We start from the raw sequence: 72,089 nt of genomic DNA, 5'->3' as shown, positions 1-72,089 counted from the left end.
GCTGCTTCTGAAACAGTGTGATCTCCTCTGAGTCCGTCTCAACCCCACCCTCCTCAGCAGAACCCTGCCTCTCTCCTTCCCCCACGGGTCTACTTGCTTTAGCTCTGTCTCATCCAGTCAGCTCTAAGCACCATGAGAACAAGTCTTCCCTTTATCCTTAGCACTAAGCACAGTTCCTGGCACGAAGGAGACGGTCCATAATTACTTGAGGAAGGAAAGAATTAATGCAGATGCACATTCCTCACAGTGGCTGAGATCTTTTCAATAAAGAAGCCCCTTTCCCTCACAGTGATGTTGCTCATTTTCCTATCTGTGGCTTCAAGCTGTCTGTCTTATATTCCAATAAATTCATATTCAAATTAAACTAACTGGAGTGGATTCTGTTGTTTGCAACTAAGAACCTTAACCAATAGTGTCCATGGAAATGGTGGTCCTTCTCACTATTCTGCAGAGCAGTTGTCACCTCCCTTTTTCCTGTCCTCAGACTGGGCCCTACCAGGTATGGGAAGTAAACCCATTACAGCACCATCTACCTCTTAATGGCCACCCCAAGCTACACAAAAAACCGTGGGACAGACACCTCAACATGAAAGCTTTCGTTCCTTACTTCTTGGGCCAGGTCAAATTTGGGTGCACGTTGCTCTCCTGGACTCTCAGAAGGAGAAAAGAAGAAGCATGGGGCTTAATTGTCCATTTTTCCGAGGCAGCCCCTTGCCTGAGGTCACATGTGGGGAGGGGGCTTCTTACTACAGTTAAGGAAGGGCAACTACCCTTTTTGTGCACCAGGTTCTGTGCTAGCATTTTGCCTGCATTCTTCGATTAATCATCCTAAGAATCCTTCAAGGGAGGAAATGGCGACATAGTGATGTCATTTAACTGCTGTATGAGTTTCCTAACACAGGAGGTCCCAGCTCTCCCAAGTAGAGTGACTTTGACAATGTTTTCCTATTCCTGACTCTGGGAAGATGTGGGATGAACGCACCTTAGGAGAACAGAGAGTATCTGCTTCACTACAGACGAGGAAAGTGAGTCACGGGGACCACAGCAAGTGTAGTATTTAAATAAAAAAGGATACAGATTGGTGCTGGTTCTGTTACTTCTTTGTAGTCTTGGGCAAATTTCTCAACATCTCTGAGCTTTACATTCTTTAATTATAAAATAAGGATAATGCTTGTACTTGCTAATGTCTCTAGCCAGAGACCACTAAAATCACTCCCATTCCTAGTTGAACTAGTTGGGTTTATTACTCACTGCAGCAAGGAATAGGAATCACCTTGGAAAACAATATGGTATCTTATTGAGAGAATGTTAGAAAGAACTTATAGGACGTGGGCTTGTGTTGGGTGATTTTGGGGAGGATTTCAGGAAGCTGGCTTTCCTCTGGATGAATGCTGTCAGGAAGTGGGGCAGTTCTCCGAATGGGTATCTTTATCTTAACTCTAAGAAGGGAAGACTAGATAGCAGTTAGAGCTGTATTTGGTAAAGCAGCATCAGTCACTTATATGAGGCAGAATAGGGGGATGCTTGGTCATTTGGGTGGCTTGTATAATTTAGCTGGTTTTGTCTGTGTTTAAACATGATTACAGAGTGTCCTATTTTTGTCATGATATATCATGGTCCCAGGATGGCCTTGTTTGATGTTGATGTCTTGTGAAGTGTTTACATTCATCAGGAGAACTTAAGGCCAGTGATGGTGCCAGGTCAGCCCCCGAATCAGAGGTTGCTTTTCTCCTTCTCTATCAATCTCAGAGAATTATGGTGAGAATTAAGAGGATGTGATATTTGTAAAATGCTTTGCACAAGTGTTGAGACTAAGCCCTCAATGAATGACTGTTCTGATTACAATAATGGTAGTAAATAAGTTGCAAATTGTAACAAATAATTTAATATATTAATAATTATTATTTATAACAGTGTAATGGAAGAGGACTTATTACTAATTAGAAGAATTTGACTTCAGTAGGTATGGATATTGCTGTGTGATCTTGGGCAAATCCCTTCACCTCTCTGAGCCACAGTTTCTTTCTTTGCAAAATAGGATTCTGGTATCTGCCTTAAGAAAAACACAGGTACTTTGGGAACTATATGGATTATAGGGCTGAAGTTCTTTGAATACTTCTGACCAACCCACTTTTTAAAAAAATTTATGTATAATTGATTTACAATGTTGTGCCAGCCTCTGCTGTGCAGCAAAGTGACTCAGTTATACACACACAGACATTCTTTTTTTTATATTCTTTTCCATTATGGTGTATCACAGGATATAATATAGTTCCCTGTGCTATACAGTAGGACCTTGTTGTTTATCCATTCTAAATGTAATAGTTTGCATCTACCAACCCCAAACTCCCAGCCTATCCCTCCCCTTCCCTGCCAACCCCTTGGCAACTACAAGTCTGTTCTATGAGTCTGTTTCTGTTTTGTAGATAAGTTCATTTGTGTCATATTTTAGATTCCACATAGAAGTGATATCATATGGCATTTGTCTTTCTCTTTCTGACTCACTTCACTTAGTATGATAATCTCTAGGTCCATCCATGTTGTTGCAAATGCCATTATTTCATTCTTTTTATGGCTGAGTAGTATTCCATTGTATATATGTATCACATTTTTTTATCCATTCATTTGTCAATGGACATTTAGGTTGTTTCCATGCTTTTTGTTTTTTTTTTAAAGAAGATGTTGGGGGTAGGAGTTTATTTATTTATTCATTTTTGCTGTGTTGGATCTTTGTTTCTGTGCGAGGGCTTTCTCTATTTGTGGCAAGCGGGGGCCACTCTTCATCACAGTGCACGAGCCTCTAACTATCACGGCCTCTCCTGTTGCAGAGCACAGGCTCCAGATGCGCAGGCTCAGTAGTTGTGGCTCACGGGCCTAGTTGCTCTGCGGCATGTGGGATCCTCCCAGACCAGGGCTTGAACCCGTGTTCCCTGCATTAGCAGGCAGATTCTCAACCACTGCGCCACCAGGGAAGCCCCTGTTTCCATGTTTTGGCTATTGTGAACAGTGCTGCTATGAACATAGCTGTGCATTTTTTTTTAAGTCTTTTTGGCTATAGTCTTTTCTTTTTTTTGATAAATTTATTTATTTTTGGCTGTGTTGGATCTTCATTGCTGCACGTGGGCTTTCTGTGGTTGCAGGGAGCAGAGGCTACTCTTCGTTGTGACGTGCAGGCTTCTCATTGCAGTGGCTTCTCTTGTTGTGGAGCACGGGCTCTAGGCGCGTGGGCTTCAGTAGTTGTGGCTCACGGGCTCTAGAGCTCAGGCTCAGTAGTTGTCACTCACGGGCTTAGTTGCTCCATGGTATGTGGGATCTTCCCAGACCAGGGATCGAACCCATGTCCCCTGCATTGGCAGACGGATTCTTAACCGCTGTGCGAATTCCCTGCATGTATCTCTTTGAATTATAGTTTTATCTGGGTATATTCCCAGGAGTGGGATCACTGGGTTGTGTGGTACTTCTATTTTTAGTTTTTTAAGGAATCTCCATACTTTTTTCCGTATTGGCTGCATGGACTTACATTCCCACCAACAACATAGGAGGGTTCCCTTTTCTCCACACCCTCTCCAGCATTTGTTATTTGTAGACTTTTTTTTTTTTTTTTTTTTTGGTATGCGGGCCTCTCACTGTTGTGGCCTCTCCCGTTGCGGAGCACAGGCTCCGGACGCTCAGGCTCAGCGGCCATGGCTCACAGGCCCAGCCGCTCCGCGGCATGTGGGATCTTCCGAGACCGGGGCACGAACCCGTGTCCCCTGCATCGGCAGGCGAACTCTCAACCACTGTGCCACCAGGGAAGCCCGTAGACTTTTTAATGAAGGCCATTCTGACCGGTGTGAGGTGGTACCTCATCGTAGTTTTGATTTGCATTTACAAAGATGCAATCCTTTGTTTGTTGCATCATTAGCAAATATTTTCTCCCACTCCGTAGGTTGTCTTTTCATTTTTTTTTTTTATGGTTCCTTTTGCTGTGCAAAAACGTGTAAGTTTGATCAGGTCCCATTTGTTTATTTTTGTTTTTATTTCTATTGCCTTGGGAGACTGACCTAAGAAAACGTTTGTGCGATTTATGTCAGAATGTTTTGCCTATGCTCTCTTCTAGGAGTTTTATGGTATCTTGTCTTATGTTTAAGTCTTTAAGCCATTTTGAGTTTATTTTTGTGTGTGCAGACCAATCCACTTTTTTTTTTTAACATCTTTATTGGAGTATAATTGCTTTACAATGCTGTGTTAGTTTCTGCTGTATAACAAAGTGAATCAGCTATATGTATACATATATCCCCATATCCCTTCCCTCTTGCGTCTCCCTCCCACCCTCCCTATCCCACCCCTCTGGGACGAAGTGAGAGAGTGGCATGGACATATATACACTACCAAATGTAAAATAGGTAGCTAGTGGGAAGCAGCTGCATAGCGCAGGGAGATCAGCTCAGTGCTTTGTGACCACCTCATTTTTAAAAGCACATGGAGTATTAGTTTCCTTCGTTTCCGGCTGCTTTTAGATTCTTTTTTCTTTTTTTTTAATGCAGACTTTTTAAAGTCTTTATTGAATTTGTTACAGTATTGCTTCTGTTTTATGTTTTGGTTTTTTGGCCCCGAGGCATGTGGGATGTTAGCTTCCCATCCAGGGGTCAAACCCACACCCCCTGCATTGGAAGGCAAAGTCTTAACCACTGGACCACCAGGGAAGCCCCCCGGCTGCTTTTAAAGTGTGCTGTCCACTGCATTTAAAAAAAAAGAACAAATAGAATTTGGGGGGATGTCACCTTTCATAAGCCCCCTCAGGAAATTCCTCAGTGCCCAAGGAGTGTCACTGTTTCCTGAAATGGTCCCTTTCTTCCTCAGAGGTCACCTAAAGCCCTTTTGCTTCAATGATAGGTCTCACCCAGTTCCAGTTCCTTGCCCACCCCATCCCACCCTTTATTTGACGCTCTGGTGTCTCAGAAATGTAGGTGGGATTGGGGGCTTCTGCTGATTCTCTTTGGGATCAGGTCACTTGTTCCTCAGCCATTAGGAACCACACTTTAAGGAAGGCCCTGCCTGCCCCCTGGAGGCAGCATGGGGAAGTGCGCCCTCCACCTGAAGCTGCGCACACCCACTTCCCTGTGAGGCAGGAATATTGAAGTCTTTTGGTAGCTGCCTTTAAAAGCTGTTGTTGTTGTACACAATGTAGGTTTATAAATCATAGGTTAATATGAATAATTAATTTAAAATATTTATTCAGCTACTGAAGTACACAAAGCTGACTCAGTCTCTTCTCTCCTGTAGTCCATTTTCCAGCAAGAGATTCTGAGATAATGTACAAATAAGAAATGTGGTCACGGGACTTCCCTGGTGGCGCAATGGTTAAGAATCCGCCTGCCACTAGAAAAATGGTACAGATGAAGCGGTCTGCAGGGCAGAAATAGAGACACAGATGTAGAGAACAAACGTACGGACACCAAGGGGGGAAAGCGGCGGGGTGGGGGTGGGGGTGGGATGAATTGGGATTGACATATATACACTAATATGTATAAAATAGATAACTAATAAGAACCTGCTGTATAAAAAATAAATTTAATTTAATTTAAAAATTAAAAAAAAAAAAGAATCTGCCTGCCAATTCAGGGGACTTGGGTTCGAGCCCTGATCTGGGAACTAAGATCCCATATGCTGCGGAGCAACTAAGCTCGTGCACCACAACTACTGAGCCTGCACTCTAGAGCCCGCGAGCCACAACTACTGAAGCCCGCGTGCCTAGAGCCCGTGCTCCACAACAAGAGAAGCCACCGCAATGAGAAACCCGTGCACCGCAATGAAGAGTAGCCCCCGCTTGCCACAACTAGAGAAAGCCTGCATGCAGCAACGAAGACCCAACACAGCCAAAAGTAAATAAATTAATTAATTTTTAGAAAAGAAAGAAATGTGATCACTTTATTGAGAAGGAAGCACAGGGTGTGAAGGGAGGGTTAGCAGGGGGCTGGACAAGTGTGGAGGTGGTGGGAGTTGCATGGAGGGACGCCCCGAGGAAGTGAACTTTCAGCTGAGGCCTGAGGGATGAGCAAGAGGCCTGAGAGGAAGGTGGGGAAAGTTCTCAGCACATGGAAAAGCAAGAGAGGAACGAGGAGGAGAAGGTGTGTGAGAATGTGTGGGAGGACGGGACGACATGGCACTGGGTGTAGACTTGAAGGACCAGGCCTGAGGAGCCCTGTGAGATGAGCTAAGAGTTTGGGGCTTTACCCGAGGCCACAGGAAGGACCTGGACATCTTAGGAGGCCCTGGTGGAGGATGGAGAGGAGGGGCGGGGCCGAGGCAGTGGGGTCGTGATGAAACCATGTGACCCAGATTGGGACTTGAACCCACGGTCTTTTAATTGAAATCACACACCTGGTCTCAGGTCTTAATGAAGCTCAGTTTCTTTAAGTCTCATCACAGAAAGAATTCAGTGAGAGACAAAGTGATAGATAAGAAGTGGATTTATTTAGAGAGACACACATTCCATAGACAGAATTCGGTCTATCCCAAAATGCGAGAACGGCCTTGGGAGAAGCACACTCGTACAGACAGAGTGTGGGTCATCTCAGGAGGCAAAAGGCCCCGAAATATGGTGTGGTTAGTTTTTATGGGCTGGGTAATTTCGAAGTGGGAGGATTATTCCAACTATTTGGGGGGAGGGGCAGAGATTTCCAAGAATTGGGCCACCGCCCACTTTTTTTTTTTTTTTTTTTTTTTTTGCGGTACGCGGGCCTCTCACTGTTGTGGCCTCTCCCGTTGCGGAGCACAGGCTCTGGACACGCAGGCTCAGCGGCCATGGCTCACGGGCCCAGCCGCTCCGCGGCATGTGGGATCTTCCCGGACCAGGGCACGAACCCGTCTCCCCTGCATCGGCAGGTGGACTCTCAACCACTGCGCCACCAGGGAAACCCCCTCACCGCCCACTTTTTGACCTTTGATGGTCGGCCTTGGAACTGTCGTGGAGCTGGTGGGTGTGTCATTTGCCGTATGCTAATGTATTACAATGAGCGTATAATGAGGCTCAAGGTCTACTCGGAGTCGAATCTTCTGCCATCTTGGACCTAACCAGTTTTTGTCATGTCCTATGACTATGTCATTCTTTTAAAGGTTGTACACTGCCCCCTTTCCTCCTGTTTCAGTGACAAGTGTCCAGAGGGGAGACAGGAGTGGCCTGGACTCAGCAGAGAGCAGAGGGTGCAGAGGAGGCAGTGAGGAGGAACGACCAACAGGCTTTGCTACGAGATTGCTCCCGGGGGCGAGGAAAGGGAAGAAGCACTGACAGCAGGCAGCTTCCTGGGAGAAGGGAGGCGAAGCAAGTCCTTGCGGGAAGGGCGAAGAGTTCAGTTTGGTCAACGTTGAGTCCACAGCGCCGGTAAAACATTTAGGCAAAAACTTTCTCCTCCATCTGTGTGCCCCGCCCCATCCCCTTGGCTTCACAAAATCCACATTCTTGTAAAAGAGATCAAGTCAGCAGGGGGGCCCAAGAGTGCTGGGGAGGGGCGAGGCCAAGCAGTTTCCTGGCCTGGGGAGCTGGCTAGGTGCCAGGAGAAGGCTGTGGAGAGCAGTGCCTGAGGCTGAAGGCCCAGTAGGCAGCTGGGTCCACAGGCTAAGACCATTTGCTCATCAAAGTGTCCTCTGCTGCCCTAGACTGAGTTCCAGGAGCCGCCCTGGGCTGTGCCCCTACCTGGCTCCTGCGTCATGGCTGTGGACTGTTCCCTGTGCTCAGAGTAAACAGCCCTGGCCCCTCCCAGCCAGCACCTGTCTCCAGTCCCCAGGCTGAACATGGGAATTGGGGGGGCATTCTCGCCTCTTTCCCCCGGGACCCATCTGTGGGGACAGTGGCTGGATGTGCTTCTGTCACCAGCTCAGACTCACCTGTCATCCCAATGGTCACTGCCCCCGCCCCCTTGTGCCCTCCAGCAGCAAAGACCTCCTGGGGCTTAAGGGCCTCAGAATTTGGGTCAGGAAGGATGTTTGAAGGCACCTCTTGCTGGGTAACTGTGTTTTGGCCTTTAGCAGCCTGCACGTTAAAGCTTGGTGTGTACCCAGCAGTCTCCTTACTAACAGGAGACACCATTTCTGGACCACTCACATATCTTTTTTTTAAAAAATATTTTATTTATTTATTTGGTTGAGCTGGGTCTTAGTTGCAGCAGGCGGGCTCCTTAGTTGTGGCTCGCCAGCTCCTTAGTTATGGCATATGAATTCTTAGTTGTGGCATGAGTGTGGGATCCAGTTCCCTGACCAAGGATTGAACCCGGGCCCCCTGCATTGGGAGCTCAGAGTCTTAACCGCTGTGCCACCCAGGGAAATCCACCACTCACCAATCTTTGGAGATGACAACGTGGCAGCTCAGAACAAGGAAGTGATTCATTCAAGGTCCCTCAGCTGGGAGGTGGTGGAGGTGGGAGACAAACCCAGACCCTTCACCCCAAGGCTAGTGTCGAGGGCTCCTTTTGTTACTTTCTCTACACCAACTGTGCACCCTAGATGTGTCACGAAGGAGACACCTGGGCAATACATATGATGGAAGGGAAAAACAAGGGCTTGGTGGGATAGAGACCTGGGTTCAAACCTTTTCTCTACAGCTTCAAATGGGACCTTCCCATGGGACCTCTCGGTCTCAGAATGGGAACACCTGAGTCTAGCTCTTGGCCTCCTGCTGCCCTGCCCACGGGCCCCAGGAAGGAGGTGGGGAAGCAGGAGTGGACAAGGGTCCAGCTGCAGCTGGTCGAGCTGCACCGGCCTGGAAGCAGCTGAGGTTTCTGGTTCCCACTGGGGCCAGGGTGACACCTGATCCCCGGGGACTGGGAAATGGCAAAGGTGGCAGCCGGCCTGCCTGCCTTGTCTGCTGAGCCCTCTACTCCAGCTGACTCAGACCTGCCCCCCCAAGGCTACTCCCCCCCCCACCTACCCCCGAGGCACACCGTTAAAACCTCCACCTGGGCAGCCCCTCGCTCCTGCGCCCGCCGCAAGCAAGCACCGTGCCTACGTGCAGCCCTGGTCCCCTCGCTGCCGCCCTCCTCCTTGGCCTGCTGCTGAGCCTGCCCCCAGCTCCCAGGTGAGTGGGGCGGGCAGAGGCCCGGCACAGTCTGGCAAAGGCTTAGTTCTGGGAACAGAGAACTGAGCCTCCCCAGGGCCAGAGTGGGGAGACCCATGGTGAATAGAATTTGGGGGTCTCTGGTGCCTAAAACTGGTGACCCTTGGAGCTTCGGGTGTAGGGTCCAATGTGCTGGAGGTGGGGAGACACTGAAGGCTGACATTTGAGAGCAGGCTCTGTGCTAAGGGTTGAGACTCAGTGGCCAGAGAGGGGACCTCCGGCTTAAAGATCAGAAGCTCCTAGACACTCAGCGGTGCGGGGTCACCTAAGGATTGAGGGCTCTGAGGCCAAGGGCTAGGTCAGTCCTGTGTGGGGTGCAGGGACCCCATGCCTGGAGGTGGGGCTCTCTGAAGGCCCATAGGGGGCGCCAGGGCCAGAGATGGAGAATCCCTCAGAGCGAGTGGGGTACTTGCAAAACAAGCCACTGTGTGTGGAGGGTCTTCTCTCTCCTGAGCCATTTCACATGTATGATTTCATTTAGCCTCATGTCGACCCTACCACATCTGGGATTCTCATCCCATTTTGCCAACCAGGAAGCAGAGGCTCGGAGAGGTGAAGCGACTTGCTCAGGACCCACAAACAGCAGACGGCACAACTAGGATTCTAGCTCAGGAGGCCCTCTGGTCCTGCCCCTCTTCCTGCCTCAGTCTGTCCATCTGAGACCAGGGAACAGCAGAGACTCCCCCTAACAGCAGAGACTCCTCTTTTCTGCCCCCTCCTCTCTCATGTGTCTGTCTTTCTCTCCCAATGTCCTCCTCCCTCTGGTCCAGGTTAGAGGCCCCCAGACCCAGGAGCCCCGGACGGGCCTGTCCTCCCTCCACCTCCCACCTCCCTGCTCAAGTGACTGAGTCTCTAATTACAAACCTTCCCATCCCCTGGGGGCATCTTCAGACAAATAACAAGCAGGGAGCATCACAGGGGCTAGATTCTGGGTAAAGACCAGTGACACCAGCACTTTGGGACCCAGGTCATATCCCTGCTTCTGGTCCTCAGTTATTGCCTCTGAAAAATGAAAAGCTTGGATTCCACGCATCCTTCCCTGATGGGAGCTGCCATGGCCTGCTGGCCAGTCTTAAACTCCAGAAAGTGCTTTTTATGACAGGCAAGCTTCACATGCTTTCTCTCACTCAATCCTTAGAGTGGAAGAGAGGGTGTTAAAGAGGAGGAAGGGGGAGGGGTGCTCAGGGAGGCGTCCCGACTTTCTTCAAACCACTCAGGCAAGAGCTGAACCCTCTTGCTGGGACTGCTGCCCAGCCAGGGATGGCGGTGTGACCTTGGGCAAGAACCCGTCTCTCTCAGATGCTCACTCCACATCTTTAAGATGGCCTGGGCGGTCTCCGAAATCTGTAAAGTCTCTTCCTGCCTGAATGGAGGAATTCGGGGTGCCAGGCCAGGTGCTGGGAGTGGGGGAGGACTGGGAGGGGGACTCAGAGTGGGACGAGTGTCCTAGGCCTTGGGAGTCAGTCCCCTCAGCAGCCTCTGGCCTCTCTGTGACTCTGGCCCACAGGGAGGAATCTTCAGACCAGGTCCCCAGACCTCAGGCAACAAAGTCCCCACATTGTGTCCCAGAAGCAAAGACATGCGCTAGAGCACTGAATCCAGCCGGGTGCGGAGGTCTCCCTTCCCCCTGCTGCACTTCAGATGCCTTGTCTCCCCAAGGTCCCTGGAGGGAGTGCCTCAGCTGAACTGCTTCTGTCTCCTTCCACCCAGCCAGATGTCCCAGAGTTGGGAGCACCCCACTTCCCCGAACCAGATGCTCCTACCTCCTACCAGTACCATCTCCCGTCCTGTCTGGTGGAGGCCCCCGGGGTTACCACTGGGCATCTGGCAGACGGTGGCACAGCCGGCCTGGCAGCCCTTGAGGTCGGCCACGCATTTCCCACCTGAGAGGCACTCCCGCGTGCAGTTCAGGTCCACCTCTAGTGCAGAGCACATGCCTGATTTCTCTGCTCCTGTGCCTGGGAGGCGGTTGGGCAGTGAGGGACCAGAGTCCTAGTCTCAGAGGATGCCCAGCTCCTGTCCTAGGACCACAAATCTCAGTCTCCCTGGATATCTCCGTCTCTGGCCCTGGGTGCCTCCCTACAGCCTTCAGAGAATCCCACCAGGCCCCACTGCTGCCACCAGGGGGCAGGAAGGGCCTTCCTTAAAATGTGGTTCTTAATGGTTGAAGTATGGGTGACTTGAGCCCAAAGAGAACCAGCAGAAGTCCCCAACCCCACCTACATTTTTGAGGAACCAGAGGGTCAAATAAAGGGCAGGATGGGGTGGGCAAGGGACTTGACCTGGATGAGACCTATCACTGAAGCAAGACGGCTTTAGGTTACCTCTGAGGAAGAAAGGAACCATTTCAGGAAACAGACGGTGACGCCCCTTGGACACTGAGGGACTCCCTGAGGGGCTTATGAAAGGTGGGTGACACTACAAACCAAAGGCTATTTATTCCTTTCTTTAATGCAGTAGGCGGCACATTTACAAAGGAGTCAGGAATCAAGAAAACTAAAAGTCTATGTGCTTTTAGGCAAGTGCTTTGGTCTATGGTATTCAAAACACTTTAGCACCATAACCAACATGGTCCTCACAAATATACAAACCCATGGGACTTCCCTGGTGGCGCAGTGATTAAGAATCTGCCTGCCAATGCAGGGGACACGGGTTTGAACCCTGGTCCGGGAAGATCGCACATGCCACAGAGCCACTAAGCTCATGCGCCATGACTACTGAGCCTGTGCTCTAAACCCCGCGAGCTACAACTACTGAGCCCTGATTTCCAGGAGCTGACCGGGCACCACAGTTGGCCTTATGTCTCCTGCTGAACATAAACTATTTTATAGGATGTCAGTATCAGACAAAGTCATTCTGTGCCCATGATGGGTTAAGACAAAAAGTGGGACTTACCTGGTGGCTCAGTGGTTAAGAATCCGCCTGCCAATGTAGGGGACACGGGTTCAAGCCCTGGTCTGGGAAGATCCCACATGCCATGGAGCAACAAAGTCCGTGCTCCACAACTACTGAGCCTGCACTCTAGAGCCCGTGAGCCACAGCTACTGAACCCACGCGCCTAGAGCCCATGCTCTGCAACAAGAGAAGCCACCGCAATGAGAAGCCCACGCACCGCAAGGAAGAGCAGCCCCCGCTCACCACAACTAGAGAAAGCCCGCATGCCGCAATGAAGACCCAACACAGCTATAACTAACTAACTAACTAACTAACTAACTAACTAACTAAATAAATGGACACCCTGTAATCATGGCTGAACACAGACAAAACAAGCTAAGTTAACAAGCCACCAAAATGACCAAGCATCTCCCTCTTCTGCCTCATATGAGTGACTGATGCTGCTTTACCAAATACAGTTCTAAACTCTACCTTGTCCTCTCTTCTTAGAGTTAAGATTAGGATACACAGTCAGAGAACTGCCCCACTTCCTGACAGCGTCCATCCAGAGCAGAGCCAGCTTCCTGAAATCTTCCCCAAATCACCCAACCGTAGCACATTTCTTTAGGTCTTTTCTAACATCCTCTTAATGAGATGCTCGGTGGTTCCCCAAGGTGTGTGTTCTCCTTGCTGTAGTGAGTAATAAACCCAACTGGTTCAACCAGGAACAGGAGTGTTTCTGGAGGTGTGTGTGTGGCTAGAGACGTTGACAGGTAGAATCATTAGCCTTATTTTGTAAAAAAGGAAAGAGGAACTCAGAGATTTGGAGAGGTATTCCCAAGACTATAAGGTAGTAAGTGACAGAACCAGCTTTCTATTTTCTCATATTTAAAGACCCTGCTATGTGAGTCTCTATGCATCAGTTTCCTTATCTGTAGTGATGCAGTTAGACACTGTTCTCCAAAGGTCTCTCCAGCTCACGTCTTCCTAGAGGCAGAGGCATGAAAACATTGTCAAAGTGGCTTGGCTTGGGGGAGCTGGGACCTCCTTTTGACTGAGAACCCAGTGGATTCTAAACAAGTCATTCCCACAATGCCTTGCAGCGGGGAAGGTCTAATAATGAACTTGAAGTGGGGTGCATCCTGGGAGATACCTCCATAAGCCTTGGATTCCTGCCCCACCTACATCCTACCCGCTTCTCTCAGCCACCCTCACTTAGGTGTTCATATTTCCACAGTATCTGATTGCCACAGCTCTTGACCTACTGGGAAAAGCAAGACTGGAGGGTGGGGCTTCCCTGGTGGCACAGTGGTTAAGAACCCGCCTGTCAATGCAGGGGATGCGGGTTCGCGCCCTGGTCCGGGAAGATCCCACATGCCGCGGAGCGACTAAGCCCGTGCGCCACAACTACTGAGCCTGCGCTCTAGAGCCCGTGCTCTGCAACAAGAGAAGCCACCACAATGAGTAGCCCCCGCACACCGCAACGAAGAGCAGCCCCAGCTCACCGCAACTAGAGAAAGCCCGCGCGCAGCAACAGAGACCCAACGCGGACAAAAATTAATTAATTAAATAAATTACAAAAAAAAGACTGGAGGGTGACCCAGGAGCTGTGATCCTACTGACCATCCTCTTATTCTTCCACTAACCTCATCTCCAGCCCAGTGAGGGGGCACCTCAGGAAGGTGCCAACCATCCTAGCAGCATAAATTGTAGGGAGCTCTAAAGAGTCATTCCCTTAACTCAGTCCTGAGAATCTGAAAGACGGTGAAAGGGACTTAGCAAATGTTAAGAAACTAAAAGAGACTTGGGTGGCGGTGGAGGGGTACTTCCCTGACGGCCATCTCCCAATGTCTGTAGAACTAACAAAGACAGCAGAATTTGTCTGTAGGTTCTTAGGAGCAGGGTCAGGACCAATGTGGAAACACAGGGCCAGAGAGGAGGGGGACTCTTATAGGTTCAATAGGACGGAAGAGGGTTCTATTCATGAATGCTACCGGCTGGCACCTGCTACCCAAGAGAAACTGAGCTCCCCCTAGCAGGAGGTAAAAAACACTGAGGCTGGTTGACTAGCTACCTTCTGTGAAAATTTAACATTTAGTTATTCAGAAGCCTTCTCCAGTGTTTTTCCAAAACCTAATTTCTCTTCCACTGGTACCTCTACACACCCACATGGCTCAGCTCTAATGGGTCTGTTTCTTAGAGATGACAAAAGCGGCCGCCTCACTCCCCTCAGGAGCTGGGACTTAGCAGGAGGGAGCGGAAAACTCAAGCTGTGGAACCAGGGCTCGCATGCAAATACGGTGGTTCCCCCACCCCTCCTAGGGAACTTCTGTTCCCCTACTCTGTACAGGGGGACTCCCAGGTTCATCGTGTTCAGGGTTGGGTGGACTTCGAGGAACAAGTTGGGGTCTCCTCGTGATGCTCAAAGCCTACTTGGAAACCAACACAGACTCCGATCTGGGACATGGACGGATGTAGAATCTCTGTTCTCATCTCTGCCTCTTTGTCTTGCCCCAAAGCTCCTGTTTGCCCTCTTCTCTCTACCTGACAGAATCCAACTCACCCTTCCAAACTCAGCTCAGACATCGCCTCTTCTGGGAAACTGGCCTTGACATCTTCAGGGAGGGTGGCCTTGACCTCTTCAGGTGACAGCCAGGGCCTCCACCTCAGCTCCCACAGTAGCCCCAGGAAACTAATCCTCCAGCTAACTGACATCTCCATGCTCCCATTTCCTCCCTCTCAGTATCATTAGGAAAATACAAACAAATAATTTGGGGAAAATGACAAGCACAGAGCCTGGCACATGGCCAGTCTCACAAAAAAGGGTAGTTGTCCTTCTTTAACAGAAGAAACCCCCTCTCCATACAGATGACCTTGCGGAAGGGTGTTCCTTGGAAAAATGGACAATTGAACCTCATGCTTCTTCTTTTGTCCTTCTAAGAGTCCAGGAGAACAACTTGCCCCCAAATTTGACCTGGCCCAAGAAGTAAAGAAAGAAAGCTTTCATGTTGAGGTGTCTCCCAGATATTTTTGTAGCTTGGGGTGTCCATTAAGAGGTAGATGGCATTGCAATAGGTTTTCTTCCAATAGTTGGTAGGGCCCAGTCTAAGGGCAGAAAAAGGGGAGGAGTCCACTTCTCTGCAGAATAATGAGAAGGGCCACTATCTCTGTGGACAGTGTTGGATAAGGTTCTTCGGTGCAAAAATCAGATTCCATGCAAGTTAGCTCAATTAGGAAATTAATTTATTGATTATAAGGATGTAGAATTTTAAATGACAGATAGGAAAATGTTCAACATCGCGGTGGGGGAAAGGGACTTCTTTAATGAAAAGACCTCTGCCATCACTGATTCTCAGAGCTAGATTCCAGAAATTCCACCAACGATACCCACAAGGAGAGCAGTGATGGTGGGGTGGGGGATGAAGGTGAGGATGCAGTGAGGATGAGGGTTAGGGTTAGAATACTTGCTTCAAATCCCAGGCCCTGCAGTCACTCCAGTCATGAGGAATGTGCTCCTGTATTCCTTCCTTCCTTCCTCAAATATTTATGGACCGTCTCCTTTGTGCCAGGAACCATGCTAAGCACTAGGGATAAAGGGAAGACTGTCTCTCATGGCGCTTAGAGCCGACTGGATGAGACAGAGCTAAAGCAAGTAGACCCATGGGGGGAGGAAAGAGGCAGCGTTCTGCTGAGGAGGGTAGGGTTGAGAAGGAAGCCGGGGAGGCTGAACTGTTTCAGAAGCAGCTACAGCCCAGCCCTGCGTGGGTCCTCCTTGGACTTCAGCATGTTGGGGGAGCACGGTTCACAGGTCCTCTGCAAAAAGAAAGGGATTGGCTGAATGACATCTCTGAAGCCCCAGACTTGGACACGGTACACTCTGTTGGGTCCTAGACCATCCCAGAAATGAGCAACCACAGTCCTCCCAGGACCAGGATGACCAACAAAAAGGAAGTGAGTTTTCCAAGCCTAGGTGGGGAGCTCAGGAGCTCTGCAGACCTGCTCTGCAGGGTGGCTGACTCAGTGTTCCCATCTGAAAAAGGGGAGCATGTGAGGAGGCTCTGATTCTCATGACGGGGCTTCTAGGGTGACCTTCTGCCAAGCTGGCCCATGGAGGATGTGCTCAGTGTGTGGTTTCACAGGACACTGAGCCACTTCTCCTGGGAGGCAGCGAGGAGGAAAGACACTGTGCAGCTGTGAATGGTGGGTGGCCCCCTGAGCCCCTCCTCTTTCCCCAGCCCTTCCCCTCCCACCCTGCCTGCCCCTGTCTTACTCCAGGGCCTTTCGGCACCACCGCAGGTCCTCATGCAGTCCTCTGACGTCAGGAAGTTGTTTTGCTTGGCGTCACACCCGCCATATTTGAAGGTCTCGCAGAGCCTGGAGGTGGCGTTGTAGAAGTACCTGATAAAGATAGCCTTGCAGAGACCCTTGAAGGGAGGCTCCAGGCAGAAGGCGGGCGGTGGGTCTGCAAGGATGGGAGGGACTCTAGGTCAGTTATGAGGATGGTCATCAAAGCTTGGTCTATAAGGTCAACAACAGCAACACCCTGCTTGTTTGCAATAGAGAATGTTGGGGTGCAGGGGTGTGAAATGTGAAAAGGCCAGTCGAGGGTCTGTGCTCCAACACGTTACTATTAATGTTGTGGTGTGACCGTGATATAGTAATCATCTTAAAAAATTATATCTTCTGGGCTTCCCTGGTGGCGCAGTTGTTGAGAGTCCGCCTGCCGATGCAGGGGACACGGGTTCGTGCCCTAGTCCGGGAAGATCCCACATGGCCGCTGAGCCTGAGCGTCCAGAGCCTGTGCTCCGCAACGGGAGAGGCCACGGCAGTGAGAGGCCCGCGTACAGCAAAAAAAAAAAAATTATATCTTCCTCATGAAATATTTATGGATTAATTGCCATAATATCTTAGATTAGTTTTGAAACAGTCTACAAAGAAAAGAGGACCCACATCGATAATATTCTCCACATGCTGATAATTGTTGAAGCTGGATGATGGGTAAATGGGGTTTATAATACTATTCTCTGTACTTAATTGAATGGTTGAAAGTTTCCACTATTAAAAAAAAAATAAGTGTGAAAAGAATCCCCTGGTGGTCCAGTGGTTAGGACTCCATTTTTCCACTGCAGAGAGCCCAGGTTCGATCCCCGGTCAGGGAACTAAGATCCCACAAGCTGAGTGGTGCAGCCAAAAAAAAAAAAAAAAAAAAAAAGTGTGAAGGAATCACGATGTAACGGAGAAAGGCATGAAAGAAAACACAACGGTGTGTTAGCTTTGGTTACCTCATAGGGACCGGAATAATGGAATATTGAGGGAATATTGATATTGTGACTTATAATAAATATATATTTGTCCTTCATCACATCTCTGGTAACAGACTCCTAAAACCCCTGGAATTGCCAAAGTGAAGAGAGCTGTAAGTTGTCTTTTGTTATGGGACGGAGGTGACTGACTATTGGGAAGCCCCTAGTAACCCGAGGATGGGCGCTGTTGCCACAGGCGCTAACTGCCTGACCAGAGGGTTGGAACTTACATTCCCACCCTCCTCTATGGCCTCCCCCAGCCCCGCTCAGGGAGGGGAAAGGGGCTGGAGGTTGAACAGTCACCAGAGGCCAATGATTTAATGAATCATGACTAGGTAGCAAAACCTGCATAAAACCCTCAACAGACCAAGGCATTCATGTTATTCAGAAGAATTGGCATCGACCCAGGGAACAACATAGGTACACACTCCACCGTGGCTCACCTGCACCCCTGCAGCAGCCTGCCCATGGGCTTCTGTCTCTGCCCTTTGCCCCCTAGAGGCCACTCTCCACACTGCAGCCGCAGGGACCCCGTTACAACTTGAATCCTATCCCATTGCTCCCATGACCAAGCCCTCATCTCTCTCAGTCAAATTCTGACTCTTATCTTACACGACCTGCCCCATGGTCCCTCTGCCTCATCCCCTTCCGCTCCCCACCTGCCCCCCACTCAGCTCCAGCCACCCTGGTCCCGGCTGCTGCTCAAACACACCAGGCACGTTTCACTGAAGCCTGCTCCAGCACCTGCTTATCACAAGGTTTGCCGACCAGTCTGTGGAAAGAGCACAGCCTCCTTTATCCCCATCAGTCTCTTTCTTCAAAATATTCATCACGACCTGGCATATTAGTTTCCCCTTTCTCTGTGATCTGTCTCCCCCTTAGGAGGCAAGTTAGTTTGCTATTTTGTGTACAGCTGTTTCCCCACATCAAGAACTATGCTTGTAAGGACTTGAGAAATATTGTTAATGGAATTGACCTCCCATTTCATGCTCATGCTAAGCGTACGTTCATTGAATAGAATGGATAGCATTGAATTGCTGTTAGTGAAAAGTCTATTTAATGATGAGGCTAGTCTATATAACTATGAATCTAGCTCTAACATTCTATATTTTGAGAGGATAGTAAAGTGATAGACAGGGGGGCAAGGGGAAGGGCATTGAGTTTTGAGTAATATTGTTCCAGCCTGGAAAAAAAAACAGCCTTAGGCCCACGAACAAACTCACAGCAGTGCTAGATGTCTTGCCCTCCCTGTAGTTGCCTCAGGCAGATCAGAAGCTCAGCTGCCCCACACTTTTCTGATGAATTTTAATAATAGAGAAATAATCATTATTTGACACGTAAATATTTTGGGCTGGGAAGGGAAAGATAAGTAGACTACGTCTTCCAGATAAATACATCTTGGGGGAAAATGGACATCATTGGTTATGAAATTCATGATCGGTTGGTTATCCCTTCAGAGAACCTGTGCAACAGGTGTCCCCAGTCAGGTGAGGAAACCACAGATGACTTGCCCCAGCACACACAGCACGTAAGTATTTAGGTCACCATGATACTATCATGTCACAACCACAGTCACCAAATTAAAGGGGAGAGTGACTCCGGGTTTCGTCCCTGAGAGCAAACATGTGGTGTCCCTACTGACACCAACCAATTCTGCAAGGCCAACTGGGCGTCCCACGAGTCAATTCACTTCTGACACTAAAACCGCAGAGCTCGTGCAGATTCAACAATATGAGGGCTCCGTCCCACATTTCAAATGCTCGTCACAAGTCCCGGGGTCACCCATACGTGTGACAAACTTGCTATAAATTCGGAGGTTCCATGACCCCACTTCCCATCTTCAGTAATTCATTAGAACCACCCACAGAACTCAAGGAAGCCCCTTACTTACTGCTCCCAGTTTATTACAAAGGTTGAAGCCCAGGTTGAACGGAGGAGACGCATAGGGCAAAGGGGGGTTGAGGGGTGCAAAGCCTCCATGCCCTCTCAGGACACTCTCCCCTCACATCACCTTGAATGTTCACCACTCTGGACGTTCTCCAAAACCCCAAAGTTTAGGGGTTTTTATTGAGGTTTCAATAGGTCAGCAAATTGATTGAATCATTGGTCACTGACGATTGAACTCAGACTCAGTACTTACCCTCTCCTCTCCCCGGAAGTACTACAGGTTGAAAGTTCTAATTCTCTAATCACCTGAGAGACTTTTTGGAGACCGGCCCCGTCCTTAAGTTATCCTGGGTCCCCTTCCTTGACTCATAGCATTACCATACAGAAGACAGTAAATTCCAAGGGTTGCAGGACATCTGGGCCAGGAACCAGGACAAGGATCAAATATGGATCTTTTCATTACACTACAGTGAGGTTCAGGGACAGGCAGTGACCAGGAACAGAGAGTCTCAGAGATAGAGTCCCTGGTCTGGTACGTTTTGGTGGGTTCCTTTTTTAAAAAGCAGAAACATAATGATTCCTTTTGAGAGTCATGAAATGTCCCTGGAGTTACAACTGCCCAACTTCCCAGGAGAAATCCAGAGAGGCTGTCAGCACCCACCCCACCCCTGCTCCCCAGCCCCTCCATGGACTCCCCTCATTCCCACTCCACCCCACCCCCCAGCCCAGCCTGTGGAGGAGAGGTGAGCCGGGACTTACCTCTGGCACGGCTCTTGTGTTCAGCCCCTGGGGTGCAGGCCACCAGGGTGCCCAGGAGGACGAGGAGGGCGATGGAGAGGCAGAGCCGGCTCATGATCGTGGCCTTGCAGGAGGGCTTCTGAGGAAAGCTGGGGGCTGACAGAGCTTTTCATATCCCAGCTGAGGGGTGGGACAGGCAGTGAGGAGGGGAGTGAGGAAGGGGTGGAGCTGGGCTGGGTCCTGTTTATTGCGTAATCTCCCCACCTAACCTGCTTCTGCCTACTGGGGCCAAATGCCCAGTAAGAGCGCTTCTCAGACTTGACTCTGCCTGTGGGTCTCATGGAAACACAGACTGTGATTCCACAGGTGGAATTTTGTCCAATATGTTGACTCAGGGAGCGTCCCAGCACCTAGAGCAGTGCATGACAGGTGATGGACGGTCAGTGGGTGGATGAGAGCAAATCAAAGGACAGATAAGTGAACGGGAGTGTGTTAGCTCAGGTCCTCCTTTTCAGCCTCCTGCTGATGTCACCACATCTGGGCATCAAAGCCTTTCACCCCCCACCCCAAATTCACTAACCTCAGAAGACAGGTGTGGCACAGGACACCTTCCTGCAACCACTGCCACAGCTTCTCAGCTGGATGGAACGTGCTCTTTACCTGGCACTGGTCCAAGCAGAAGCTGAGGGGGGGGGGGGCAATGTTCTCCTGGGAGACAAACCCTGATTTTCTGGGTAGAAAAAAGAGTAAGGGCCATGGGCAGAGGGGAAGCAGGGAAATGAACACGTCTCCACAGCATGACCACTTACCACCCCTCACCTGGATACACCAACAGGAGAGCTGCCTGCCTGAGCGGACCTCAGGGGCTGGAGTGATTTGTGGGAGGCTGGAAAGATCGCCTGCAACATCTCCCGTTCTCAGGTCTCTCCACCTGTGGTTTTGGGGTCGGAGGATGTCAATTTGCATCCCAGCTCTCCCTTTCCCTAACTTTGTGACCTGTGGCCAGAAATCTCCCACAGCCCTGTGTCGTCAGGTGTCATCTGAGATCCATGCTGCCCACGTCGTGGGGTTGCTATGGAAGCAGTGGAGTCAACAGACATATATTCCTTCTCCCTGCAAAGTCAGTCCTTGTAATAAGAATAATAGGGATTTCCCTGGGCGCAGTGGTTAAGAATCCGCCTGCCAATGCAGAGGACACGGATACGAGCCCTGGTCCAGACTCGAACATGCCACGGAGCAACTAAGCTCGTGCACCACAACTATTGAGCCTGCGTGCTGCAACTACTGAAGCCTGCACGCCTAGAGCTCATGCTCTGTAACAAGAGAAGCCACCGCAATGAGAAGCCTGCGTGCAGCAACGAAGACCCAACACAGCTGAAAATTAATGTTTTTTTAAAAAATAATTATAATAATGAGTAATGACAGCAGTAAACACTTAGCTCCTTCCATGTGCCAGGCATTACTCTAAGCATTTAACTCATCTAATCCTCACGATAATCCTAATAGAGGGTGAGGAAATCTTAATATTTCCTAAGAATACAGAGGAGAAAATTGAGGCAACAGGAAATCTGTAATTTGCCCAAGGTCATGCTGGGTAGGAACAGGACCTGAACCCAGGAAACCGGCTTCAGAGTCTGCGGACCATGCACTCGGCTGCTTTGTAAGGTATAAAGTGCAGGCATGTGTGAAGGCTTACATACCCTCCCCTCTTCACTTGTCCCATCTATTCACTCCCAATTACAACCATGTACAGCAAGGCCCCCCCATACACACTCACTCATCCACACACAGACAAGCATCCTCCCACTAACACACACACACACACACTAACAGCTAACACTGCTGAGATGTGATGATTACAATTCCCTCTGTGTACATCTTTTATCTCCTTTAATGATCACATGAAATCTCTCCTCTCTAGGGTATATTTCTACCTTCCCACTTATCACAGAGGAGAAAAAATGCAGCACAGAGAGGTGAAGGCATCACCAAACTGCTGATCAGCAGTAAAAACAAGACCACAGCCCAGCCTTGTAGGCAATCACTCACACACACACACACACACACACACACACACACCCTGTGCTCCACTTCCAGCGTCAAGGAGAAGGGAGCTGGCTCAATGCCCAGAAGCCCCAGGAGCAAGTCCAGCCAAGTGTCAAGCGGGCGCACAGCTGGGTGAGGAGCTGCAGAGGGCGGGACGGGTTTGTGGCTGGCCCTTGAAGTGGGGCAGTTTTGTGGCACAGAGTCTTCCGCCTGTGGGCTCTAGTCTAACTCTGGGGATTTAATGTCAGAAGGGAATCGACTTGGGGGATGCCCAGTGGGTGTCGGAGAGTTGGTTGGTGTTGGTAGAGATACCATGGATTTGGTGTCTGGGGGAAAAAAACCCAGACCCACTCGTCGCTGGGCATTGGTGGCTGAGATGCGGCTTCGGGACAGGGGAGTAATGAGTGTGGGGCAGTGCATCCAGAAACGATTACCCATTATCTGCATTTTAACAATTCCCTGCAGATGTCAGGTGCTTCACTGACTGGATTTTGACAGAATAGTATTTTGACTTGAACTTACCACTCACCACGAAGTGACAAGAGGCCACTCACGTATCTGCAGTTTCCCCATGTAGACAGGTGACACCTGCCACGCAGGTTCTAGGAAGGGATTACCCATCGTCACATAAAGAGTTTTTGCACATTCCACGGCCGATGCTATCCATTTCCAGCATGATGTCTTAGTCTGGGGAGTTCACTGGTGGCACAGTGGTTATGAATCTGCCTGCCAGGGTCCGAGGATGGCACAGGGCCACCCACACCTTACCCGCGTCGAAACAGGCCTGGCTCTACCCGAAGGCCCTGTCTGGGTCAGACCCTGAAGCCACCCTTGGCCTGCCACCTGTGAAGCAAGAGCCACCTGACCCTGAGGAAAACAAGGATGACTGCACCTCTGACTTGGCCCCAGACGAGGAGGTAGGAGGGGCTGGCACGCCCGTGATCACGGAGATTTTCAGCCTGGTGGAACCCGCCTCCGGGACACAGCAGTATGGTTGCCAAGGACAGGCAATCGGAAAGGGGAGACGGATGTAAAGAGTGGGAGACCGAGGACACACTGGCACCCACGAGTACAAGCTGGAGACCAGGCGGATGGCCCAGAACCCATGTCAGCCTCTCACCACCCCTAACTTCGATGATGTGGGTTTCCTGCAGAAGAACCTGGTGCCCTTCATCACAGAGTTAAATACGCATCTGGGCCAGGAATTAGAGAAGCCGAAGGAAGATCCTGGGGAAGGTGAAGCAGCTGCAGGCCTGACTGCTGCCCCACACCAACGAGGTGAGCCAGCAGACAAATGACATATGTGAACTGCAACAGTGCCTCGTGCCACGTCGCCAACCTTCCGAGTGCACTGCTGCTTCACTGCTGCCCTCCAGTTATCACGCAAAATGTCTCTTGTGGCCCATCCTAACCGGAAGCGTACGAGGAAGGGAGTACTGGGAAACGTAGCCTAGTCAAGGTGACACGTTACAAAGCCACCCTGCCATGAATCAGCTCCCAAGGGTCTCACTACTCACCTAAGGATAACGTGATAAAGCTACATTGCTGAAGATGCAAAGCTGAAGGCCATGGATTTCATGGTGACCCCAGCAAGTACGGAAATTCTGTCAAGCCCACCCAGAAAACACTTGCCCGTCTCGGCTCTTTATGTGTCATTCAAGTAGTGAGAACCTGGCCCATGGTAGGCACCGTACTTAATGCTGGGATTCAGGAATGAAAAAGATATAGTCCATGCCGTTCTATTAAATACATCAGTATGTATTTAAAAACAGTGAATGGATTTCCAACTTTATTGTGGAATTTAATGGTGAAAATACAGAATTCAGGAAACTGTTGGGAGGACAGCCCTTGCATGAACCTTGCTGAGGCACAATAGGCATTGGAAAATATATAAATAGTTTCTATCTCTATGCTGTTCTATTTTAAAATTATGTTTAAACGAAAAAGAAAAAGAATCTGCCTGCCAATGCAGGCAACATAGGTTTGAGTCCTGGTCTGGGAAGATCCCACATGCCGTGGAGCAACTAAGCCCGTGCACCACAACTACTGAGCCTCTGCTCTAGAGCCCACGAGCCACAACTACTGAGCCCACATGCCACAACTACTGAAGCCCGCATGCCTAGAACCTGTGCTCTGCAACAAGAGAAGCCACCGCAATGAGAAGCCTGCGCACCGTAACAAAGAATAACCCCCACTCGCCGCAACTAGAGAAAGCCCACATGCAGCAATGCAGCCAAAAATAAATTAATTAATTAAAAAATAAAAAATAGAGAGGGCAGACAGCAGAAGCAAGATGAACAGTTCTACAGCATGTGGAACAAAAACCACATTCACAGAAAGACAGACAAAATGAAAAGGCAGAGGACTATGTACCAGATGAAGGAACAAGATAAAATCCCAGAAAAACAACTAAAGGAAGTGGACATAGGCAACCTTCCAGAAAAAGAATTCAGAATAATGATAGTGAAGATGACCCAGGACCTTGGAAAAAGAATGGAGGCAAAGATCAAGAAGATGCAAGAAATGTTTAACAAAGACCTAGAAGTTCAAACAAAATGAACAATACAATAACTGAAATGAAAACTACACTAGAAGGAATCAATAGCAGAATAACTGAGGCAGAAGAACGGATAAGTGACCTGGAAGACAGAATGGTGGAATTCACTGCCATGGAATAGAATAAAGAAAAAAGAATGAAAAAAAATGAAAACAGCCTAAGAGACCTCTGGGACAACATTAAACACACCAACATTAACATTATAGGGGTGCCAGGAGGAGAAGAGAGAGAGAAAGGACCTGAGAAAATATTTGAAGAGATTATAGTTGAAAACTTCCCTAACATGGGAAAGGAAATAGCCACTCAAGTCCAGGAAGCACAGAGAGTCCCAGGCAGGATAAACCCAAGGAGAAACATGCCAAGGCACACAGTAATCAAACTGACAAAAATTAAAGACAAAGAAAAATTATTAAAAGCAACAAGGGAAAAATGACAACATACAGGGGAACTCCCATAAGGTTAACAGCTGATTTCTCAGCAGAAATTCTGCAAGCCAGAAGGGAGTGGCATGACATATTTAAAGTGTGAAAGGGAAGAACCTACGACCAAGATTACTCTACCTGGCAAGGATCTCATTCAGATTCGATGGAGAACTCAAAAGCTTTACAGACAAGCAAAAGCTAAGAGAATTCAAAAAAAAAAAAAAAAAAAGCTAAGAGAATTCAGCACCACCAAACCAGCTCTACAACAAATGCTAAAGGAACTTTTCTAACTTTCCTAAGTGGGAAACACAAAAGAAGAAAAGGACCTACAAAAACAAACCAAAAATGATTAAGAAAATGGTCATAGGAACATACATATCGATAATTACCTTAAATGTGAATGGATTAAATGCTCCAACCAAAAGACACAGGCTCGCTGAGTGGATACAAAAACAAGACCCAGATATATGCTGTCTACAAGAGACCCACTTCAGGCCTAGGGACACATACAGACTGAAAGTGAGGGGATGGAAAAAGATATTCCATGCAAATGGAAATCAAAAGAAAGTTGGAGTAGCAATACTCATATCAGGTAAAATAGACTTTATTTTTTTATTTTTTGGATAATATTGTTCTAGCTTTTTTTTTTTTTAACATCTTTATTGGAGTATAATTGCTTTACAATGTTGTGTTAGTTTCTGCTGTATAACAAAGTGAATCCACTAAACATATATATATATCCCCATATCCCCTCCCTCTTGTGTCTCCCTCCCACCTTCCCTGTCTCACCCCTCTAGGTGGTCACAGAGCACTGAGCTGATCTCCCAGTGTTATGCAGCTGCTTCCCACTAGCTATCTATTTTACATTTGGTAGTGTATATATGTCCATGCCACTCTCTCACTTCGTCCCAGCTTACCCTTCCCCCTCCCCATGTCTTCAAGTCCATTCTCTATGCCTGCATCTTTATTCCTGTCCTGACCCTAGGTTCTTCAGAACATAAAATAGACTTTAAAATAAAGAATGTTACAAGAGACAAGGAAGTACACTACATAAGGATCAAGGGATCAATCCAAGAAGATATACCAATTATAAATATATATGCACCCAACATACGAGCACCTCAATACATACGGCAAATGCTAACAGCTATAAAAGAGGAAATCGACAGTAACACAATAATAGTGGGGGACTTTAACACCTCACTTACACCAATGGACAGATCATGCAGACAGAAAATTCATAAGGAAACACATGCTTTAAATGATACAATAGACCAGATAGATTTAATTGATAGTTATAGGACATTCCATCCGAAAACAGCAGATGACACTTTCTTCTCAAGTGGACACAGAACATTCTCCAGGATAGATCACATCTTGGGTCACAAAGGAAGCCTCGATGAATTTAAGAAAATTGAAATCATATCAAGCATCTTTTCCAACTGCAATGCTATGACATTAGAAATAAATTACAGGGGAAAAAACGTAAAAAACAAAAAAATTTTAAAAAATTGTTTTAATTTAAAAAGAAAAGTGCTAAATTCCTTAACTTGGGATATCTGGTTTTCTTTCATATACAATAATCTTTTGACATTCAGACTACCTGCCCTTTGTTGGAAAACTTCCTTCTATATATGCTGGCTTCCCGCTCACCTCCTCAGAGCAGTTTTCTCACGGTTACTTGAGATGCTGCCTCCCGGGCTTGAAGTTCTAAAAATTTCCTCCAACTCTCAACTTTTAGGTTGCACACTTTTTTTCAGTCGACAATGGACTAGCCTCATTTCTCCCCCAGCCTGTGGAGGAGAGGTGAGCCGGGACTTACCTCTGGCACGGCTCTTGTGTTTACCGCCCGGGGTGCCAGCCACCAGGGTAACCAGGAGGATGAGAAGCAGGTCAGAGAGGCAGAGCCGGCTCATGTTCGTGGCCTTGCAGGAGGGCTGACAGAGCTTTTCATATCCCAGCTGAGGGGTGGGATCAGGTAATGAGGAGGGGAGTGAGGAGGGGGTGGAGCTGGGGTAAGTGCTGTTCATGCTTCACCTCCCACGTAATCAGGCTTCCTGCCTCTGCCTGCTGAGGCCAAATGCCCAGTAACAGCGCTTCTTAGACTTGACTCTGCTTGTGGGTCTTGTGGAAGTAAATACGCATTCTGATCCCCCAGGTCTGGGTGACGCCTGAGAAGCTGCATTCCTAGCAGACTCACCGTTACAGGTGTGTCCCCAGCCCCAGTTTCCCCTCCTATAAGATGGTCCACAGGACCACAATTTGATAGCAAGCCTGGAGGAGACTCACCGGGGTGGAGGAGAAGGGTAGCAGGCGCAGGGAAAAGCTGCCTTTCCCACGCACCTTGGGAAGTAGAGCAGAGAAGCCAAGGTCGGGAAGGGCTGAATCTCAGGAAGCCCCGCGTTCTCTCCCACTAACCTGCGCCTCTTCCTAATTCTCTGCCTTCACCTTAATTCATTGCAATGATCACACACTGGTGGCCTGTGACAAGTACAAGTCACTGGACTTATTTTGCAGAAACAAACGTGAGTCTCCTTCCATTCCCCGAGGATGAGATGATTGATTAGATCCCCATCCCCTTCTCCTTCACTCAGGATGGCATATAAGCCTCAACTGCCTGTCTCTGGGTCCCATGTCTTTGGGGATGCTCTACCTATGAAATTTGGTTTTCTCCTGTTCATCTGTCTTATGTCTAGTTTGTCTTACCAAACAAGACAAGGAACCTAGAAGGGAAGCAAAGAAAGGTTTCCTCCCCAACAACAGTAGGAGGACCTGGGTTTGGCAAATTACTTAGTGTTCCTGGGCCTTGGCGCCCTCATCTGTAAAACGGGATTGTTTATAAAATCAACCCCATTTCTTTGGGATGCTGTGAATGCATTTGAGACTAATGAATAGAGAATGCTCAGCTCTGTGCCCCTGGGGGGTAAATACTCAAAGACTCAGGGCTCCTCTTGTGATCATCAACATGACACCCAACTCCCAGTAGGAACGTCTGGATCTGATCTCAGGCCCGTGTTGAAATAAACATCTAGACGCGAGATGTCTGGGGTGCCATGTCAGCACGTTGAAACTTAATTCTGTGTTCTTGTAAATGACCTACAGTTCTTTGGACCCTTGGGGATGGAGACCGCTCACTTCATGAAGTGTTAAGTTTGTGTCACCTGAACTGTCTTCTTTAATCGTTTTAGACAAGGGAAATGCCTGCTTTCCCTTTGGGGTCTGGGGCTTCCCTGAGGTCAGCTGTGCAGGCAGTATATACCTGCATGCCTGACCACAGTAAAAACCCAAGACTCCCAGACAGAAGTGAGCTCCCCTGGTTGGCAACACCTCGGATGTGCTGGGCTGAGGGAATCAAGCAGAAGCTTGTGCCTGTGCTCCTCTAGCTTCACCCCATGCACTTTCCCCCTTTGGCGATTCTACTCTGCATCCATTTGATATAAACTCAAGTATAACACCTTTGTGTCCCGTGAGTCCTTTTATGAATTAAACCTGAGTGTGGTCTTGTGAACTCCAAACACAAGTAGTCTTGCTGCAGCAGAAATTAGTTGAGGCACCCCCATTATGTTAGACCTTATTCAGCCCTTATTCTTTCCACCCATTCCACCTGTCTCCTACAGATGTTTTCTCCCCTCTCTTTCTTGCTTAATTGCACTCTGAAAACGACTGCCCTCTAGCTAAGGTTGCACCATGCGCCTGATGTTTACTTCTCCATGACAACACTCCCGAACACTCCTCTCCCTCGTGAGCATTCTTCATTCCGAAAAGGTCACAGAACGATAATCTCGAGGACCACCAGAACCTATTCCGGAACCACGTGACGCCAGCCCTAATGATCTCAATGTCTCCAGGAGGAAAGAAGGATGCAAACTACATCAGCCCTGATCCTTATCTACAGCCCTATTTTCCACCCTGAAACTGTAAGACCCTTTTCTACTTCCCAGGAAGCGGGGCACAGCCTTGAGTGTGTTAGCCTGCTGTGGCCCCCTTTGCCTGGCAAAGTAATAAAGCTACTCCTTTCTACTCCTCCAAAGCTCTGTCTCCGGGTTTCTATTCTGTACTGGTGAAGAGAGGCCGGGTTTTCGGCAACAGTTTCCGTTATTATCTCCAAGTAGAAACTATATCCATAGAAGGTAAATAACTTGCCTGAGGTCACACAGATAGTGAATAGCAAAGCTGGAATTTGAATTTCTCTGTCTCCAATGGTGAGGTTTTTAACAACTACTGAAGCACAAGTGAAGATAATCTAACATAACTGATGTCTCATATAGAAAACTCAATAATTGGAAAAGAAACTTTATTTCAAGATGTAATACAAGGAAATTTCCCTTACAAAAATCTGTAGGTTGGAAAAAGCATTCCATGTTCCAGTACAAAAAAAAAATGATGCAGAATGATACCAAAATACGTTATCTCAAGGATAAGCAAAGAGGTCTTCAAGCTTTCAGGTAGGAAAAAAGTCACCCCTAAGGGAGAAAAACATTCAGGCCACTTCATAACGACACTCCATGGCAGAATTCAGTGGAACCAGGTCCACAATTGTTCTGGGAAAAGAAAGTCTCATCCAGGATTTTTTATCCCATCAAATTGTCCTTGAAATATAAAGGCAATATGCAAAAATTCAGAGAAAAAAACACCTGTAAACCCTTTGTTTTTTAGAATTATTATTTTTTTATCTACCTAATAAAATGTTTATGAGGATAACTTGAAGTAAAGATACTTATTTCACATGGTGGAATTTCACCGTCCACTCTGGTAGCCACTAGCCACACGTGGCTACTGAGCACAGGAAATAGGAATAGTATGAATCAGGATGCGCCTCAAGTGCAAAATACACTCAGATTCCAAAGACTTAGTACGAAGAAAAGTAAAGTATCATATTGATCTTTATTACATGTGGATTATATGTTGAAATTATACTATTTTGGATCTATTGAGTTAAATAAACTATAATTAAAACTAGTTTTACTTCTTTCTTTTTAATCTTTAAAATGCTGCTGCTAAAAAAAAAGCTGCTAATTCCTTGGCAGTCCAGTGGTTAAGACTCAGTGCTTTCACTGCCGTGGGCCCGGGTTCAATCCCTGGTTGGGGAATTAAGAACCCACAAGCTGGGACTTCCCTGGTGGCGCAGTGGTTAAGAATCCGCCTGCCAATGCAGGGGACATGAGTTTGAGCCCTGGTCCAGGAGGATCCCACATGCTGCGGAACAACTATGCTCGTACGCCACAACTACTGAGCCTGTGCTCTAGAGCCCGCGAGCCACAACTACTGAGCCCGTGTGTGACAACTACTGAAGCCTGGGTGCCTAGAGCCCGTGCTCCGCAACAAGAGAAGTTATCGCAATGAGAAGCCCGCGCACCGTAACGAAGAGTAGCCCCCGCTCACCACAACTAGAGAAAGCCCATGCACAGCAACGAAGACTCATCGCAGCCAAAAATAAATGAATAAGTGAAACTTATAACAACAACAACAAAGATCCCACAGGCTACGCAGTGTGGGAAAAAAAATGCTGCTTCTAGAAAATTTAAAATTCTCTTGCGGCCTGCATTATATTTCTGCTGCACAGCACTATGGTAGAATCTGTGGGGAGTGACTTTGCCTTTTGTTTATGCTATTCAGTATAGCTTGATCTTTTAAAAATAAATATGATGATTTCTATGAAACAATACACTCATTATCCCAAAATTAAATAAATAAGCCAATGAACAAAGAGCTATGTTCTCTCTCCTGGGATGTTGAGACACTAGCTGGGAGGCTCTGGATAGGAACCAATAATAACAGAATGGAGAATAGCTGTGCTGAGCCCTTAGGGACCATGTGGTCTAGCCCACCTGTTTTACAGATAGGGAAACCGAGGCCCCCAAAGGTCCCTTTTCAGTCCAAGGTCACAGAGACTCGAGTCTGCAGTACATGAGGCTGGGGACTGCGTCCCGGATGCTACAGAAGCACCGTCTTAGGGGACTTGCTCAATAGCCATGAAGAGCCCATCCAAGGCCAGTGGCACAGCCTCCAGGTAAGAAGTCCAGTTCTTCCAGCCCACACCCCTTGCCCAGGGTGCTTCCTATTCCAAGTAATGGAAAGCGAGTACTTCCCTCAGCCCTGGGGAAGAGGACCCCTTCTCCTTCAGCTGCAGATATAAGTTCCCGCCTCCTAGCCTCAGCCCAGAACAAGCAGCTACTCACACCATGAAGCTCAGCCGCCTCCTTGCCCTTTGCCTCACCCTCTGCCTGGTGGGCTTGGCCAGCTCAGGAAAGACCTCAGGTGAGCTGAGGGGTTGGGAAAAGGGTCCCTGAGATCATAGCCTATGGGGTGGGAGGATGCTGGATCCAAGAGGCCACCTGGTCACTTCCCCCTCAGGAGGAAACCAGGGCCTAGGTATGGGAAGGGGCTCCCATAGGGTCACCATCTGGTCTCAGGAAAATGTGGGACCAGACCTCCCCGGTGTCTATGTGACATCTTCACCAAATTCTAATTTTTCTTAAAAAGCAATACACATGTTTGTGTTAAAGACAAACCATATGTAAATGTATGAAGTTTAAAAAGTGGGTCCCCTGTTTTACATAGCGCCAACAATCCTGCTCTCCAGAATCCTACTCCCTAGAATTCTTAAGCAAGAAAATAAATGTTCATACTGCTTTGAAAATGAGGCCAGATTCTCAGACTTGGCTGCACACTGAAGTCCCCTGAGGAGTCTCTGGGTCCCACACTCAGAAATTCTGATTTGATTGGTCTGGGATGAAGCCTGGGCATTGGGACATTTTTTTAAAGTTCCCCAAGAGATCCTAATATTCTAACCAAGATTGAGAACTGCTGCCTAACAGAAGGTCTCGAATTCCCTTCCTAGAATAGTCTCTTCCCTATTCTGGGTTAAGTTTCTCCCAGTATATTCAGCATGGTCAGTGTCACATGCAGTGAAGATGCACAAAATGGTTCGGTAGAGGTGAGTTGACCCACGTGCTTATTTGTGTGAGGGATGCTGTCCTTATTAGGGAAAGTGTAATTATCAAAGTGGAGTTTGTTGCATCCCATAAGAAGTCCTGAGTGTCCAAGGCTAATTGTTGAGGGAGGGTGTGTGTAAGGGTTTGATAAATTCCTTTGTGTGATAACTGGACTTGGATGTAGTTAGGAGTTAAAATAACAAGTGATTCAGTCAAAGAGGCCAGTTTCCTTATCTGCTGATTACTCATGGATATTTAAGATTATTTAATGTAAATATCTTCTTCCTAGTTATAAAAAATGATACTTGTTCACTGGCATTCAAATGATACTAAAAAGAATTTTTAGGGAATTCCCTGGTAGTCCAGTGGTTAGGACTTGGCATTTTCACTGCCATGGGCCCGGGTTCCGTCCCTGATCAGGGAAGTAAGATCCGCAAGCCACGTGGCGCAGCCAAAAAAAAAATTTTTTTTAGAAGATAAAAATCCCTTCAAATTCCACCACCCAGAGATAACTACCCTAAATATATTGGTGAACAACTTTCATGTCATCATTCTACCGGTTTATACATATATTTTACATCCGCAGATCATACCAGATCTCCTATTTTGTAATTTGTTTTTTTTATTCAACAAAAGTTATGGACCTCTCCCCATGCTGATGCGTATAGATCAACACTATGCTTTTGTTTTTTGGCCACACTCTGCAGCATGCGGGATTTAACTTCCCCAGTGTCCCTGCAGTGGAAGTCAGAGTCTTAACCACTGGACCACCAAGGAAGTCCCAACACTATGCTTTTTAGTGACTGCATAATGGCCCATGGATCCCCTGTTGGTGAACATTTACATATTTTCCAAATTATAATTCTTTGCAATTATAAACAAATCTACAACAAACATCTTGATGTCAAGTTATGAGAGGCTATATGATTTTGGGGAAATTATGGTCTTATGATTTTGGGGAAATTACCAAACCTCTCCGAGCCTCAGTTTCTTCATTTGTGAAGTGGGGACAGTAATATCCTCTCCATTAGGTTAAATAATGGCAAGTATAGCAAACACCTAGGAGGGTACTTGGTGTAGAATAAATGCTGGGGGAAAAATACTCATCAGTTCTTTAAAAGGACACGTAAATGACAATCCTGTTCTTCCTTTACCTTGCAGCCAATCTTCAGCAAGAGGCTTCCCAGGAGTTGCTCCAAACTCCCCCTGCCCTCTGCCAGCTCCCCGCAGTGAGGGGCCCTTGCAAAGCCTCTTTGCACCGATACTTCTACAACTCTACGTCCATTGAGTGTGAGCCCTTTATCTATGGTGGTTGTCAGGGCAATGCCAACAATTTTGAGACCACAGAGGTCTGTGTGAGGGTCTGCAAACCCCCTGGTGAGTCCTCTGATGGAAACAGGAGGAGTAATGGAGGTGACAGCATGCTGGGCATGTGAAGGGAGGTGGTGTTGGCGAGGATGCTGGCAGTGATTCAGATGATCATGTAAATATGGAAGTTGGTGATGACGGGAATAATGGGAATAAGAGATGGGTCACCGTGGGCTGGTGATGGTGGTAATGAGGTGTAGACAGTAAGGCTGCGGTGGATGGTGGCATGGATAGTAAAGATGAAAGGAAGCTTGGTTATTGCAGTAAGCCCTTTTAAAATACATGGTGGGGCTGGTAAAGGTGAAGACGGCAATGTAACTTTCACAGGGGGGATCCTGTTGACAGAGGTGATGAACGTGATTGTAGCACTGATCACGGTGGGAGGTGACAGAAATGAGGAGGCCCCCAGGTTGGTGGGTGTTGAAGAGGTTGGGTAAGGAGTCCAGCTTGATGGCTCTGGCTCTAGGTCGCCAACAGGCCAGCCAAATAGGGAGCTGGCTGTCATCTCCCTTACAGAGACCAAGGTCAAGAGCAGCTGAAGGTGATACCTGCACGTTCCCAGGCCTTGACCGAAAGCTGGCTCAGCTGCCATTCCTGCGCAGAGAAGAGGCCCTGCTCTGAGCCCATCCTGTAACCCTCCGGGACTGAGTCAATAAAGTGTTCAAAGTTGATGTGACCTGAAGCCTTCCTACAAGGGCCCTGGGCCTGTCCTCCAAAACTGCTCACAGCCACAGGGGCAATCAAACCTGCATCACCCCCACCCCTAACCTCCTTCAGACCCGCATTGCCCTGTGTCCCCAGAATGAAGATGAGGACAGAGGACACAAGTTCCCCTATCGCCAGGGGTCCTCACGCAGGCCAGACTGAATGGAAATTTGGGGACCTTGAGTGTCTGTCCCTAGATCCTGGCCTGCTGCTCTTTCCTGCCCGGGGCTGCAGGATGAGCCAGAAGGTTCTTCCTGTCCAGCAGGAACCATGGCCTGGAGGAGTGTGGAGAGGGGTGGAAATTCAGGGAATCTTGGCCAGCTAGGGTGGCACTCCCCTCTCCACCCAGAGGGATACTGGAAAAATGAAATTTATACATATTTTTTAAATTGTGGTAAAATACATACAACATGAAATTTACCATTTTAACCATTTCTAAGTGTACAACTTAGTGGCATTATGTATACTCACGCTGTTGTGCTAACGTGACCACCACCCACCTCCAGAACTTTTTCATCTTCCCAAACTGAAACTTGTACCCATTAAAAATTAACTCCTCTTCCCCCTCCCTGCAATCCTTGGACACCACAGCTCTAATTTCCGTCTCTGTGAGTCTGCTCTAGGAACCTCAGCGAAGTGGAATCACACGGTATTTGTCCTTTCGTGACTGGCTCGTTTCACCTAGCATCATCCATGTTGTAGCCTGTATCAAAATTTCCTTCCTTTTTTGGTTTTTGTTCTTTTGTTTGTTTTTGTTTTGTTTTCGCTGCTCCGCACAGCATGAGGGATCTTAGTTCCCCAACCAGGGATTGAACCTGTGCCCCCTGCAGTGGAAGCACGGAGTCCTCACCACTGGACCGCCAGGAAATTCCCAAAAGTTCCTTCCTTTTAAAGACTAAATAATATTCCACTCTTATATACATTTTTGAAAACCAGACAGGTCTGCCTGACCACCATGCCCACCACCCCCTGTAACTGTCTCCTCCTGTCCTGCGTCTAATCTAACCACTTCCTCTTGCTGAAAGGGAAACTGCTGGGCTTCCCTGGTGGCGCAGTGGTTGAGAGTCCGCCTGCCGATGCAGGGGACGCGGGTTCGTGCCCCAGTCCGGGAAGATCCCACATGCCGCGGAGCGGCTGGGCCCGTGAGCCATGGCCACTGAGCCTGCGCGTCCGGAGCCTGTGCTCCGCAACGGGAGAGGCCACAACAGTGAGAGGCCTGCGTACCGCAAAAAAAAAAAAAAAAAAAGAAAGAAAGGGAAACTGTTGCCCAAAGTCAAAGAGCAATACTAGAAGCCAGAACCTGGAATCCCTAGGCTAGATCCCTGTCCTGGTGATGTCACTGGTTCCCTTGGTGTGCCCTTCCCACCTCCATCCCCTTCAGATATCCTATTGCCCAGGAGCCAATCTAGATCATGTGAAATCACATCAGGAAGGACATGCTGAGTAGCCAGCCTTGCCCCAGGCTCAAAGTGGGAACCCAAAGTTGAATGGACCGGGACTTCCCTGGTGGTCCAGTGGTTAAGACTTCGCCTTCCAATGCTGGGGGTGCAGGTTTGATCCCTGGTCTGGGAGCTAATATCCCACATGTCTCATGGCCAAAAAACCAAAGCATAAAACAGAAGCAGTACTGTAACAAATTCAATAAAGACTAAAAAAAAAAAAAAAGGTCCACATCAAAAAAAAATCTTAAAAAAAAAAAAAAGTTGAATGGACCCTTGGGCTTTATCAAAGGCCTGAAATACTTAAATTAAATAGACATGAGTACATATATATTTGAGACAAAGGGCATGCTTTTCTCTTTATTTCCCCACTCTCTGTCTTGTTCTGAACTGTTACCAGAGACTGAGCTCTAGAAGATAAGCGTGAGGGTAGCCTTAACGACATGCCAGGCATTGTTCCAGACACTGCAGCTACAAAAGACAAATCCTGGCCCTTACAGAGAGTAATCGTTAATAAACAAGATAAGTAAGACACACAGCACTTTAGATGGTGGTGAGGGCTACAGAGGAAAACAAGATAGGCAAGTGGTGAGCTGGTAGCTGGAGCAGCAATTTAAAATCGGGTTGGCCAGGAAGACCTCATGAATAACTTGATGGTGGAGGTGGTGGAGAGGAGTTGGATTCTGCATTTATTTTGAAGGGAGAGCAAACAGATTTGTTGACAGAGCACAATGGGGAATGAAAAGAAGGATCAAGGATGAGTCAAGGTTTCTGGCCTGACAACTGGAATGATGAGAGCTGCCATTAGCAAAGATGAGCTGACGATGGGTGAGCATGTTTGGGGTGGGGGTGGAGATTATCACAAGTTTGGTTTTGGGGATATTGAATTTGAGATGCCTTTAGACATCCAAGTGGAGATGGCAAGTAGGCAGCTGGGTAAATGAATCTGGAATTCAGGGAGGCGGTCTAGACTAAAGATATGGGGTGCTGTCTGTACACAGATTACATAAGACATGGTAGTGGAGGGCATTTCTAGGTGCTGACTTGGCTGGGGGAATAAAAGGCAGCTAGGCCACAACTCTGTGCTCTTCTGACTTGGCAGACACCCTGCTCCACGCAGGCAGCCAAGACCACTTCCCTTATCTACCCACCTGCATTCTTATCTCGCCTACACCCTGAGTATTTACTGCTTGGAAGTAAACGAGTAAAAGCATCTTGACCCAGTTGCTTTTGCCCATGGTCTGGACTAGCTCACTCATATCACCTCCCTTCCTAGACAGACAGACAGACAGACAGACAGACACACACACACACACACACACACACACACACACACACACACACACACACACACACACACACACGTCGTTTGTATGTTCTAGAGGCTCTTGGAAAACCTTCAGAGGTAACCTGAACAGCCCCATCTATGTTAGCTGTACAGACATGACCAATCCTACCGTGTTAAAGACTGCACTCATACTTGTGGGGTTTCTAGAAAGCCCCTCACCCTACCCATCCCTACCTCTAGACCCCAGATCCCAAGCCAGAATAGCCCACACCCATTCATACATTTACGTCTGTTGACTGAGCACTTACAACTTGTCCTGAGTGCAGTCAGGTCCAGATGGAGGACAGCCCCTGTGCCTCCAGGAGGCTCCTAGTCTAATGGAAGTTAAAGGACAGTAACAGCCAGGGTGATAAGGAACATGAAAGCTAAGTCCAAGGAGGGGAGGGGCACACAGCAGCTCGGTGTATCAGGGAAGAATTCCTGGAGGAAGGAACATCTCACCTGGTTTTGTAAGTCAGAGTGAACCTAGCAGTTGAGGGGGGCATGTGGTTGGTGGAGCAGGGCATTCTGTTTGATGGGCAATCCACCAAACCACTATGATGGGAGAACTGGGGGAGGGAGGGGCAGACCACAAGTAGCTTATACAGTTGATGCCAAGTGTGTAAGAAGAAGAGACAGACGATGGGGGCAGGGCAGACATCTGCCTAAGGACTTGTTTTACAGGAATCCAGGGTTATACAACCAGGAGAGGTAGGCGGGGTGGGCTTCAAAGCCTGTGGGTGGTCTAAGGACCACCTGCAACAGAAGCTCCAGAGGAGCCTGATAAAAACATAAAAACTCGAAGTCTAGGCTACACCCAGAACGACTGAATTCACAGGGTCTGGACCCCAGGAATCTGCACTATTTCACAAGAGCCCCAGATGATTCTAATACACAGTCTGGTTGGAAAACCACCACACGGAGTTCTTCCGTCACTCCAGCCCTACCCTTGGTGATGGGGACTGGTTCTCAGGGCTCCTAAAAGGCGCAGGATGATTCATTTTCATGGTCATGGAAATGTTGATGTAAAACACTCCCAGCCAAACCCAGGGAGTTCTGGGAATTACAGTCAGACATGGTGGGCGGGGAGGGAAGCAGGAGACGGGAAGGAATTTCTGGCAGGGGTGGGAGGAGGTAGGGGAATTTTATTTGGTTGGTTGGTTGTTTCTTTGGTGGGGAGGAGGGGATGGGGTAGGAGGTCCTGTTCAGGCACCCAGCAAACACGCCCTAGTCCCCAGCTCTTCCCAGGCCTCAGGGACAGGAGGCAAAGAACCAAGGAAACAGGCACTTTTTATTCCACACCCAGTGAACTCCACCTACCGCATGATACGAATTCCTCAGCACATCCTATTATCCAGGCCATCGTATAACAGAACTTTCTGCAGTGATGGAAACATCTGTCCTCGCTGCCCAGTACTGCAGCTGCTGATCACTTGAAATGGGGCTAGTTACCGAGCACTTGAAATGGGGCTAGTACGGCTGAGGAAGTACACTTTCAATTTCAATTAATTTCAATTCAAACACACATCTGGCTAGTGGCTACCGTCCTGATAGCGCCACTTGAGGCCCTGGCCCAATCCAGGGGTCAGCCTGGTTCAAAAACTGCCTCGGGGGAGGGCACGCGGCAGAAGCAGCCCTGGGGGTCAGTCACCACCCACCTCGGAGAGAAGCAGCAGCCCAGCTGTGAGGAGGGCGCGCCTCAGAGCGGGGGGACGCCTCGGGCGCGCCGGATGAGGTTGGCCAGCCGCCTGGCCAGGCCGCCCTTGCTGGGCTCCTCAATCTGGAAGGTTCGGGTGAGGAGGTTGTAGAAGGAGCCGTAGCACACGGCCACCACTGTGCACGTGAGGCAGATGACGTTGTAGGGCATGCTGAAGTCCGGCGTGGGCAGGCTCACCAGCAGTGGCTCCGTGTAGAGCCGCACGAAGTAGCTGGAGCTGTCGGAGGCTGGGAAGCTGGGGGTTGGGAGGGAGAGGTGAGGCTGGACCGGCTGCTACCCCGCGCCGTCTCGCCACCCCCTCCTCGGACCGCACTGGGCCAGTCTTGGCAGTAAGGGTTTTCAAAGCCTTCTTAGCCTCAAAGCTCAACACAGAAATCTGATCACAGGACAGCAGCTCCGGTGCTGAGGGAGAGGGAAGGGGCCCTGCCTCCACTTGGCTGCCTTTTCCTTAGCCTTCTGGTCTCAGCCTAAAGGCCATCTCCTCAAAGCAGCCTTCCTGAATGACCCACCAGACTACTCCCCAGTGACCCTAGCAGCTCCCCTCTAGACTGAGCACAGGAAGGGCAGGGGCAAGTCTGTTTTGTTTACTGTGGTACACATGGTGCTCTCTGAAGTACCTGGCATCTGGTAAGTGCTCAATTAAATATTTGTTAAGGGAAATAATGAGTAAACTTGGGCTATACATACTGCGCTTCTCACCTATTGATTCTCCTAGAAGCTCTTTAGGATCATTCCATAAAGGCTGTACAAATATTAGAGACCACTAGGGTTTTAATTAGGACTGAGGGAACCCACTCATTACTTTGGAAGAGGCAGCATGTAGCCCCAGCCCAGCCCGCAGGAACCTGATCCTCTGTGCTGGTGTCACGGCTGAGGTCACACTTACAGGGTGTTGAAGAGGGGACTCTCTTCCCAGTCCACGGGTTGGGCGGCCACCTCGCTGGGCACGAGGGCACTGAGGACAGATGGGCTGCAGAGAAGCAGACAGATATTCTGTGAGCCGTGTTCCTCACGGCTCCTCTATCAAGGGTAAGTGGCAGAGAGGGTGGGTCAGGAGGGTGGGGGCAGCAGGTCGGGGAGCCCACCTGACGTAGAAGCCGTGGTTGGGGTCCGGGGTGTACTCGGTCCACTTAAGCAGCGCCCGCTCAAACTGGATGGAGACCTTGGTGACCGAGCTGGCCGGTAGCTGAATCAGCATCTCCAGGAGGTGGGGCTGCATCCGGTCCTGGGCAGGCTGGTAGTGGATGTAACCTGGGGGAGAGGTAGGGGCCACCCATAGCTCTTTTTTTGTTAGTTAGTTAGTTATGGCTGCATTGGGTCTATGTTGCTGTGCGCAGGCTTTCTCTAGTTGCAGCGAGCGGGGGCTACTCTTCATTGCGGTGCGTGGCCTTCTCATTGAGGTGGCTTCTCTTGTTGCGGAGCACGGGCTCTAGGCGCGTGGGCTTCAGTAGTTGTGGCTCGTGGGCTCTACAGCGCAGGCTCAGTAGTTGTGGCGCACGGGCTTAGCTGCTCCGCGGCATGTGGGATCTTCCCGGACCAGGGCTCGAACCTGTGTCCCCTGCATTGGCAGGTGGATTCTTAACCACTGCGCCACCAGGGAAATCCCACCCATAGCTCTTTCCTGGGCTCAGACTACCTGTACCTCTCATCCCTACCTATCAAGGCCTTGGGGTCTGGATCGGGGTGCCCAGAAGGAGGGCTTTGGATCACAGAAGCCAGGCAGGCTCACAGGAGGGAGGAGGATCGCAGAAAAGGGAAAAGGTGTTTCCAGGGCAGCCGCCATCCCAGGACGTGTTCAACCTAATCCATCTTCACATCATGAAAACTGGGCCACCAGACATCAGGTGCCTCACGTGATGCGAAAGGCAGTCCACAGAACCACCTGGGAAGTTTTCTTGCCAAAAATATAAGACCTGAATCTAATCAAATTTCTAAATCTAACCACTGATACTCAAGAATACACAAGGGACAGGAACATGTTAAACACGGGCAAATCCAGAATGCAGAACATCCTATACAACAAATGACCCAGTTTTGCCAACAAATAAATTAAAAAAAAAAAAAAAAGCCTGGGAACTGTTTTATAGGTTAAAGGAGATTTAAGAGTACCACACTAATCAAGACGTGAATAACAAGGGAAATGGGGGTGAGGGGGAGTGTATACGGGAGCCCTGTACTTTCTGCTCAACTTCTCTATAAACCTAAAACCTAAAAGTCTATTACCTTAAAAAAGAGAGGGAGAGAAACTTAAGAGCATATCAAGCAAATGTAATGTGACGAGGTTACTTTGGTCCAATTCAAACAAACCAACTATAAAATTATTTTCAAGAACACTGGGGAAACAGGAGTGACAATGATAGATTATGTATTTGTGTACTTTAGTATTTAAAGGTGAATTGATACAATGTCTAGAATTTAAGATACTCCAGCAGAAACATAACCAAACCAATAAATAAAGGGAGAGATGAAACAAAAATGACGGGAAGCTGTGGAACAGAATAGAGAGCTCAGAAATGAACCCACACTTATATGGGCAATTAATCTATGACAAAGGAGGCAAGGATATACAATGAGGAAAAGACAGCCCCTTCAATAAATGGTACTGGTAAAACTAGATAGCTACGTGCAAAAGAATCAAACTGGACTACTTTCTCACACCATATACAGAAAAAAACCTCCAAATGGATTAAAGACTTAAATGTAAAACCTGAAATGATAAAACTTCTAGAAGAAAACATAGGCAGTATGCTCTTTGACCTGGCAATATTTTGGGGGGTATGTCTCCTCGGGCAAGGAAAACAAAAGCAAAAATAAACAAATGAGGTTACATTAAATTAAAAAGCTTCTGCATAGCAAAGGAAACTATCAACAAAATGAAAAGACAGCCTACTGAATGGGAAAGGTATTTGCAAACGATATATCCGATACAGGGTTAATATGCAAACTATACAAAGAACACATACAACTCAACATAAAAAAAAAAAACCCAAAATTACAAACTGGGCAGAGGACCTGAACAGACATTTTTCCAAAGAAGGCATACAGATGGCCAACAGGCACACAAAAAAATGTTCAACATCACTGATCATCAGGGAAATGCAAATCAAAACCACAATGAGATTATCACCTCACACCTGTCAGAATGGCTGTCATCAAAAAGACAGCAAACAGGGACTTCCCTGGTGGCACAGTCGTTAAGAATCCACCTGCCAATGCAGGGGACATGGGTTCAAGCCCTGGTCTGGGAAGATCCCACGTGCTGTGGAACGACTAAGCCCATGCACCACAACTACTGAGCCTGTGCTCTAGAGCCCACGAGCCACAACTACTGAGCCCAGGTGCCACAACTGCTGAAGCCTGTGACCCACAACAACTGAGACCACAAGCCACAACTACTGAGCCCGTGAGCCACAGCTACTGAAGCCCATGTGCCTAGAGCCCATGCTCCGCAACAAGAGAAGCCACCGCAATGAGAAGCCCGCGCACTGCAATGAAGAGTAGCCCCCACTTACCACAACTAGAGAAAAGCCCGTGTGCAGCCACAAAGACCCAACGCAGACAAAAAAAAAAAAAAAAAAAAAACGACAACAAATGACAAGTGTTGGTGAGTATGTGGAGAAAAGGGAACCCCGGTGCACTGCACTGGGAACGTAAATTGGTGTAGCCACTATGGAAAACAGCAGGGAGAGTCCTCAAAAAATTAAAAATAGAACGACCATACAATCCAGCAATTCCACTCATGGGTATTTATCTGAAGAAAATGAAAACATTAATTCAAAAAGATATATGCACCCCAACGTTTACTGAAACATTATTCACAATAGTCAAGATATGGAAACAACATACATGCCCATCGATAGACAAATGGATAAAGAAGATGTGGTACATATAAACAATGGAATATTAGCCATAAAAAAGAAGGAAATCTCGACATTTGCAACAACGTGGAAGGACCTAGAGGATCTTACACTAAGTGAGATAAATCAGACAAATACTGTATGATATCACTTATATGTGGACTCTAAAAAATAAAAACAAATGAACGAACATAACCAAACAGAAACAGTCAGAGATACAGAGAACAAACAGGTGGTTGCCAGAGGCTGGGGGGGTGGGGGGCGAGGAGAGAAATAGGTGAGGGAGGGTAAGAGGTACAAATTTTCAGTTGCAAAATAAATGAATCACAGGTATGAAATGCACAGTGTGGGGAATATAGTCAATAACTACGTATAATATTTGTATGGTGACAGATGGTAACTAGACTTATCATGACGGTGATTTTGAAATGTACAGAAACACTAAATCACTATGTTATGCACCAGGAACTAACATAGTGTTATAGGTCAATTATACTTCAAAAATAAACAAAAAAGGGGACTTCCCTGGTGGTCCAGTGGCTAAGGCTCCGCGCTCCCAATGCAGGGGGCCCGGGTTCCATCCCTGGTCAGGGAACTAGACCCCACATGCCGCAACTAAAGGTCCTGCATGCCGCAATGAAGATCCCGCACACGGCAACAAAGATCCCGCGTGCCACAACTAAGACCCACTGCAGCCAAATAAATAAATAAATTTAAAAAATAAAGAAATAAACGAACTCATAGAAAAAGAGATCAGATTCGTGGTTACTAGAGGTGAGGGGTAGGGGGAAGGGGAATTGGATGAAGGCAGTCAAAAGGCACAATCTTCGAGTTCTAAGATAAGAATTAGGAAAAAAAAAAAAAGAATTAGGGATGTCATGTACCACGTGGTAAATATTATAGGCACTGTTGTGCATTATGTATGAAAGCTGTTATGAGTAAATCCTAAGAGTCCTCATCACAAGGAAAAAACAATTTTTTTTCTATTTCTTTAATTCTGTATCTGTACAAGATGGTGGGTGTTCACTAAACTTACTGTGGTCATCATTTCATGATAGATGTAAGTTAAATAAGTATGCTGAACACCTTGAACTTATAATGTGCTATATGTCAATTATATCTCAATAAAACTGGAAGAAAGACATCAACAACAACAACAAACAAAAAATAGTATATGAAGCTGGAGACCGCTGAGGCTGGATAATGGGTACATGGGGGGTTCATTACACTATTCCATTTGGGTATGCGTTTGAAATTTTCCAGAGCGAACGGTTAAAAAAACAAAAGAAACAAACAAAAAAAACCCGAAAATCCTACAAAATACATTGGTAGGATGTTCGAAGTAGAGATTTTGAAGGTGGTACAGATAGTGGAGATGAAAATAAGTAAAACTATTAACCACAGGCTTGAAAATATGGTAAACAACAGAGGGGTTTAGAGAAGATTGTAAGTCTAGCTGTTTGGGATGTGCTGTAACCTCTTCCTAGGAAGTCGTCTTCTGTATTACTAGTCTCCCTCCACTCCAAACGAAAACAAGTGCTTTTGTGCTATGCCTGGCATCTCTTAGAAAGCACTCAGTAAATATTAACTCTTCCTTAGAAAAATAATAGAAAATAAAAACAAATTTTAAAAATCACACCTCTTTACCCCACCCGAGGAAGCAAAACCATCTATTCCAGCTGTTATCTTCTTTGTTTCCAGTACTCTGTTTTTCTTGCTAACCCATTCTCCACCTGAAAGAGCCTATGAATCATCAGAAAACAAAAACATGTGCCCAGAGCACCAGGAAGCAAATGAAAAAGATATGGAAACTCCTGCCCTTATCAAGTCCTATTAAGAGTCACCAGAACTACGTGGTTTAACTCTTTTGGCTTTATAAATACTTCCAGATCTGGCATTGGTGAGGTTACCCTTTCCATTTCTCAAACTATTCCTAACTCGTGATGCCTGTGTAGACTGCCGAGGCACTTCCGGAATGACGCTGAGAACTGAGGCTTTGGGGGACCTGGAGGGGAGGTGGGGGGCTGGGTCGGGACTCGGCACTTACTTGGTTTGTTCTCCTTGCCCTTGGAGGTGATGGTGAGGGTGTGCACGTACAGCCGCAGGTACCAGGGCACAGTGTCCAGCAACAGCACGGGGAAGGCCCGGTACGGGTGGGTGTTATACAGCAGTGTGCTCAGCTCCCCGTTATGCAGCCCGTAGCCGCTCACGTACCGCTGGGCGTACAGGAAGGGCGTGGGTGGGGCCTCTGTTCAGAGAAAAGTCAACAGTTAACCACTCCTTTAAAAAAAAAAAAAAAAAAGCATCATTCCCCACCTTCATTCCCTGGGCCAGGTTCAGAGTCTCAAAGCCAAGGAGGGGGAGGGGGTAATGCTTTGCATTCAGAACTGGGAAACCTGCATTCTGGAACAATCCCTGGCTTCCCCAACCCACAGCAATGATAACAGAATTACTAATATTTACTAAGTACTTATACAGGCCGAGCTCTGTGCCCCCAAACCAAGTGCTCCTCACGATATTTCACATTTTTCCTTGGTAACACTAAACATAATCACAATTGTTTGATGCCTGCTTCAACTATCAGATGTTAATGTTGCTCGAAAGCAGGGTACTTCTGTCTTCAAAAAAAATTTTGTTGACTGAATGAATGAATGCATGATTGACCTCCATGTTTTCCATTAATTACCTCACCTGATCCGCTAGGTATTACTGTCCCCGCTTTCAAGACGAGGCAGTAAGGTTAGGAACCTGCCAAGGGCACAGAGCTTAGAAGAGGTGGAGTTAGAATCAGGACGTCTGACTCAAGAGTTCTGGGTCTAAACACAAGCCTGTTACCTCGCGGTGAAGAGGCAGGACTGTGAGTCTCCCCCACGAGCTGAACCCTCTGTAGCCTATGGGGGCTGCGGCTGCCCACCTCCCACCCACCATTCCCTGGGGGTCTCTTCCACTTGAGCTGGAGGTTGAGGCTGCGCGAGCTGTTGATCACGGCCGTGTCCAGCAGGTCGTAGACGGCATAGGTCTTCCGGGTGCCCAGGACGACGTCCTGGTACGTGGTGAGCGGGGCCGGGTACACCTCCAATGTCTCATTGTCCTGGGGACACAACGGCAGGGCTGAGAAGCGAGCGGAGGGGCAGGCTGGTCTTGGGGGCTGGGGTGGGGCGATGTGTGTGGCTGGAGGCCTTAGTCTTAGTACCTGGCTATAGTTGGTGACGTCCACATAGACTCGGCTCTCCGAAGCCAGGGGGCAGGGCTCTGTGAGGGTTCGGGAGAACATCCGAAAGAGGGACCAGTCTGAGGAGCAGAGAGAGGGGTTGAGCAGGGGCGGGACTAGGCCTGCTCCACGTAGATGGGGTGGGGCTGGCAGTGGGTGGGCAGCTTACCTTGCTTCCCCTGCCCCGTGACGAAGGCATCAAATACAACGGACAGGGTCTGCCTCAGCTCCCAGGAGATGCTGGCACAGCGTGCATCCTACCACGAGGGCCAGAAGGCAGCAGTGAGGACCTGCCACTCCCCCAGCCGCACAGCCCCAGGGACTACTACCTGGACTCAGTCCCTTGTCCATCCTGTACCTCCCCATCCATCAGTTTGCTACCACCCACTACCGAGCACTTGCCCTCGTGCCGGCAGCTTAACGCGCATCACTGGGATGAACCATCGCCGACAACCAGAGGAACTGATACTACTATTATTCTCATTTGACAGATGAGAAAACCAGGGAACTAAAATGACTCACTCAAGGTCAAGTCAGCTGGTGAGTGGCTGAGCTAGCAGCTGCACCCGCATGGCTATCACTCTTAACCACGACGGAGACTGAGTGAATGCTTGCCAGGCAACCACTCGGTTTCCTTGGTGCGTGGCCAGTGCCCTGACTCATCATCATCACATCTCCCACTGACTACTGGCTCAGCCCTCGGTAGACACTGGGCTATGTGCTTTACCTGCACCTTCTCTCAGAGCCCCTGGATGGCCCCCATCGCCTGTTCCCCGTGACTTACTCTGCAAACAGGGCGGATATGCACTGCCTGGGAGTGGTAGCTCGTGTGAAACAGGCGATCAGCCTTCAGCAGCACAGAGAGGCCTGCCTGGAGGAGGTGGCAAGAGAGAAAACGTCAGTGTCCCACACGGCAGGGCACCCGGGCATGGGGCCGAGGTTATCTGTCAGGCAGTGAGGGGGCATCTGCCGACTCCATCCACTCTCTGGGGCTCCCACCTACATTGAGGCCCCTCTGGCCTCACCTTGGAACTGCAGGGCAAGAGCTTCTTCCACGGGGTGAGGTTCTCAGTGCAGACGACCTCCCGAGGCAGCACCGCATAGCGCAGGAAGGAGTGATCTGTGCCTGAGAGATGGAAGCCTGTCTGGGGAGGCTCTCGGGGCGCCCCTCCTCAGGACCCACACATACTCTCTAGTACCACCGCCCTAACAGTGTCAGCTCAGGGGGAAGCGGGGAGGACACCCTCCTCCCTTTGGGAGAAGGCAATGCGGAGACAGCAGAGTCTTGGGAAACCTTCCTCTGGGGCCTGCACACCCAGGGGATTTATGACCTGGCCCCGCTGAGGAAGAAGGAAGCAGAGGGGAAAGGAGGCAAAGGCTTGGGTAGGAGGAACAGGAAGAAGGAAGGGGCCGTGGAGGCTGTCTCACCATTGGCCAGCCCCAGGGGTTTGAAGGAGGCGCTGGGCGTGACTGTGTTGGTGGAGTCAATGAAGTTGAGAGAGGCGCAGAAGATCCCCGAGAGGACGTTACTGAGCTCCTTCCAGGACTTATCCACACTAAACGGAGACACAAACCCACTCACTGTCCCAGGGCTGCGTCTGCTTCCTCACTCCCCTCTGGACACCCCTGCATCCCCAGAGGCCTCTGCTTGGGTGGTTCCTCCTCCCGCCTAGTAATGCCCTCCTAACTCCTCTCTGCTCCCCTTCGAAGAGGTTCCCTCCTCCAGGAAGCCTTGCCGCCCTCCTCAACCACAGCCTCCTCCTGGGCTGCTGCAGTTCTGACCATCCGAGCCTCTCACCAGGGTCCTCCTGGGAAATGGCTGGGTGGCAACAGCATCTCGTCCTAAGCATCTTTTCTCCTCAACTAGGCTGTGAGCAACCTGAGGACAGGGAGCAAGTCTGGGTCACCCACGTACCTCCCACAATGCTATGCAAAACGCCCCACACGCCAGAGGCTGAGATCAGCTCACTGATCCAACCTGAGGTGTGCTCAGCTGGGCAAAACGACATACTTCCCTGTGAAAACCCTGGGTGAGTCCTGGTTCTACGCTCAGGGTTGGGAAGTCTTACATCTACAGAGGCTCACTGAGCAAGGGAAAACAAGCATTCTAGGACCCCACAGAAACATCAAATTAAATTAGACTTTTTTCTTAGAGAAATACCAAAACAGATTTGCTCTTTATACTAATAACAGAATAAAACTAGAATTCTGAACATCACTTCCATATTATAGGTAATTATGAGGGGAGACAGTGACAGCAGAGCAGATGGGACAAAAGGCAAAGAAGCCAGCGTTCAGACAAGAGAGGAAGCCTTGGCTACTGTGGGGTTTGCTCCTCATTTGACATCACCTTAGAGCTGTCCTGGGGGTTTTCAATAGTCCTCTGTTCAGAGCTTTCCAATTGCTCCAATCCTTAGGCCTCAAATAAAGATTGCAAACTGGAAGCCTGAAAGCTCTACCCAAAACCATAGCCATGTTTCATTTGACGTGCACAACATTAACCCATGTGGCATTTCTTAAATTTTTTAATTACTTGCTGATACTTAAACTTGCCAATTTTCACATTAAAATCCAGATTGCTGGTAACTCGTTAAAAATGAGAGTATCTGACGACCCTAGGCCCCTATTCCCACGTGGCAACAATCCATAGGATTGAGTAGCAGCTGTCCTCCCAAGCTCTGCCACAGGCCTCATCACTCCCTATTCTGACTTCAATTTTTTTTTTTTAATCATACACGTGCTACTGATTTCCCACAGTCGGATTAAGAGGATACTGTGGTCCAACCACAGTACCTAACCACCTCCCTCCGCCCCGCAAATAAAAGCAATTTTTCTAATACAGAGATCTGGTGTCTTGTAGGCCAATTCTAGCCCACATATACTTTGTTTGGCCCTTGTGGCATTTTGTTACTATTATGTGAATGAATGTCTTTTAACAGGCTGTCCAGTTTGCCACAGCTTCCTACTGCCTTACATCTAAGTAAGCTTCACATATTTGTTATCTACATCTGTAGATATACACATACGCTACCTCAGGTCTGGAAGTATTAGGGGAAGAAAGTATATTCAGCCAAGAATGCCACTACGTCATAATATTTCTTACTTCCAACGCCATATTTACCCCCATGGAACTGCTGCCCCCAGGGGCAGTAGCAGGAGGACACCACCTGCCCTGCCATGTTCCCAGCACAGCCTGCCACAGCCCTCAAGGTGGGCACTCACTCAGTGACGGTGTCTTGGAACCAGGCCCACAGCTCTGCACCTGATGGGGCCTGCAAGAAGGGTGTCCCCCAGTATCGAGTCCTCCAGAAGCCTTGGGTTAAGGACAGGTGCAGCTCCCGTAGAGAATACTTGGAGATCAACTGCCCCAGTGCTTTGGGGAAGAGCCTATAATGAGATACTGGAGAAGGAGGTGCAGGTGAGTGATGATCCTGGAGGGAGGGTTCTCAGCCACCCCAAAGAGACAATACACCCCAGTTCTGGGGTCAGAGGAATCTAGATTCCTGACCAGACTCAGTCACTTACAAGCGATGTGATCTTGGACAGGTGCCTTACCTCTCTATATCTCCAATTTCTTCCTTGTAACCATTCACAGAACTTATCACCGTGCCCAGCACCCACGATAAACCGTAACCGTCAATAGCATCATCATCAGTGTTGTCAACAGAGGGTTTTAACTAAATGTTTAGAGTGGCAGCCTGGAGCTGCAGAGAGAGCACTGGACTAGAAGTCAGGAAGAGTCACTGCTCCTCTCCGGGGCTCAGTTTCTTCACTGGTATAACGGAATTCTTCAAAAACTATCCCATCCTTCTACAAGGACCATCTGTGTCAGGCCCCAAGCCCAGGGACCAGAACCTCACCCAAGGATCAGTCCTCGCCCCCAAGGCTAGCCTCCACCCCACTCCCAGCAGGTGCCACAGATATCTTTCTCCCGTCAGTGTCCTCTTCTCACCTTCTTCCCGCTGCAGCTCCGAATCCCAGCGCGTGCGGAACTGGAATGTGGCGGCTACGTCCCCAGAAGGCAGCGGGGTGATGACGAGCTCCTCCCGCAGGCTGTCGCGTGGGGGCTCCGTCTGGCCCCAGACGCCCGGCCCGAGAAGCAGCAGCACCAGCAGAGAAAGCGGCGCTGCCGCCGCCATAGCTGCGGCTGTTTCCGCCTCCCAATGGCCCCGCCCCCGCGAAAGGCCGGCTTCCAATAGGAAGAGCGTTTGAGAAGCGACTTCCGGTGCCGTCCCGGAAGCCGGGGTGCGGCTACGACAGCGACTGCCAGGATAGGCCTTTGAAGGGCTGCTGGGTGTGAAGGGGCGCTGATAGGGCACAAAGGGCAGTGGGCACGTGGCGTGGCTGGGACCTGGATTGAGGACCCCCCTTCCCCACGACAAAGTTCTTAATAATACCGACCGCCATTGTGCCTCCGTGATAGTTGAAGAAACAGACTGAAAAATTATTACTTTTGCAAGGTCACACTGCCAGGCTCCTGTCTCCCTGAGCTTCGTGTCTCTATTTGCCCTGTCCTAAGCCTAGCCAAGAACTTTACTGCAAAACCCTCAAATAACTCACCCTTTTATTATGAAAAATTTCAAACATACAACAAAGTTGAAAGGATGAATACCTGTTAAAATGAACATCTGTATCCGCATCACCCAGATTCCACTATTAACATGTTACTGCACTTGTTTTATCACATATCAGCTTCTATCTCCCCCAATTCGTCTTATGTTTTGATGCATTTCAAAGAAATTTCAGACATAAGGACACTTCCCCTTAAATGGTTCAGCATGCATATCATTAACTAGAGTTCCATAGCTGTTTACATTTTTCTTTTGGTGTAAAATTTACAAACAATGAAATGCTCAACTCTGAGGTGCACATTCATTGAGTTCAACAAATGGATACAACTGTGTAACTCTTCAAGATATGTTTGGAAAATCCCTGAAAGTTGGCTAATGCCCCTTGCCAGGCAATGTCTGTGACCCCTGCCTTCCAGATGCAACCACTGTTCTGATTTTTCTCCAGAAAATGGATTAATCTGTTCTAGAGCTTCGTATAGATGAAATCATCATATAGTATGTGTACTTTTTTTGTAAAAGGCTTCTTTCATGGGAAGAATGTTTTGGAGAATCATTCATGTTCTTGCATGTATCAGCAGTGTGTGTCTTTTCATTTCTGTGTAGTAGTCATACATTGTCTGAATATACCATAGTTTATCTGCTCTCCTGTCCATGTACACCTGAGCTCTTTCAAGTTTTTAGTTCTTATGAGCTAGGCTGCTATACAAGTTTCTTTGTAGGCATATGCTTACATTTCTTTTAGGTAAATATTTAGGAGTGGTCAAAGAATAGGTATATGTTTAATTTTACAAGAAACTGCTAGATCTTTCTCCAAAACATGTCATTTCATACTTGTACCAACAATGTATGAGAGTCCCCATTGCTCCACATCCTGGTGAACATTTAATTTGCGGGGCTTTTTCGTTTTTGCCACGTGGGCGTGTTTGTAGTAGTATCTCATTATGGTTTTAATTTGCATTTCCGTGGTACCTAGTGATGTTGAACAGCTTTTCATGTGCTTCTTGGCCATTCATATCTTTTTTGCGAAAGGTCTGTTAAAATCTTTTTCCGCCTCTCCCCTTTTGTGCTGACTTGAGTTGTAGGAGTTCCAAGCAATTCCTGCTTTGGTTTTTCCACCTGCCCAATGGGGTACACATTCAAGAAGGATTTTATGGAGTCTTTTGGTAAAACTGACAACCATCTGGCTCTGAAGAACCAGAGATTTGGTGTCTGCCGGGTCTGCCTAGATATACCCCTGACCAACTGGAGAGGAAGTGTCAAAAAGACGTCTTTGTCTCATTATGCTCTCATTCTACTTACATCCAGTGTTCCTGCCCCACTAGACATGGAATAGAAGGAAGGCCACGAGCTTAGATGTCAGACAGACGTGGGTTCAAATCCCCACACCAGCCTTTAATCCATATGAGCATGAGCAACCTGAGTGCCACTCTTCCTGCTCTGTAAAACAGATAAACCTGCTTTCAGGGTTGTTGTAAGGATCAGAAATCAGGTACATGTAGAATCTGGAATGTAGTAAGTGCTTAATAGCCTCAACTAACCTTTACTCCAAGAGCTCTATGAGGCAGGCACTATTATCTCCATCTTACAGATGAGTAAACTGAGTACAGAAACTGAGATAATTGCCTAAGATCACAGTGAGTGATGGAGCCAGAACTCGAGTCCACACTATCAACTTCAAAAACAAATTTTTTAAGGGAGTTGCTGTTATGATTATGATTACCTTGTACTTCTATGCTTTGTTTCCTTTTGAAATTGCCTGTCCCCATCACTCAAGACCCAGCCACCCCCAGAGAAGACCTGCCTTCTCCCTCTCTAGTGTGCTACAGCCCACATTATAGTTCCATTGTCTGTGGCCATGTCTCTTCCTGGAAGAGCTCTTGGCCACCTTAGTGTTTCTGTTACATAAGCAAGGAGGCTAGCACATAGTGGGGGCTCAGTAATATTTGAATGAACAAACAAGAAAATATCATAACACCGTTCCATGTTGTCCCCACACCGCCATACTGTTCACAGTATCAAGTTCTGTGCACCCCTGGGGACTACTACAGTGTGAGCCGTCCTGGGAATCTTCCCCTGAGATGTGGTCCCTCCTATTTCCTCCACAGCACAGGATTCTACAGGAGGAGTCTGTCTTCTTCCCTCCTCTCAAGAGTCTATGACAAGTCTATGCAATGGACAGAAGACACCACACTGTGGCTTGGAGACTGATAGCTGGGCTGCTTGCCTCGGAGTTGGAGCCAAATCATCCCCCATCTCCAAGGGCCCTGTGTGGCCTCAAATAAAACAGTCAGCTGGAGATGCTGGCTCTGGCTCTGAAGGCCAGCCAAGCCCCTGTGGTTTGGCAGAAGAAGAGGTCATTGTCCAAACAGGAAGTGGTCCTGGGGTCTCAGCTGACCCTAGATTTTCCCAGGCGGGGCTGGGGCTCATAGCAGCTGAACTGGAGGCTCCCCGTAGGCTCACAAACAATTCCACCTCTCCAGAGGGCTGCCGATCCCTCTCCCTGGACAGGCTCCCTGCCCCAGACCCCACAGATCTTAGCATTGTGTGCCCGGGGTTGTTGACATGCTGACAGCAACCAAGCTAGGCTAGCTTCCCATCATTCACCTTGGAGGAGAATGGGGAGATCCCAGGAGCTGAGAAGCCCTCAGAGCTGACCTGTGGATATTATGGGGTGCACCCCAGGAGAAGGCTCAGCCGCAGTCAGACCGGAGGCTGAGCCTCGCTACTCCAAAGGAAGGGACAAGAGGACAAAGAACAAGAGGGCGGAGACCATGTCTTCTGTGTGCAGCAAAGTCATCGGCAACCCAGAAAAACCACAAAATTTAACATGAGGCCGGGCCCTGGCCCAGCACAGTGGATGATCTCAACTTGGACACAGACACTTTTAGACAAAAGGAACACAGAACTCCCACAAGTTTTTCAGTAGCGCTAGGAAAAGCACTTAAGAACTGTCACTTAAAATGGCCTCCTACAGGGGTGGAAGCAAAATGGGGCTATTGGGAAGACTGCACCCCTGTCACTCAGCCTGGATGGTACAAAGAGCTTTGGGATTTAGGCCGAAGGTCACTGGCTCCATGGATGGTTTGATGTATGAAGGGAGGTGGAATGATTTAGTTTTTCTAATATGAAAAATGACTTGATGTTCCTTAAGGCTAGGTCCTATAACCCTCCTTTTATTCCAGTCTCTCCCTGGGCAAGCTCACTTGCACCCATACCTAAACTTACCTCCTACGTACTGATAAGTCACCTACTGATTTTCCAGCCCAATCCTCTGATCTACATTCCACTCTCATGCGTCCAAGTGCCTACTCAAAATGTCCTCTTGGTCTCAAAAGCAACTCGAACTCAACATGTCCAAAACCCAATTTATGGCCTCTTCCCCAAACCTAGTGCTCTCCTAAACTCCCCATCTGGATGAAGAACCCTCCAAATTATCCTGCAGCACAGGGCAGAAGCAAGGGTGGCACCCCTGAGCCCTTCCTCTCTCACACCTACCTATGAAAATAGTTTGAAATTTGCCTCCCCAATCTCTCTCCATTCCTTCCACTTTTCTACAGCCGCCCCACCTCCACGCTATTCCATTTTTACCTAGATGGCTACAATCATCTCCTGGCTTCCAGGCATCCATTCTGGTCCCCTCCAATCAGTACATCTCTACCAGGAGTCCTTGCACCCATTCTCCTCCTAAACTACTCCTACTCCACTTTCAGATCTCAGCTCAAAACCACTTCCTCCAGGCAAACACCTCTTGACCTCTCTTAATAGGCTATTAACTCCTTCCTAGCACTAGTCCTGGTTGCAGTTTTACATTTGGGTCCCCAATAGACCCTGAACTCCATAAGAGCAGGATGGGGTCTTTTTTTTTTTCTTTTTTTGTGCCACTACCACATTCCCAAGGCCAAGCTCAGTGTCTTACACATGTTAACACTGACATTTAATATTTATTGAATGAATGTCATTTATTTGCTCATACCCTGCCTCAACCCAGTTAAGCTAATCATCACCACTATCTTCTAGGCCACCGTTGTCTCTTGCCTGGATTACTGTGTTACGTCTGTCTGGAGCCTGTCCTCTTCCAGTATGTTCTCTACACTGCAGCCAGAATTATCTTTTTAGGAAGCAACATCAACCACTTGTAATCCTTCATTACTCCCAATAAAGTTCAAAGTCGTAACGTGTAAACTGCTAGTTATCTACCCAATGACTGCTGTCCCCTTGTTTCTCAGTAACATAACCCTGATTTTATCAAGACAGCAGGGTGTCCTACCAAAGGACTACCCCAGCCTCTGCAGTAGCCAGGGTGCTTCTGAGAGGTCTGACAGGAAGTATAGGAATCAGACGCATTGGTAATTGAAACTTGAAGGGTTATTGTCTTTCCAAACGCCAGAATTTCCTTTCTTCTAGATAATGTTGTGTCCCTAAGTCTATAAAACATCTGTAAATGAAACATCCCTCAGGTTACCAAGTTCTGGCCAATGAGATGTAAGTGGACGCTATTGGTTAGAACTTCCAGGAATGCTTGTCGAGGTGGGACTCGGCAGCAGGTCGGGCCTTTTTTGCCCATCCTTAATCTCTTCTCCTTCTTTCCACCAGCTTCAGAGACATGATGGCTGGGGCCTCAACAGCCATTTCAGCCATGAGGTGTCAATGAGAATTCCAGCCATGGGCCTTAGATGGCTGCACAAAAAGAGCCAAGAAGGACCCTGGTGTCCAATAACCGTGGAGCGACCACATCGCCCTGCGCTTTGGACTTCCTTTACATGAGGAAACCAGGTTTATACCTTAAGTCACTGGTATTTTACTAGCAAACTGAAACTTGATACAGGCTTCAAAGCGTTTTACGACCTGACCTTTGTCAATCTTGCCTCTCCCTTCATCTGCTCAAATTCAACAATTCAGTCAAGCTGAATGTTTTTCAGCTCCTCGGGACTTTTCTCTCCATTTAAAGTCTTTCCAAGCTGCTCTTTCTGCCTGGGTTACAGCCCCACCTGGCTAACTCCTCCTCAGCCTCTGCAACCCAGCTTAAAAGTCACCTCTTCAACGACCATAAAAGCCAGGTTAAGATGCCCATTTTCTGGTAACAGAACAGTTCCTCGGCATGCTACTTATTACGCTGTGAATTGTGGTGCTGACTTGATTTTCTCCTCCATGAAGGCAGGCAGCCTGTCTTGTTCAAAACTGTATTCCAAATCTGCAGCTAATTCCAAATAACGACTTCTTGAATACATGGAGTAAATGAGTCATGGGAATATGGTATTGGTCAGAGAGCTAAAGAAATGTATTGGGTTTGATATCTGTACAATGTGAACAGATGAAGTGGAATGGTTGGCATATTATTATCTGTTTATTATTCATACCGTGCCCTGTTCCGAAAAGGATGTAAGGAAGCAGGATGGCTGGAGTACCATCTCACTGGGAGTGTTAAGGAGTTCACGTCCATTTAGAGACACTGGTTTAGGAGATGCTATCAGGAAACTGCAGGATAGTTTGGAGGAGGGAAGAGTGCTAAGAAAAGCAGTGGCATCTTGTCCTATCTCGTCTTCCATCTCCTCACTTGCAGGCCCTACCTCAGGAGTAAGCCAAAACCTGGCAGGGAGGTTGCAGCAGGGAAAGGTTAGCAGTAAAGCAGGAGCGGGTTAATTCCCAGAAAGGTACACCACCCACCGTCCTTTCCCCCCTCTGGTGCCTACTGCAGGTAAAGAGTCTGGTCTTCTCCGAAGCGCTCTGGCTGGGCCTGCGGTCTCAAGTGGAGAATAGGCAGCTCAATCAGTCTATAGGTGTGGGCCCACTGCTAGCTGCAGGCTCCAGGCTCTGCCCCGCCATCTCCCCCATCCTCCTCCTCGTCAGACTGTGCCAAGGGCGTGTCTGCTCCGCCATCACTGACATCCGGGCTGTGCGGATTGGTGGAGGAGTCAGAGGACGAGGAGAAAGTGCGGGATGTGGTCCTGTCTGCCGTAGGCATTGGCAGGCTCAGCTCCTCGGGACGGTCGTCCACCCCTGCCCAGAGAGAAGAGCCCGTCAGGGCCACGAACAGGGCTTCAGAGGACTCTTAGAGGCGCTCTGGCCAGGAGACACTGAGGCCCAGAGGGGAGCAGGGACTTGACCAGTCACCCGGCCAGGCTCCTGACTCCCAGTTCCTTCCACTTCACCGCACCACATCTGGGATCTAGAGTCTGGTCAATCAAGTCAAGAGTTCAAATTCTACCTACGTCGCTTCCTTGCTACTGAGTAGTTTTGGGCAAGTCACTTACTTTCCCTCTGAAGGACTCTGCCCCTCCTCCGTAAAAAAGGGACCCCGACATTCCAGAGGGTTTTGAGGATGAAATCTGAGAATGCTCATAAACTGTCTGGCACATAGACCACCAATAAATAGCAGGTTTTCTTTTTTGTTTTGTTTTTGTTTTGTTTGCGGTACGTGGGCCTCTCCCTGCTGTGGCCTCTCCCGTCGCGGAGCACAGGCTCCGGACGCGCAGGCTCGGCGGCCATGGCTCATGGGCCCAGCCGCTCCACAGCATGTGGGATCTTCCCGGACTGGGGCACGAACCCGCGTCCCCTGCATCGGCAGGCGGACTCTCAACCACTGCGCCACCAGGGAAGCCCAATAGCAGTTTTAAGTAAGAGAATATCTATCTTATAGGTTAAGGATGTGGGCTTTGGAGTCAGATAGCTCTGGTTCGAATCCAGCTTCTCTACTTTCTGGCTATGTGACAACAATATCTCTGACTCTAATGTCCCTTTTTTATATATATATATATATATTTTTTTTTTTTTTTTTTTTTGGCCGCATGCCATGTGGGAACTTAGTTTCCTGACCAGGGATCGAACCCACGCCCCTTGCATTGGAAGCTTGGAGTCTTGACCACTGGACCACCAGGGAAGTCCCTCTAATGTCCTTCTTTATAAGATGGGAATAATCCCACCTGCCCTCATAGGACATTGTAAGGACTGAGATAATATATGTAAAATAGCTTAGCACAGTATTAGAAACCTAATAAAGTGCAAAATAAATATTAAGATGACTAAAACTGCTTAAGTTGTCTAATATAAAAATCATATTTTTATGTTATTTTAATTATGTTAATTAACTACATTAATTTCACAAATATAAAATTGACAAAGGCTAAGGGGGTTGGGCCTTCCTAGAGTTTTGGATTAGGAATCTGTAATCCAGCTTCCCTCAAGGTCAACTTCCCTAAAATCAGAACAGACAGCTGTTTCATGGGTGGAAATGCCCACTCCCAGCCCCTACATGCATACTTCCCCAGTCCAGCCTTGCAACCTCACTTCAGAGCCCTGACATCCGGCTCTGGCTAACCGGTGCCCAAGTGCCCGAAGTAAAGGGGCATACCAGATGTCTGGGGGGTCGGTGGAGGATCTTCGCAAGGCAAGAACACGTCAGCTCCGTCCTGATCCCCCAGGTCGATAAGTTCCACTTGCTCAAGTGTGTCCACATTCACCTCCATGGATGAGATACTACCTATGGGGGCTGCAGATCAAGAAGGGGGCAAGTCAGGAGGAGCCAGGCCAGAACTGACAGGATGGTCAGAGACATATGTCAGGTCTGGAGATAAGACGTTTCGAGGGCCAAGAAAACCAGGGGGGAGGTACCAAGATTCAGGACCTATAGGACTTCCTCCCTGCCCCACCCTAGTCCCTCTCTCCAGGATTCAGAACTTACGTCTGTGCGACTCGAGATGCAGGTGGGACAGGGGGAAGACAAACTCTGTCTCAGGCTGTAAAATGTCCTCAAAGAATTTCTGCCGCTCCCGAAGGCGGAGCTGCTGGCGCTCCAGGGCTGCCCTCGGATTTGGGTCCATGTCAGCTCCTGTAAGAGCAAGTACAGCTATGAAGTTGAGAGGGGATTCCGTGGGGGCCTGGGCTTGGGGAGCCCCCCTGCAGCCAGCATCCCAGCACTGGGGCCTCTCGACTTGACTACCTCCTCCCCTTTCCTAAAACAAAGTCCATTACCACAAACTTCAAGTCTCACGCAGAGGCGGGGCTGACCCTAGCTCCACAAAGGGGATGCCAGTTCCAGGCACAGCAAAAGAGGCTCCTCTGTATTCAGGGAACGCGGTCAATGGCCAAGTCTCAGCATCATGCCCTTCGGAGAGGGGTTGGAAGGGCTGGTTCAGCTCAAATGGGGGAGGCATGTTTTCCGCTCAATGGACCCAGCCTCTCCTCAGAAGGCTGGGGAAGAGGACAGAGAGGAAGGTCCCTTCCTCCAGGCTGCAGCTCTGGTTCCTGGCCATTCTTCAAAACCCAGACGAAAGCTAAAGTACCCCCTCCCCTACTCTCCCTCTCTCTCTCTACACACACACACACACACACACACACACACACACACACACACGTGCACACACACACACCCCCACCACCACCAGCATCCCTACCAAACCCTGCTCTTTAATCACAGACGTGACTTCTAGGCTTGGCTCTGCCCCTAAGGAAGTCAGCTTTCCAGCCTCAGTCTCCGCATCTGAAAATGGCATCATCCTCCTACCTGCCTCCAGCACAAGACACAGGCGGTGAAGGTGCTCTGCAAAACGGAAAGCTCTGGTCCCCGTGCTATTTACAGGACACCATCTCTTCTCTGCCCCCCACAGCTGTTTCTTTGAGCTCCTCTCCTCTGACACATCTCAATGTCTGCTCTCCCCACTAGGCATCGAGTAGCAATGGGAAGGGTGCAATTCAGACCAGGCCTTCCGGCCCCCAGTGCCGAGAGCTTTCCAGAACGCCATTCACTCGGATTCGCTCCATTCCGTTCCTGAGCCCATCACCGGAGGCAAGGGAATATCAAGCTTGAGGACCAGATCATCATCCTCCGCCTACTGCCTTCCCCACCTCCTCTGGACTCGGCATATCTGAGACCCTGGCCGGCTCCACCGGCGCTGGGGTGGGCCGCGAGAGACCCAAACCCAAGTGGGCCAGGCAGGGCCAAGGAAGTGTGGGGAGACCATGTGGCCGGTGCTGGGAGCGGAGGAGGGAGGCGCTGACGCCGATTCCTGGGAAAGGCTCTTAGCGCTGCCGCCCAGGTCACAATACTAAAAATACCCAGGGCCTCTGGGGCTGTCTGGGGGCGGGGAAGGGCGACAAAGAGGGTCGGGGTCGGGGAACTGGAGGGGACCACGGGCTCCGGGACGCCCCCTCTCTTTCCCCCTCACCCCATCAACCTCAGGAAACTGGAGGGGCTGCCCCCTGGGGAGGTGCGGAGCTAAGCGCTGGGGAGAGGAAGGGGGGTGTTTACATAACTGAAGGTGCAGGGGAGAGGGGTGGAGAGAGCTGTAGAGATTTGGGTGGCCGGAGGCGGCCAGGGGCCCGGCCAGTGGAATGGAGCGCTCCCTCTTCGTTCTGCCCCACCCGCACTGGAGTCAGCGAGAGCGAAAGAATTCCCTAAAAGGGGACACGCCGCGACCGCGGGGGAAGGGGGGGAAGGCGGAGGGGTCCCCCGGCCGTTCCGCTCGCGCTCCCCCCCGGCCTCCCGCTGCACCTGCGCCCGCCCAGCGGAGCCCCTACCTGCCGCGCCCAGAGCCCCCGCTGACTCAGGCTGTCCGCTGCGGCGCGACGGCGGTGGGGGCGTGGTACCGGGCAGCGCCGGCCGGGGTGGGGCTGCGCCTCCGGGTCTCCCCCGGGACGGACTGGCCCTGGGAGCCGGGAACGAGGAAGCGGCGGGAGGCGGAAGTGGGGGAGGGGCGGCGGCGGGCACACACGCTTCTGCCGGTCGCCCGGCGGCCGCAAGGAGCCCCTGCGGGCGCGATCGTTCGCAGTTCCAGGGCGGGCAAAAAGTTCCCGGCACGCATCCCTCCTCCCCGCGACCCGTCGGGCCCCTCGGCGCTCCGCCCGGCTCCGCGCGCTCCCATACGCGGGCTCTCAGCCCCTGCTCCCGGCTGCTCCCCGACTCCCGGGCAGCCCCGACGCCAGCTCCACGCGCCGGCACCCGGACTCCCCAGCACCCTCGGCCACGTTCGGCACGCTTAGACGCACACCCCTCGAGAAGGCGTATGCAGGGTCAGAGGGGCTGGGGACTCGCTGCCGCCCATCAGGGCAGGTGCACTGTGGCGGAGGCCCCCTTACCCTGGGACTCACCCCGCAGCCCCCGGTTCCCGGCTCCGGGATGGGCAGGGCCGCCGTCCAGCCTTCCAGCGCACTGGGCGGGGTGGGCGCGGGGACGGGGCGGGGTGGGGGGTGGACGCCGGCGGGAAGCCAACTCCTCCGGGGTGCCAAGAGGGACGCTGCGCGTCCCGCCTGGCGGGGGTGGAGGAGCGAAGCGGAAACTGTGGGCCCAGAGGGGAAACGCTTGCCCCTCTCGCAGTGCCTCCTGGCTCAGACCAGGGCCACAAGTCTCCTGGATCGAGGCACTGTGCTTATTTTCCTCCTCCTCCCTTCCACCCTGTGCCCGTACGTAGCTCCAGAAACCGCGGGGTGGCGGGGTGGCAGGGTAGGGGGGCGTCTGTCGGAGATGCTTCTGCCGTGGGGTCACTCGATCATTCATTCAACAAACATCCACGAGCAAGCCAGAAACTAGGAGTCATCCTTGGCATCTCCCTGTCTTTCAATGCCCACATTAAAACACATCTCCATTAACTGTCGATTCTCTTTCCTAAATATCTTTTCAATCCGCCGCTTCTCTCCGTTTCCACCACCATCTCTCCCTTGGCTCCTACGGAAACCTTCTCTCTGGTTTTCTTGTACTCTGGTCCTGCGGCGCTCCATCCCCACAGCAGTTAGTCGTCACTGTAGAATCGAGAGTGCTAACCATGGAACCCCACAGCAGTCATTTCAAAAACGCAGGTCCGATGTGCCACCCCCTGCTTAAATCCCTCCTTTGTTAGAATGAAATCCGGGTGCTGACATCTGAGCTGAGTCTTAAAGAAATGAGTTCAACAAGCAGAGAAGAGGGGGAAGGGCATGTACAAAGGGACAGAGGTGTGAAAAGTCCGGACATATTCAGGCTTCCCTGTCAGGAGACCAGCACTCAGTACAAATACCTAAAGCTCTGCCTCTTCTATTGTTACTGAGATCCCTAAACAATCCTGTGAGATAAGTACAGCAAGCAGCTTTCCCATTATTTTACAAGCAAGGAAACCAGTTTGTGGGAGGCAAAAAGTGCAGTGGTTAGGAGCACAGGCCTGGGAGTCTCCTAGCAGTTTTAAGTAAGAGAATATCTATCTTATAGGTTAAGGATGTGGGCTTTGGACCTGAATTCCTTGGGTGATAAACCTAGCTCTGGTGTCTAGCCAGCTGTGTAAACAATTTCTCTGATCCTTGATTTCTTTGCCTATTAGGTAGGAATAATTAATCCCCACCTCCTATGAGATAATTCATATAAAATGCTTAGTACAGGACTTGGGCACTCTGGAGATGCTCAGTAAACAATAAACACTAGTTGTTTTGTCTGTAATCGATTCTGAGAAAGGGAGGAAACTGCTTTCTTCCATGAATTTCTGAAATTATAGGAAGTAGGCTCTAACCTTCTACAGAGCTTATTATGTGCCTGTCACTGTTCTAAGTGCTTTGCATGTATTAACTCTTCTAATCCTCTTAATAATCCTGTGAGGTAAATACTATTTTTACTTCCATTTTACAGATACAGAAACTGAGATATAGAGAGGTGAAGGAACTTGTCCAAGGCCTTACAGCAACTAAGTGATGGAGCGAAAATTCAAACCCAAGTAGGCTGCTTCCAGAGACTGTGCTTATAACCATGGCTCCAGCCTGCTCCGCTTTTATCCCGTTGCAGCTTTCATCTTCCGAGAAATGTTTTGCTCAGTCTGATTCTTATTCCTCATTAATGGATGGAGTAGATACTTGGTCCCGTTTTCTAGCACAGAGGAATGAGGCCAAGTCAAAAGTACAGTGGATGAGAGCTCAGCTCCCAAAGTCACCTCCCCCCTTTTCAGGCCTATCCCTGGGAACAGAACTGCATGGATTATTTTGAGCCGTCCCCAAGATGGTGACAGATCAGGAACCTCTCTGTCCCTTTGCCAGATATTTGCCACATACAAGGGTGGAAGAGGAAAAAGCATCCAAGTTAGAAATAATTCACAGGGCTAAGCTGGAAGGGTATTAGCCAAGAGAGAGGCCCAGGCAGCAGACCCAAGGGTGGATGGCAAAAGGAGTTGAAAGGATCAGTGAAAAAGTAGATGGCTTAGACTTCTGGGTTCCATCTAGGATGCCAAAGCTGGGAAGAGCATCATTACCACACTAATAATTTTTTTAAACCGTTAGGTAATTATAAAAGTATTACTTTCGTCAAACCCAGCAGTGAGCTAAGGCTGCAGAGCAACCAATTAACCTGAATTCCAAAGAAGGACAGGCACCTCCAAGAAGAAATAGGATGTAGGCACGGCACACCTCTGAAGTAGGAGGAAGGCAAGGTTTCCGTGCAAACAGGTAAGGAGAGTTCAGCTACACTTTTTATTGCTAAAGGCCAGGTGTGGCTAGCATGAGAGTATAGAATCCTTGGGAGTCACAGACACTAAAAATAATCATAGAAACAACAAAACCAAACTTTGTTCAACTCCTGACAAGATTGGCTCAATTCTCAACACTAATGGCCTAAGAAAAGAAGAGATATGATAATTTCCAGGCAAAAATCATATTGACCTCAGCCTCTACTGTTCTACACATTATGTCCAGGAATCAAAAATTACAACACGCACATCAAAAGCAGTTTAAGAAAAACAACAAAAAAAAAAACCCCTATTGTCAAGAGACAAAGCAATCAACAGAACCAGATAACTCTCTGGAGTTACCTAACAGAAAATTTAAAACAACTATAACAATATGTGAAAGGCTCTGTTGGAAAATATGGACAACATGCATAAACAGAAGGGGAGTTTTAGCAGGGAGATGGGGACTATAAAAAGGAGTCATATGGAAAATGCTAGAAATTTTAAAAACCTGTAACAGAGATGAAGAATGCCTTTGACAGCCTCATCAGTAAACTCAACACAGCTGAGGAAAGAATCAGTGAACTTGAAGATAGGTCAACAGAGACTACCCAAACTGAAACAGAAAGAGAAAAAAAAGAGTGAAACAAAACAGAACAAAACCCCCAGAAGATCCAAAGCTAACATGTGCATAATTTGAATCCCAGAAAGAGAAGAGATAGAGATAGGAACACACACACACATACACACACACACACCCACACACACACACACATTTGTAGAAATAATGGTCAACAATTTTCCAAAAATAATGAAAGAACCACAGAGCGAAGAAAATCATAGAATCAAAAAAAAAACCCATTAAATACCAACAGACAAACACACACACACACACACACACACACACACACAATATGATCTATCATATTCAAACTGTTGAAAACCCAAGATAAAGAGAAAATCTTGAAGGCATCAAGAGGAAAACGACACAGTACCTACAGAGGAACAAAGATAAGAATTACAGCAGATTTCTCATTAGAGAAGAAATTATATGACTAGAAGATAATAGAATGATATCTTTAAAATGCTGGAAGAAAAAAAAGACTGTCAACTTGCAATTCTATACTCAGCAAGAAACTCTCTCAAACATGAAGGTGATATAATAATTCTTTTCAGATGATCAGAAACAGAAAATTCATTACCAGCAGATCAGCCTTACAAAAAATGGTAGAAGTTCTCAAGGCAGAAAGAATATGATACCAGAGAAAAACCTGGACCTACATAAAGAAATGAAGATCTCCAGAAATGGATGGAATAAAGGTAAATATGAGACTTTTGTTTTTTAATCATCTTAAAAGATAACTGGGCTTCCCTGGTGGCACAGTGGTTAGGAATCTGCCTGCCAATGCAGGGGACACAGGTTCGAGCCCTGGTCCCAGAAGATACCACATGCTGTGGAGCAACTAAGCCTGTGTGCCACAACTACTGAGCCTGCGAGCCACAACTACTGAAGCCTGCTTGCCACAACTACTGAAGCCCGCGTGCCTAGAGCCCATGCTCTGCAACAAGAGAAGCCACCGCAATGAGAAGCCTGCACACCACAACAAAGTGGCCCCCACTTGCCGCAACTAGAGAAAGCCCACACGCAGCAACGAAGACCCAACGCAGCCAAAAATAAATAAATAATAAATTTATTTATTTAAAACAAAAAAAAAACAAGCAATTGCAAACTTTTTGAAATACTGGATTGGCCAAAAAGATGTTATGGAAAAACACAAGTGAACTTTTTGGCCAACTCAATAAATGAAAAAATAAAAATCTCAGGGAAGCAAATAGAAGATACAAAGAAGAACCACATAGAAATATTAGCACTGAAGAAAAAGTAACTGTACTGGGTCGAACAGTGTCCTCCAAAAATTCACGACTACCTAATACCACAGATTGTGACCTTATTTGGAAATAGGGTCTTTGCAGATGTAATTAGTTAAGATGGTGTTGTACTGGATTAGGGTGGGCACTAAGTCCAATAACTGGTATCTTTATAAGACTATGTGAAAACATAAAAAGACACACAGGCGAAAACACCATGTGAAGATGGTGGCAGATATCAGAATGATCGATCTCAAGCCAAGGAATGCCAAGGATCGCTGGCAATCACCAGACGCTAGGAAAGGGGTATGGAACAGATTCTCCCTTGGAGATTCCAGAAGGAACCAACACCTTGATTTTTAGACTTTTGGCTTCCAGTACTGTGTGAAAATAAACTTCTGTTGTTTTAAGCCATCAAGTTTCTCGTAATTTGTTAGAGCAACCCTATGAAACTAACACAAATTAGTTTAAATTTAAAAATTTTTAATTTAAAATTTAAAAAAAAACCCTCACTGGATAGGCTCAATAGAAGAATGAAAATAACATATGAAAGGATTGGTGAATTTCAAGATAGAACAGTAGAAATTACCCAATCTGAAAAACAAGGAAAATTAGATTTTAAAGAAGAAGGAAGGAAGGAAAGAAGGGAGGGAGGGAGGAAGGGAAAAAGGAAGGACAGAGCCTCAACAACCTGTGAGACAATAACAAAAGGTTTAACATTTGTGTCACTGGAGTCTCAAGTGGAGGGAAAACAAGTGGAACTGAAAAAGCATTCAAAGAAATAATGGCTGAAATTTCCCAAAATTTAACAAAGAACTACACCCCCTCCCTATTTTTGAATTCTCCCTTTTGAAAAGATCAATAAAATTGACAAACCTCTGACAATACTAACAAAGAAAAAAGAAGAGAGAGAGTGACCTAAACTCTCAATATCATGAGTGCAACAGAAAATATCCCTACAGACTCTGCAGATGTTGTAAAGATAATAAAGGACCAATAGGAACAGCTCTACACACATAAATTCGACAACTTAGATGAAAAGGACCAATTCCTCAAAAAGTACAAACTGCCAAAATTCATCCAACATGAAACAGGTAATTTAAATAACTCTATAACTATTACAGAAATTGAATTTGTAGTTAATTAAAAACAAAACACCAAAAAAACACAAAATTCTTGAAAGAGAAATCCCCAGGCCCAGAGAGTTTCACTGGAGAAATCTACACAACATTTTTAGAAGAATTAAACCAATTTTATACAATCTTTTTCAGAAAATGGAATAGGAGGGGACACCTCTCCACTTGTTTTATAAAGCTAGTATTACCTTGATACCAAAACCAGACAAAGACAGTACTGAAATAAAATAAAACACAATAGACACATTTCATCTAAGTTGACAGATTTGAGGGCATAGAGTTATTCATGATGTTCCTTTATTATCCTTTAGATGTCCCTGAGATCAGTAGTGACGGCCCCTCTTAAATTTCGTTTTTTTTTAATATTTATTTTAAAAATAAATAAAATAAAAAATTTATTTAAAATAAAATTTAAAAGAATTTCTTTTAAAAAATATATGTATGTATTTATTTATTTATTTAACTGCATCGGGTCTTAGCTGCCACACTCGGGATCTTTGCTGCCATGTGCGCTGGCTCTAGAGCACACTGGCTTAGTTGCCCCGTGGCACGTGGGATCTTATTTCCCCGACCAGGAATCGAACCTGGGTCCCCCGCATTGGAAGGTGGATTCTTAACCACTGGGGTACGAGGGAACTCCCTTAAATTTCTAATATTGGTAATTTGTGTCTTCTTTTTTTTCTTGGTTAGTCTGGCCAGAGGTCTGTCAATTCTATTTATTTTTCCAAAGGATCTGTTTTTGGTTTCATTGATTTTCTCTATTGTTTTCCTATTTTCAATTTCATTGACTTCTCCTCTAATTTTTATTACTTCTTTTATTTTGCTTGCTTTAGGCTTAAATTGCTCTTCTTTCTCTAGTTTTATAAGGTGAAAGCTTAGATTGATTTCTGATCTTTCTTCTTTTCTAATATACACATTTAGTGCTATAAATTTCCCTCTACGCACTGTTTTCACTGCATCCCACAAATTTTGAGAAGCTGTATGTCCATATTGTTCAAAATATTTTTAAATTCCTCTTGAGATTTCTTCTTTGATCCATGTGTTATTTAGTAGTGTGTTGTTTAATCTCCAAATATCTTGGAATTTCCAGCTATCTGTTATTGGTCTCTAGTTTGTTTCCATTTTGGCTTGAGAACACACTTTGTATGATTCCTACTTTTAAAAATCTGATCAGGTAGGATTTATGGCCCAGAATGTGGTTTATCTTGAACGTTCCATATGAGCTTGAAAAGAATGGGTATTCTGCTGTTCTTGGATGAAGTATTCTATAAATTTTATAGTATAAAAGCCAACTAGGGCTTCCCTGGTGGCGCAGTGGTTGAGAGTCCGCCTGCCAATGCAGGGGACATGGGTTCGTGCCCCGGTCCGGGAGGATCCCACATGCCGCGGAGCGCCTGGGCCCGTGAGCCATGGCCGCTGAGCCTGCGCATCCGGAGCCTGTGCTCCGCAACGGGAGAGGCCACAACAGTGAGAGGCCCGCTTACCGCAAAAAAAAAAAAAAAAAAAAAAAAGCCAACTAGATCAAGTTGACTGATGGTGGTGTTCAACTATATCCTCACTGATTTTCTGCCTGCTTGATTTATCAAGTATTGAAAGAATGGTGTTGAAGTCTCCAACTGTAGTAGTGGATTTGTTTATTTCTCTATGGCGTTCCATCACTTTTGGGGGATTTTTTTTAAAACTATTTATTTATTTATTTGTCTGCACCGGGTCTTAGTTGCGGCTCGCGGGATCTTCGTTGCCACGTGCAGGATCTTCGGTGCAGCATGTGGGATCTTTTAGTTGCAGCATGGGAAATCTTGGTTGTGACATGTGGGATCCAGTTCCCTGAGCAGGGATCGAACCTGGGCTCCCTGCATTGGGAGCACGGAGTCTTAGCCGCTGGACCACCAGGGAAGTCTCCGGAGTTCCACCAGTTTTTACCTCACATATTTTGACACTCTGTTGTTAGGGACACACACATTAAAGATTGTTTGTCTTCATGGAGAATGGACTCCTTTATTATTATTTAATGCCCTTCATCCCCGATAATGTTCCTTGTTCTGAAGTCTGCTTTGACTGAAGTTAAGATATAGCTGCTCCAGCTTTTTTTTTGATTGGTGTTAGCATGGCACATCTTTCTCCATCCCTTTGCTTTTAAACTATCTTGTGTCTTTCTATTTAAAGTGGGATTTTTTTAAAGACAGTATATAGTTGGGTCTTATTTTTTTTATCTACTCTGACAGTCTCAGTCCTTCAATATTTAATATTTAGGCCAGTCACAAAGTGATTACTGATATACTTAGTATAAACATCTACCATGTTTATAACTTTTCTATTTGTTGCACTTGTTCTTTGTTTCTTTTTCTTTCTTTCCCTCTTTTTCTGCTTCTTTTGTTTTAATTAAGTATTTTATAAAATTCTATTTTCCTCTCCTTCCTTAGCTTATAAATGGTACTTCTTTTTAAAAATTTTTAGCTGTTTCCCTAGTTTGTAACATATGTTTACAACTAATTTAAGTCCACTCTCAAACTATAGCAGTTCAAGGGTAGTACAGGTACCATATAAAAGGACCTATATCCATCATAAAAATAGACATAAAAATCTTCAACAGGGCTTCCCTGGTGGCGCAGTGGTTGAGAGTCCGCCTGCCGATGCAGGGGACACGGGTTCGTGCCCCGGTCCGGGAAGATCCCACATGCCGCGGAGCGGCTGGGCCCGTGAGTCATGGTCGCTGAGCCTGCGCGTCCGGAGCCTGTGCTCCGCAACGGGAGAGGCCACAACAGTGAGAGGCCCGCGTACCGAAAAAAAAAAAAAACAAAAAAACTTGAACAAAGTATGAGCAAATTGAGTCTAGCAAATATAAAAAGAATTAAACACCAAAACCAAGTGAGGTTTATTCAGAGATGCAAGCCTAGTTCAATATTCAAGTCAGTTAATGTAATCAACCATAGTAATTAACAAAAGAAAAAAATCACATGATCATATCAACTGACGCAGAAAAATCATAAAATTCAATGGCTATTCATGATAAAAACTCAAGAAACTAAGAATAGAGGGTAACTTTGAACTGGATAAAGACCACCTACAGAAGATCTACAGCTAACGTCATACTTAATGGTGAAAGATAAGATGCTTTCCCCTTAGCATCAAGAACAAGGCAAGGATGTCTGCTTTCACCACTTTTATTCAAAATGGTACTGGAAGTCATAGCCAGAACAATAAAATAAGAAAAGGAAATTAAAGGTATACAGATGTGGGAAGAAAATATTTGCAAGTCACACACCTTACAAAGGGCTCATATCTAGAATATATAAAGAACTCTCAAAACTCAACAGTAAAAAAACAATCCAATTAGAAAATAAGCAAAAGATTTGAACAGATATTTCACCAAAGAGGACATAGAGATGGCAAATAAACACATTAAAATATGCTCAACATCGATAGGCAGTAGGGAAATGCAAACTAAAAGCATGATGAGGTATCACTACACATCTATTTTATACCAGTTAATTAAAAATTAGTGACCATACTAAAAGCAGGTCAGGATGCAAAGAAGCTAGATCATCCAAACATTGCTGGTGGAATGTAAAATGATACAGTCACTCTGGAAAACAGTTCAGCGGTTTCTTAGAAAACTAAACATATACTTAACACAAAATCTAGCAATCATACTCCTTGGTATTGATTACAGAGAAATTAAAACTATGTCCATGTGAAACCTGTACACGAGTGTTCATGTCAGCTTTATTTGTAATAGCCCTAAATGAGAAACAACCCAAATGTTCTTCAGTGGGTGAATGGTTAAACAAATTGTGGTACATCCATACTGTGTAATAATAGTTGGCAAAAGAGGAACAAATTGGTGATACACACAACTGGATGGATATCAAGGGCATTATTCTGAGTACAAAAAAAGCCAAGCCTGCAATGTTACATACTGTATGATTTCATACATGTAACATTCCTGAAATAATAAAAATATAGAAATGGAGATGGGGGACTTCCCTGGTGGCTCAGTGGTTAAGAATCTGCCTGCCAATGCAGGGGACACGGGTTCAAGCCCTGGCCCGGGAAGATCCCACATGCCGCGGAGCAACTAAACCCGTGTGCCACAGTTACTGAGCCTGCGCTCTAGAGCCCACGAGCCACAACTACTGAACCCCGCGTGCCTAGAGCCCGTGCCACAACAAGAGAAGCCACGGGGCAATGAGATGGTCGCGCAACCCAACGAAGAGTAGCCCCCCGCTCACCGCAACTAGAGAAAGCCCACGTGCAGCCACAAAGACCCAATGCAGCCAAAAATAAATAAATAAATTTATTTAAAAAAAAAGAAAATCAAAAGAAAAAAATTAAATATGTATCCCGCTTTGAAATATATATATATGTATATATATATATATATATACATATATATACCCCAATAAACCTAACTTTAAAGAAAGTAAAGTACAAACTATGAGATGAAACAAAATAAAACAATGACGAAAAAAGAGTAGACCCTCACAGCCATCAGGATAGCTACTATAGAAAGAAAGAAAGGAGGGAGGGAGGAAAAATAACAAGTGTTGGTGAGGATGTGGCAAACTGAAACCCTGTGCACTGTTGGTGGGAATGTAAAATAGTGCAGCCACTATAGAAAACAGAATGGTGGTTCCTCAAAAAATTAAAAATAGAGGGACTTCCCTGGTAGTCCAGTGGGTAAGACTCCGAGCTCCCAATGCAGGAGGCCCAGGTTTGATCCCTGGTCAGGGAATTAGATCCCTCATGTCTCAACTAAGAGTCTGCATGCCACAACTAAGAAGTCCACATGCCGCAACTAAGACCCAGCGCAGGCTAAATAAATAAATACTAAAAGAAATTAAAAATAGAATTACCATATGGCCCAGAAATTCCACTTGTGAGTGTACACTCAAAAGAATTTAAAGTAGGGTCTTAAAGAGAGATATTGGGGCTCCCCTGGTGGCACAGTGGTTAAGAATCCACCTGCCAAAGCAGGGGACACGGGTTCGAGCCCTGGCCCGGGAAGATCCCACATGCCGCAGAGCAACTAAGCCCATGTGCCACAACTACTGAGCCTGCGCTCTAGAGCCCATGTGCCACACTACTGAAGCCTGTGCACCTAGAGCCCATGGTCCACAACAAGAGAAGCCACCGCATGTGAAGCCCACACACTGCAATGAAGAGTAGCCCCTACTCGCTGCAACTAGAGAAAGCCCGCGCGTAGCAATGAAGACCCAACACAACCAAAAATAAATAAATTTTTTAAAAAAAAATTTAAAAAGAGAGATATTTGTACACCCATGTTCATAGCAGCATTATTCATAGTAGCCAAAAAGGTGGAAGCAACCCAAGTGCTCATCAATGGATGAGTAGATAAGCAAAATATGGTCTATACGTACAACAGAATATTATTCAGCCTTAAAGGAAGGGAATTCTGCTATAACGTGATGAACCTTGAGGATATTATGCTAAGTGAAATAAGCCATCACAGCAAGACAAATATTGTATGATTCCATTCACATGAGGTCCCTAGAGCAGTCAAATTCATAGAGACAGAAGGTAGAAGGGTGGTTGCCAGGGCTGAGGGGGAGTTGGGAATGGGGAGTTGTTATTTAGTATTGAGTTTCAGTTTTGCAAGATGAAAAGAGTTCTGGAGATGGATGGCGGTGATGGTTACGCAACAGTGTGAATGTACCGAACACTACTGAACTGCCCACTTAAAATGTTTAAGGTGGTAAATTTTGTTATGTGTATTTACCACAACTAAGAAAAACAGAGTGGCAGTTTCTCACTCAAGTGCCTTGGATTTGGTCCAAAAGGCTGACCAGCTGTGTGTCCTTGGGTGTCACTATTCCCATAAATGGTTTTTCCTGTGTAAACGGAAGAGACAAACAAGACAGAATATGGGAATTTGCTTTAGGAGCCATTGCTGGGGTACAATGTCTGGTCAAGGAGAATGCCCTGCCCCCTTGGGGATGAACTCCCTAAGCTTCCAAAGGGAGGGAAGTGAGTGACGATGAAAAGAACAGACTAGAACAGAATGGCAGAGGCGGGCGCCAGCCCCTGGAGCTCAATCAAGCCCCGTTGCCTCGGTTGCTGGAACGCTCCCAGGATGCTCTGACCCTCAGGACAAACTCCCAGCCCCTGAGCCTGTGATCAAGCCCTTAGCAGTCTGTGCCTTGCTCACTCCTCCGGGTTTGGTCACTGCCGCTCTGGGCTCCTACTTTCCACTCCAGCACATACACCAGTTCATAATTCCCTCCCACACCTGCACTTTTAAAATCCCCTCTTTTGAGAGTGCCCTGCCCGGCCCACAGCCCTCTGCCTGGAGGCCATACTCCTCCTTTGTTCCTCGTCACCATCTCTGCGAAGACTTCCCTGGCCTCCCCACACTGCTCCTCTGTGTTCCAGCGGCGCCCGCCCCCCAGCCCTTATCATAGGTAACGCCATTTATTTCACTTTTTCATGAAATACTTAGTGGGCACCTATTGTCGGCCAGGTACTATTCTAGGCTCTGAGGGGTTAGCAACGAAGAGAACAGCCAAAAGTCCCTGCCCCTGAGGAACGCATATTCTAGAAGGACCTCTCCCCTGGGCCTGTGTGCCATCTTCAGTGGGGAGCGCACAGCGGGGCCCCAGCCCTTGGTGCCCAGGTGCTGAGTGGCG

At 47.8% G+C, this 72,089-nt stretch overlaps 2 protein-coding genes across 2 annotated transcripts; both read right to left on the bottom strand.

Moving 5' to 3' along the window:
- Positions 1 to 35,651: 35,651 nt before the first annotated feature.
- Positions 35,652 to 49,627, bottom strand: PIGT (phosphatidylinositol glycan anchor biosynthesis class T). The gene is given in 13 exon segments (XM_082671083.1): positions 35,652 to 38,406; positions 38,409 to 38,644; positions 39,296 to 39,379; positions 39,495 to 39,660; positions 44,314 to 44,514; positions 45,192 to 45,357; positions 45,460 to 45,557; positions 45,647 to 45,734; positions 46,262 to 46,348; positions 46,503 to 46,603; positions 46,906 to 47,033; positions 48,700 to 48,877; positions 49,430 to 49,627. Coding segments are annotated over 13 exon segments (1,791 nt in total). The 5' UTR covers positions 49,617 to 49,627; the 3' UTR covers positions 35,652 to 38,335.
- A 5,567-nt stretch (positions 49,628 to 55,194) lies between these two features.
- On the bottom strand, positions 55,195 to 59,845 carry DBNDD2 (dysbindin domain containing 2; the record flags this gene model as incomplete). The annotated part of the gene is given in 6 exon segments (XM_082669980.1): positions 55,195 to 56,045; positions 57,397 to 57,534; positions 57,727 to 57,873; positions 59,562 to 59,622; positions 59,625 to 59,762; positions 59,765 to 59,845. Coding segments are annotated over 6 exon segments (771 nt in total). The 3' UTR covers positions 55,195 to 55,839.
- Between the last annotated feature and the right edge of the window lie 12,244 nt (positions 59,846 to 72,089).

Source organism: Grampus griseus (genome assembly GCF_964374135.1).
Source record: "Grampus griseus genome assembly, chromosome: 14".
Taxonomy (NCBI): domain Eukaryota; kingdom Metazoa; phylum Chordata; class Mammalia; order Artiodactyla; family Delphinidae; genus Grampus; species Grampus griseus.
This window is presented reverse-complemented; position numbering and strand designations above follow the sequence as displayed.